This window comes from Canis lupus, chromosome 2, assembly GCF_048164855.1.
Source record: "Canis lupus baileyi chromosome 2, mCanLup2.hap1, whole genome shotgun sequence".
NCBI classification, from domain to species: Eukaryota; Metazoa; Chordata; class Mammalia; order Carnivora; family Canidae; genus Canis; species Canis lupus.
Window position 1 is genome coordinate 59194264 of NC_132839.1, and position 71491 is coordinate 59265754.

The window sequence follows — 71491 nt, forward strand, 5'->3', positions numbered from 1 at the left end:
GCCAAGCCACCTTTTCGATAGCAAAATCTCATCTTTGCGAATGTGGGGAGACCGGAACAACAGTGCAAACATGAATGTAGATGGTGCTGCGCTGTGTTTATGTAAAGGCTTATTACCATCATTATATGTATTGTTTCTAAAGATCTTATTTTATGCTATTCTTCATTACAACTGAGAATTTCCAGCTAATTTATAGGAGTTTATCTGCAGGCATTTGTAAGTTCACTGAGCATTCCAAACCCACATTAATAACATCTTTTCTATAGTAGGAAACATTTCCTTTACACAGCATTGTATTCTTTTTTACGTTTAATACAAATATCAAGAAATACTCCATTTTTTCCCACAAATATCCCCTGAGGGCCTCTGGGCTCAGCCCTGGTCTGGGTGCTGAAGATGCAGCACTTACAGGGATTTCAGTGAAATAATTAAATACACCCAACGAATGAAGACAAGCTCCTTCATGCTTTCTGACGTGAACCACAGGGAGGGATTTTGGCGAGGAGGTTGGGAGGACCACTCTGGGTTGGTGACATGATGATAAGGAGAATATTCCTGTCAAGCAAGCAGCAGGTGCCAGGGGCCTGAGTGGAAATGGGTGTGGTGTGCTTGGGACAGCAAGGTGGCTGGGGCTCAGCAGGAGGTGAGTGTGGCAGGGGGAGCACGGGGAGGGGGGGATAGAGCGGGGAGCCACAGACCCAGCAGGTTCTAGACCATGTGCCGTGGGAGCTGGAGAACATGACATAATCAGATTTCATCTGGTTCGGTGGATGCCTTCGCTTGCTTATGGAGAATGAACTCGAGGATGAGATGCCAGAGAGAAGGGTATGGAGTTAGTAAGGTGGGAGGTGGTGGACACACAGGAGGGGCCTAATGTGGATCAGCAGGGGGCGGGGGATGCCGGGTAAATGCAGACAGCCAGGGAAGGGGAGGGGGAGGGCCCCGCCTACTCTTAGCCGGAGAGCTGGTAATGCAGCTAGCTGAGGACAGCACGACCAAGCTTGCCATGTGTGGCTGCGTGAATGTGTGGTACTGTCACTCATGCCACGGCGGTGTCAGCCGGTCATCGGGACCTGTGGCCGGGATGTCGGAGAAGGGACGGGCTGTGAGGATCCAAGCAGGGGCCCTCGGCCCACAGATGGTATCTGAGCCGACATCCTGCAGGTGCTGATCCCAGGAAACCACAGATAGAAGGAGGAGGGCCTTGGAAGGGAGGCAGAGGTGGAGGCCAGCGAGGAGGAGAGAGGCCAGCAGAGGAGGGGGTCTGAAGGAGGATGGGCCACCCGTGTCGCATGCTGCTGCGGGGTTGGTGACACGGACACAGAGTAAGGGCCACAGGTTTAGCGGAACCGCAGTCCCCAAGACCTCAGGGGGACGGTCTTGGAGTAGTTATGTGAGGAGAGATGGGCCGAAGCTGCTCCCTCACAGCCCAGAACGTTCCTCCAAGCAGAATCCCGGGGTGACCTTCTTGCTGACCTCACATTTGTGGATGCCCCGGGTATAATAAGCCTGGAAACAATTTCACCTTCTTCATGTTCTGCCCGATGTCCTGCGTGTTTACTGAGGAAGAGCAGGTCTGGCGCGGGTTCCTCTGTCGTGGCTGCAGGCACGTTTACGTCTCGTTTATAACATGCACTCGTATTTAGCAAAGTTGGTCCAAGCGTGATGCCAGGCTTAGAAAAACCCTTTACGTTTACATGTATTTCCTGCCAGCACCTTCACGGTTTCATGGTTTTTAACATTGAGCCCTTCAGCCCACGTAGACTTATTTTCGAAAATGATAAGCCGGCTTACTAAATAACGCACCCCTTCCTTAGAGGCACAAGTTGCCTCCCCTGTATATCTAGATCTTCATACAACTGCACCTGTATCTTGATTCTTTCTTTAGTTCAACTACATTGTCCGTTGCTGAAACCACACATGAAAATTACCCTGAGCTCCAAATACTGACTTCTAGACCAATTGCTAAAACACACGCTGTAGAAAGACTCTTCCAGAACAGCAGTAACATGGGGCCTGGGGACAATGAGCATTGGCTTACCTCTCCATTTTGCTGCTCACTCCCTTCTCAATCCTGGGCGAGCACAGCCTGTGAGCCTCAGTTTCCTTGATGGTAAGATGGGGGCAGTGGCCTCCCCTGATTTCTGATCCTCCCCTAAACTCTGCATTCCACCAGGAAGGGGCAGTAGGCCCTGAAATAGCCTTACCTGTTCATGTCTCTGCATGCCAGCCACGCTGTTTCCTCAGCTCTGAATAGTGTTCTCATGTCCTCTTTCCATTGGACATCCAACTTCACGCACAGAGGAGACCCCAGGGGCACCTCCTCCCGAAACTTCCCCATACCCAGGTTACCAGCCATCCTCTCATATGCTCTCCTGGCAGCCTATACGCACAATTCCTGGGGACGTATGTATTTACATGTTCGGCCCAGCGGCTGACTCAAATCCCCTGGGAATGGACGCTGGGTTTGCTACTATTCTTTGATCACCAGAATTAACACCCAGCAGGTGCTTAGTAGGTATTGGTCAAATGCATGGGTGGATGAATGGATGCTGACGTAGGGCTAAGTGAGAGTCCAGCCGGTCGCCCATTGTCCTCTGCCCTTGGAAAGCACACCCCAGGAAAGACTTCACCTTAGTGGCCAATTCCTTACATTCTCTCTTGCCTCCTAATGACAGCATCCTGATGTCAGAACCCCCTCTCTCTATGGGACTGCTGTCGCCAACGCTAGATCCCTAAAAACCTCTCCACAGCTTCTCAAAAAGCTGTCTCCTTCTTTCTCAGTGGATCTTATGTTCCTGGCTTTCTCTCTGGGTTCTGAGCTCCCATGGCAGGTTTTTGTAACCTCAGGACATGACATTAGACCACAAGGCTGGTCCCCCACTGGTCTGCCAACCTACAGAATAACCATGGGCTTCCTGCCTCTCCAGGGCCGACCAGGGGGGCCAAAATGTTTGCCTGTGCTAGCCCCCTGAGCTGGAGGAAGGCAATTAAGTTTGTTGAATAATTATTATGAGCCTGGAGCTTTGTATGTGGATTTGGATTTAATTCTCTCAAAACCTCTTAAGACCAGGGTGACTATTTCCATTCCCAGAAACCCCAAGGACCTGAAAGTTGTTCCAACTGAAATGGAACTTGTAGGATTTAGTCACAGCCCGAAGACCCATCCTCCTTCCACATCTTCCCTTGATGCCTCTGGTCTTGCCTTCCTGGGTGAATGCTGTCACGTGGTCATCACTGCCCTGTGGTGGGCTGCATCCAGCCCCTGGAATTAGACTTCTGGTGGAAATCCATTTGAGTGGCTCTATCTGGGCACCAGTCATGCAGGTCTCCCCCAGTTCAAAGTCCATCCCAACACTCCTTGGAGTTTGGAGTCAGAATCCCTGGGCCCACCCAGATTTGAGTTTGAGTCCCGCCTGTGTTGCATACGAGCTAGACGATTCTCAGTGTCTCCGGCCAGGCTAATAATCCCTCCTCATCCCTCTCGGGGCAGCCAACTCCTAGAGAGAGCACAGGACTCAGGCTCCGGAGTGCACTTTTTAAATGCAAACCAACCATTCCAGAGCCCACACTCCAGCATCATGTTTTATTTTTTTTTTTTATTTTTTTTTTATTTTATTTTATTTTTTTTATTGGTGTTCAATTTACTAACATACAGAATAACACCCAGTGCCCGTCACCCATTCACTCCCACCCCCCACCCTCCTCCCCTTCTACCACCCCTAGTTCGTTTCCCAGAGTTAGCAGTCTTTACGTTCTGTCTCCCTTTCTGATATTTCCCACACATTTCTTCCCCCTTCCCTTCTTTTCCCTTTCACTATTATTTATATTCCCCAAATGAATGAGAACATATAATGTTTGTCCTTCTCCGACTGACTTACTTCACTCAGCATAATACCCTCCAGTTCCATCCACGTTGAAGCAAATGGTGGGTATTTGTCATTTCTAATAGCTGAGTAATATTCCATTGTATACATAAACCACATCTTCTTTATCCATTCATCTTTCGTTGGACACCGAGGCTCCTTCCACAGTTTGGCTATCGTGGCCATTGCTGCTAGAAACATCGGGGTGCAGGTGTCCCGGCGTTTCATTGCATTTGTATCTTTGGGGTAAATCCCCAACAGTGCAATTGCTGGGTCGTAGGGCAGGTATATTTTTAACTGTTTGAGGAACCTCCACACAGTTTTCCAGAGTGGCTGCACCAGTTCACATTCCCACCAACAGTGTAAGAGGGTTCCCTTTTCTCCGCATCCTCTCCAACATTTGTTGTTTCCTGCCTTGTTAATTTTCCCCATTCTCACTGGTGTGAGGTGGTATCTCATTGTAGTTTTGATTTGTATTTCCCTGATGGCAAGTGATGCAGAGCATTTTCTCATATGCATGTTGGCCATGTCTATGTCTTCCTCTGTGAGATTTCTGTTCATGTCTTTTGCCCATTTCATGATTGGATTGTTTGTTTCTTTGGTGTTGAGTTTAATAAGTTCTTTATAGATCTTGGAAACTAGCCCTTTATCTGATATGTCATTTGCAAATATCTTCTCCCATTCTGTAGGTTGTCTTTGAGTTTTGTTGACTGTATCCTTTGCTGCAGCATCATGTTTTAGGAGACGTTCACACTCCCAGCTATTCCGCACCTGCCCGCAGCCAGGGACTGTGTTCTAATGCAGATGTCCTGAGGTTAAGAATCCAGAAGGAGAGCTCAGGGACCATAGAGAAATTAAGCAATCAGTGCTAAACCTCCTTACCCACCCAGCCTCTCCTGCTGCTTCCCCTGGAAGCCACCATAAAGGCTCCTGCCCACACAGTTCCATCCACCTCCTGCCAGAGCCAGGTTCCCCTGTGTCCCCCTCTGTGGTGCTCTTGGGAGTGGTCTTTCCAGGGGCAATCTTCCCCTTATCTGTTGGCCTTGCTGGAACTGATTTTTTTTTCCTGCAAATACACTATTTTGATCCATGCTTTAAATCCAAGATTCAAGATACCAGCTGTATAATCCTTGGTACATTTCGCTGAGGCTCCTCTTGATCATATGGAGACAGGAACAATTTCTACCTCTTCAGGTCATTGTGGGGAACAAGCAGTAGGTTCCTGGCACATGCTAAGTGCCGAAGGAGAGTGATTACCTATGTGATCATCGCAGATGTACCTCAGCGCTCACCAAGTACTCACCATGGCGCAGCGCAAAAGTCAGGGCTTGACAGGGCACAGAGTGGGGCAACGACAAGCAATTAAGAGCCTTCTCCACCTACTTCCCTGATCATCCAAACAAACTGGGCTCTGAAGAACTGTGGGCTTGCTCAGGGGAGGCCATGAGTGAAACTTTGTTAACCTTAGTAACTGAAAAAGCAGTTGTGCTGGATGGACAGCGGTACCAGACCAGCACAGCCACAGAACACGCTGTCACGAAGATGGCTGGAAAACAAGGGGCCAGGGGATGGCAGTGGACCTTGCTATCAAAGTAGAGCTCCAGTGACAAATAGCAGTGAGCCATGGTTGCTAGGGAGTGATGTCAATGCAAGGCAAAGGATCAAAAGCCAGGAGTCAAGGGATGGTTATGGGTCAGTGTTACACCAGCAATATTAGGTGCCTGCCATACGCCAGTCTTGATTCTGTAAAGGCTGGGTCTTCCAAATAAAGCAGTGATAGAAGTATGGATGTGCTGGGGAACAGGTCTTGACCTCATAGAGAAGGTGTATGAGGTCAGTGGTTCTCAAACTTAAGCATGCATTAGAACCACCTGGAAGACCAGTTAAATCACACATTACTGGACCTGCAACCTTCACTTACCTCCAACATTTTCTGATTCAGTAGATCTGGGGTGGGGCGTATCTAACATGCTCCTACACTAACTAGCACTCCACCCGGAAGACCAGTTAAATCACACATTACTGGACCTGATGGCCTTGCCCCTGCCCAGCCCAGCCACCTCTCCTGTCCTGTTGCAACTCCTTCTGGGTCAGTCCCCCATGCTTCCACCCCTTCTTCCCTTCAGCCCATTCTTTGCATCATAGCCAGAGTGATCTTAAAAGTATGAATTGGATTATGGATTATGTCATCTCCCTGCTTTGTGACATAATCCAATGGCTTTGTGATATATTTTGAAACATTTGCAAATGTTGGAGAGGATATGGAGAAAGGGGAACTCTCTTGCACTGTTGGTGGGAATGCAAGCTGGTGCAGCCACTCTGGAAAACTGTGTGGAGGGTCCTCAAAGGGTTAAAAATAGAGCTGCCCTACGACCCAGCAATTGCACTCCTGGGTATTTATCCCAAAGATACAGATGCAGTGAAACGCCGGGACACCTGCACCCCAGTGTTCATAGAAGCAATGTCCACAATAGCCAGACTGTGGAATGAGCCATGATGTCCTTTGACAGATGAATGAATAAAGAAGATGTGGTATATGCATTTACAATGGATTATTACTCAGCCATCAGAAAGGATGAATCCACCTTTTTCTTCGACATGGATGGAACTGGGGGGTATTATGTTGAGTGAAGAAAGTCAATTGGAGAAGGACAATCATCATATGATTTCACTCATACGGGGAATATAATAAATAGTGAAAGGGATTATAAGGAAAAGGAGGGGAACTGAGTGGGAAAAATTAGAGAAGGAGACAAACCATGAGAGACTCTTAACTCTGGGAAACAAACAAATGGTTGTGGAAGGAGAGGTGGGCAGGAGGACGGAGTGACTGGGTGACAGGCACTGAGGGGAGCACTTGATGGGATGAGCACTGAGTATTATACTATATGTCGGCAAATCGAACTTCAATAAAAACAAATGTATGGTCTCATTCCTTTGGGGAATATAAAAAAATAGTGAAAGGGAATAAAGGAGAGAGGAGAAAAAATGAGTGGGAAATATCAGAAAGGGAACAGAACATGAGAGACTCCTAACTCTGGGAAACAAACAAGGGGTGGTGGAAAGGGAGGTGGGCGGGGGGTGGGGGTGACTGGGTGACAGGCACTGAGGGGGGCACTTGATGGGATGAGCACTGGGTGTTATGCTATATGTTGGCAAATTGAACTCCAATTTAAAAATATATATATGTAAAAAAATAAATAAAAATTAAAAAAAATGAAAAAAAAATTAAAAAATCTTGAAGAGAAAAAAATTTGCAAAAATATTGATGATATTTTGTTAGGAATTGCATTGAATGTGTAGATTGCTTTGAGTAGCATAGATATTTTAACAATTTTATTCTTCTAATCCATGAGCATGGAATATTTTTCCACTTCTTTGTGTCTTCCTCAGTTTCTTTCATGAGTGTTCTATTGTTTTCAGAGTACTGATCCTTTACCTCTGGGGGTTCCTCAAAAAGTTAAAAATAGAGCTACCCTATGACCCAGCGATTGCACCACTAGGGATTTACCTCAAAGATACTGATGTAGTGAAACGCCAGGACACCTGCACCCTAATGTTCATATCACCAATGTCCACAATAGCCATACCGTGGGAGGAGCCACAATGTCCATCAACAGATGACTGGATAAAGAAGATGTGGTGTTTATATATGATGGAATATTACTCAGCCATCAGAAAGGATGAAATCTTGCCATTTGCAGTGGTGTGGATGGAACTAGAGAGTATTTTTCTAAGAGAAATAAGTCAGAGAAAGACAAATACCGTATGATTTCACTCATACGTGAGAATTTAAGAAATAAAACAGATGAACATAGCTGAAGGGAGGAAAAATAAGATGAAAACAGAGAGACAAACCATAAGAGACTCTTAAGTCTGGGAAACAAACTGAGGTTTGCTTGAGGGGAGGAATATGGGGGGATAGAGTAACTGGGTGATAGGTATGAAGAAAGCACGTGATGTGATGAGCACTGAGTGTGATATGCAAGTGATGAATCACTAAATTCTACCTCTGAAACTAATGCAACACTATATGTTAAGTAACTTGAATTTAATTAAATAATTTAAAAAAAAACTAACCTCTTTATGGTCCCTGAAGGCCCTGCCTAATCCAGCTCCTGCCCACTTCATCAATCTCCCTCCTACTGTGCTCACGAGATTCAAGCCACATGCCTTCTCAGTCTTTATTACCACCTCAGGACCTTTGCACAGCCAACTCCTTCTGCCAGATATGCTCACCTTGAGATGCCCACATACCACATTCTCAGGGGGCTTTCCCTGGTTACCCCAACTCAGGCAGTGCCTCTGCTTCCCTCTGAGGTAAAAATCATCTTTCCTTACACCTCTGGCTGTTTGAAATTATTTATTTGCTTACCTGATTGCTATATGTACATTCATTAGAATGGAAATCCCGGGACATCAGATCTCAGATACCATGCATTCATTTTATCGCTCATCATTCAACAAATATTTATTAAGCATCTACTATGGTTTTTGTTGTTGTTGTTGTTGTTGTTTTTAGCATCTACTATGTTTAAGACATTGCTCCTTCTGGGGAATTTAGCCCCTAGCCATGGCCTTGCACATTCAAGTTGCTTAATAAATAAATATCAGCCAAATAAATAAATGAGTAGAGCAAAGGGCAGGAAAAAGGTTGGATCAGAAAGAAATAGGACATCCATACATCATTTATGTTAAGACCGAGCTTTAATAATAAAGTTAATTAGTAATAAAATGCTAACTTAGGCTGGCAGAGACATCCCCATCAAACAAACATCTCTCGTTCCCAGAGAGAACGAGCCAGGCAAGCCTTCCTCATTGGGATTTCTGAAATCACACAAAAATCCTTACAATGTGGGATATGCCTGTGAGCAGCCAGCATGAAAATAGCACTTATGTATCTTCTCTTCACAGGTGACTACTTGGTTACTTATGAGGCAAAATTTATTAGGTGCTTTTCCTGACAAAGGAAAGGAAACTATATTTGCAATTAACCATACACACACTGCTGATTTCCAACAATAATTTTATGTCCAGGATTTAATGAATCTTTCAGGACTCTTCAAAAACCACTGTGAGCTGAAGTCAGATTTGAGACAGCAGAGAAACGGCATGCTGCACAGGTTGGGCTCCAGCCAGAAATGTCATTGCTCTGTTCCTGTTTTCTAATACTGGTGTATTTTTCACATAACATAGTATCACATCTGTCTAAAGCCAGGTACGCCTCCTCCCCTCCATTCTATAAAGAGGACTGGTCCACAGATAATCCACATCCAGTTATGGCCAAATCCCAGTGATTCCGGCTTACCACGGACAAAGCCTGAAAACTGGAGCATGAGGAGAAGGTGTGCTTTTTTAAAAAGGTACCTTCAATGGCATAAAGTAAGTTAACCAAGTATTGACTTTTGCTGGTACTTGGGGGTGGGGAGGAATCTAAATTAATGACAGATTAAAATGTCTTACGATTGCACATTGCACATTGATTTGTCCTCATGGGGAGGATAAACATTTTCCCTACAAGATTACTTACACATTGTTTCCTTAATTTACTTGTTCAGAGCACTCTGGCAAAATGCAATCCAGGCTCGGTTGATCTGTATGCAAACCTTGTATTTAGGTCTGAATCTGTATTTTATTGTAAAACTGAGAAGCATTCTTAAACTCTAACATTGTCCAAGCTCACATCAGACTTCTTTCTGTGTTTAAGTGTCAAGATATTAATTGCTTTTTGCAGTGTGCTCTGACTTGCATCCAATCAGTTTTCTTTAATGACTCAGGCAGGGAACTCAGTGACATTTGTGAGTGGCAGAATGAGATAAAAGAAGCTGGATGAATTCTTTCTCTCTCTCTCCAGCATCCTCCATGATACGATTTCACAAGCAAGAGATGTGCTACGGCCTCTGCCCAAGTCAGCGATGATTCATTTACTGCACACTGAGGGATGTCTTCATATCTCTGGGATGAAAAAATTTACATTGACGCTGTGCTCACATAAGCACAGATGAATAGACAAACGGAGCAGGATAGGAAGTCCAGAAAACCATATATACATTCAACATACAACACAATACATGTCAAAGGGGGAAAGATGATCTTTCTAATAAATAGTGCTGATCAATGGATATCCACATGGGAAAATACATTCCATAACCCCCCACTTCACGCCAGGAGTAAATGCCAATTCCAGAAGATGTACAGATCTAACCATGAAAAGTAAAACAATAAAGCTTCGAGAAGGAACCAGAGCATCTCCATGACCTCAGAGTCTGTAGAAAGGTCTTAAACGGGACTCACATTGCCAATCTAAATGAGAGAGACGGTACATTTCTCTATCAAAATAAATGATCTCTATTGATCAAGGGCAGCCCGGGTGGCTCAGCGGTTTAGCGCCACCTTCAGCCCAGGATGTGATCCTGGAGACAGGGGATCGAGTCCCACGTCAGGCTCCCTGCATAGAGCCTGCTTCTCCCTCTGCCTGTGTCTCTGCCTCTCTGTCTCTCTCTCTCTGTCTCTGTGTGTCTCTCATGAATAAATAAATAAAATCATTTAAAAACAAAGACTATCTATTGATCAAAAAGATACCATTGAAAAAATAAAAATGCAGCTCACAGAATGGAAAATAGTATCTGTAATGTATATCTGGCAAATAATTCATTTTCAAAATGTATACAGAATTTCAACAGTTCACTAAGAAAAAGAAAACCAGCCTAATAGAAAACTGGGAAAAATTTGAACAGGCACTTCACAAACTAGGACAAAGGGCCAACGAACACACAAAGGTAGCAAGTCTCATTCATCCTCAGGAAAATGTAAATTAAATTTGCAATGGGGTGCCACTACATACCTGCACAATGGCTACAATGAGAGAGGGTGCCTTGTGAGTAGGATGTACAGCAACTGGACCTTGAGTGCATGTTACCAAGGGAGTGTCAGTTGGTGGAACCATGTGAGACAACTTTTTGGGCATATCTGCTATAGCAGAGCTTGATTATACCTCATGGTTCAGCCGTTTTTATTATGGTTTTACTCTGAAAACCATAGAGCAGTACTTTATTCCGTTTTAACTGCAGAAATGCACACGTGCATTCACCAAAAACACAGACAAGAGTGTTCATAGCTGCAAACCAGAAGCTACCCAAATGTCCTTCAACGGTAGAAGAGATAAATAAATTGTACCATGTTCTCCCTCAGTTAATGCAACAAAGTGGGAAGACCACACTGCAACACAATGTTTTCACAGTATTATTTTGGGTGAAAGAAGACAGACACAAAAGAGCACAAAGTGTGTATTCATTTGTTATTTAAACTCACCGATAAATGAAATCATATGTTATTTGCCTTTCTCTGACTTATTTCATGTAGCACACACAGAGAAAACAGAACAGACCCGTAAATACAAAGAACAAACTGGTGGTTGCCAGAGGGACGGGCAGGGGATGGACAGGTGGGTACAGGGGAGGGGAAGGTCCAGGCTTCCAGTTTATGAGATGGGGAAGGTCACGGGATACAGTCACTGATACTGCGGTGTGGTGACAGATGGTAGCTAAACTTGTGGTGAGCTCAGCATCCCATGTGGACTTGTCCATGTTGTACACCTGAAACTAATGTAACACTGAGTCAAGTATATTTTTTTAAGAGTACAAACTGCATGAACGCATTTATATAAAGTTTAAAAACCAGCAAACGAATGTGTGCCCTCAGAAGTTAGGATGGCCATTTTTCTTTGCCAGGTTTTAATGGGAAGGGGACATGAGGGAGGCTTCTAGGGTATCCGAATGTCCTGCTTTTTCATTTTGGTGCTTGTAATGAGCAAATGTGATGGTTATGGAGGGTTTACAATTGTGAAAAATCACCAAGTTGGACACTTACAATGTGTGCATAACACCGAACACTTATAATTTACACATAGAATAAAATCTCACTGAAAGATAGCTTATAATTTTTCAGTTTATTTTTGATTATATTTGGAGAGGCAGATTTTACATGATAGCTTCAAACCAACCATCGTACATTAACCAAATTATACACAAGCCATTTGAAAAAAGATCTAAAAATGTGCTTAGTTATTGGTATTATATAACATTGATCAAGCACCAAGAGTGTGCTGACAACTATATAGAACAAACATAGAAAAGACAATCCCTGCCTTCAAAAATACCCATTCCTTGAGTCTCACACATAAAACTTCACCTTACATTTCACACCCTTTTATTCATAAGGCATAAATAAGGAAGATTGTTGCATTTCTCATTGTTAATCAATAAATATCTAATACCCTTTCCCCCAGTTATACCAACAATTACTAATATCTTTGCCTTTAAATACAAATTTCCATAGTACAATATACAGTATATATTGATTTGGTATTCACACAATTGACCACAATATTCTTGCAGGTTGGTTATAATATGAAGCATGTTGAATTTCAACATTCACAAATTTTTATACCACTTAACAGAATCATTTACTGTTGGCAGAGCTTATTTTTTGTTAAAAAAAAATGAGGTGCCATTACTCTTATATTGATAAATTAATTGTAAACAAAAACAGCACTGCCTTGATTCCAATAAGGGTATCAGAACTCATGGCACACAGAGCAGTTGGGTGTTAGCACATCTACTGGAGTAGCCTTGCAGATAACAATCATATAGCCGCATGCCCTAAAATATTAACAATTTATGATCAGCTAGTAATGGGTGATTATAAATATGATTTGCTTTACTGTATTTGCAGTTTAAAGAAGGGGATAGTGATGTAAACCATCTGAAAACTGAGCTGGGAACTTTTTTGCTTTTCTGCAAGGCTGTGTTCAAAGCAAATCAGACTAGAAAAGACGAATTAAATGATTCTGAATTTAACGACTGACTGAGGATATCAGATTTCAGGATACTCCTTTAGGCAACGACATCTGATTGTTCATCTTTTAAAAGCAAGAGAAATGAAGTGAGTTTTGATAGGGTAGTGATTTTAGGCCCTGGCATAAAAAATTGTACTTTATGTGAAAATGCCAGAGAGTGTGGTAGAAAGAGGTGCCCAGCAGAGAAGACCTGCCAGTCCATGCGGTCCCCACTGGGAGCTCATAGCAGCAGGAGGTGAGAGGCAATTTTAGAGAGATGAGTAGAGGTCTCCTTCCCAGCCAGACTCTGGTCTTGCCCCATTCTGCAAATACAGGGATGGAAGAGTCTGGGGTTCAGGGAAAGAAGGTTGTCATAAGCTTGAGGTCAAAGGAGAGAAAAGACCCAACTATGAATTTTATCTTCTTTAGATCCCAAGACCCCGAGCAACCATCAGCTTCAAGCCACAGCAAAGATCCATAATTGGCACCACACTCCAACCTATAAAGCTGAGGATAACCCATTTCCATAGGAAAACACTTGCCTTTGGGGCCATCTGGTTTCCCAGGGACATCACCAGGTCTGGGTGTTTCTCCACTATGTGGCAATGATGTCAAGTTCAAGTTTAAAGCTATACTGGACTAAATTTCTCTGCTACCTCCTCAGATATGAAAAGGGTAGAAGAAAATTCTATAGAGTCTTGTCTCTTCTGCACATGGAGTGGGAATGGTCACACGCCCCCCCACCTCGGTAGCTAGACACATGACTCAAGCAGGGCCCATTAGGAACAGGTGCACCCAAGAGCAGTGGCAATAGTGGTTTGGTCCATCCCCCGTGGTCCTACCTGGCAAGGAGAGCAGTGGTTGGGATTTGACAAAGTTTTTCTTATCCTGGGTAAGTGTATCTCCACTTCTCTGAAAACCATAGAGCAAGAGGTTGGGAACTACCTAGCTCTGATGCTCTTGTGGTTTAATCTGTGGTAACAGGGACAACGTGTCACAGAGCCATACTGGTTGGCAGGAGGGCTGGGTTGGCAACTCCCAACTCTTGCAGGTGTGACTCTAGTATCCCCTTTGGGGTGAAAGAAACAACCTTATTTAGTGAACCCAACCCAGGATGGAGCACCAAAAGACTAAAATTCTGACGATAGACAGTAACATATATGTATATATATTTTTTCATTTTCGATTATAAATCCTCAGTTCTTCATACTAAGGCTTAAGTTTCAGTCACCTAATTGGAAGTCACACATAAACAGAATAGAAACAGGTATCACGAAGACCCCTAAAAATGAAGGCTCACTACAGATGAAAGCATCCATCCCTTATTTGTTGACTGCATGAAAGGTCCTGACTACTCCATGTGGGGATCTATAGGATTAGACAGAGCAAGCTAAGCATTATTGTAAGGTTTCTGGGATGGATGCTGGACTCCTATTGCTTTAAAATCTGAGACGCACCCCAAAGCTCTCTTTCAGGAATTTATTATACCGTTCAGGGCGATTATTCTCGCTACCAACATTTGTTTATATCCCACCTTGTTCTCAGAAGAATTAAGGTAGCTAGGATCTGTCAATCATTTTTCTTTGACCTGTAACAAGACATTAGAATCAAATGCTAAAAAGGATTCTTTCTGTCCAGTTATGTCGAAGCACCATTCGACAGGTGGAAACTGAGATCAATTTCTGATCGAGTTACAACAGCTTCCTGTACGCTGGAGAAACCTTGCTCTCAAGTTATTTAACAACAGGGAAGACAATAACCCAAACTCAGGTATATAGATAGACATATAGATAGATAAATGGTTAAATAGAGAATTAATTTTTTTGCACTGCTGACAAGTATTCAGAACTCTGGAGTTGGTGTTGTGGTTAAGAATACCTTGGTGCCTTTATTGTGTTACTGACAAGCATTCAAGATCCTGTGAGAGCCACTGGAAATGGCCAGTACTAGTGGCGCACAGAAACCATGGTTTACATTTAGAACGTCAAAGTTTAGCCACTGTCTCTACTCTTCAAGGCACAAGGACAAGTTCCAAACTCTTTACCTCGTCTGTGAGAAGCAGAGCAGCCAGTGCCACCAGGAGACAGAAGACTAAGGTGTGGAGCCACACCCCACAAGCAAGAATGGGAGACCCCTCGGTGGCCATGATTTTCAGATACCGACCTTACAGTGTTGGCAAGCAGCTCTTCCCCACACCTCAGCGTGGCGTCAGGAAGGTCTCCTGGCCTAAGTGCCTCAACCTAGTAAGCAGAGGGAGCACACTCCATGCCAGGCCTGATGGGCCAGTTCAGCTCCTTCCTACCCTGTGCACAAGGAGGAAGGTCCAGAATGTTCCATGAAGATCTGCAATGAAGATCATAATGATGACAGAAGGGCAAGAAGGAAAAGTTGGTAGCCCTTGATAAAGTCAACAGAGAAGTGACATCCTTCATGAGCATGATACCTGTTACTTCACCTGCAGTCGTCTGAAAACATGAAGGAAAACAGAACTCTTGCTATCTCCCTTAGCTTCCCCAAGCAGGCAGGTATTAAATATCTTCCCTATAACATATTCCCCATCATGAAACGTCATTAACAAGGAAAGGGTCCAATTCACTTTTTTTTTTCTTTTTGCTTGGAATTCAATTTGTATCTACTAATAGATAGTTCAGTACATTCTGTTGCTAGGAAAAGATATTGCACTTCCCCAAATGTATCGAGCGTCATTAAGTCAAAACCAAGAGGAGGGTAGATTTTTCTGTGGAATGCATACTTTCTGAAGAGCATCTTCACACTGGCAGAAGCCTCCATGACTCCATCTCTACTCCAGCAAGCTGGTGCCACACCGCCCCGGGACCTCAGGCTCCAGAGGGAGGTGCCGGTAGTCATGGGCTGTGTGCCGCGAGGCGGCCCCGGGCTCATGATTTCATTGTGCAGATGGGCACCACAATCACCAGGATGACTGTGCACGTGGCAGCAGCAATCAGAGCGGCGATCTTGCAGACCTTGGCTCGTCTGAACTCGGCTTCCTTACGTTTAAGCAATGAGTCGTAGCCTGGAGTATAAATATCTTCCATCCAATATTCTAAGTTGTTAGGGTTTAAAGATTCTTGCGTCTAGAAGTGAAGAGAAGATGTTAGAGACGCGATGAACACCTGAAACCAGGTCCCGACGCCCCTGAGTGGTCCACAGCAGGCCATCAGGGCTGACTGCGACATCCCCCGCCGGCCCCGCCTAAGACAGGCTGCCAAGGCCGTGGACTCCTACACCTCATGGACTGCACCTGCCTCGCCCCTGTTGCCCATGCGCTAAGGGTCTAGACATGGGGAAGCCACGGGTCTCCTCTCTGTGAGCAAGCAAATTAGGGCCGAGAGGAACGGGGCAGGACTGCAAGGGCTGGCCCCCAAGAGCAGGCTGGCCCCGCTGCAGGAGGAGCTGACAATGGCCCTGACAAATGTTCTCCCCAGCAGTCCTTAAGAACAGAGCCTTTGTTTGAAAAAGGCTGTCCTCTCGCTCTGATTCCGGGCCCAGTTCCTCACCAAAGGTCTATTGAAAAATCAAAGGCACCTCCCAGATAAGCAGCTCAAAAAATATATATAAAATATTTCCATTTCAAACATTAGTCTGAGCAGGTCAGGCCACTGCTCAGAGTCAAGGTCCTACAGATCCACGCAGACTGCCCCCGTGCCCGGGGCTGCATCCCCAGAGGCAGGACCCACCTGACGTCACCCGTCTCCCTGAGACAGATGCGCTCTCTGCAGAAAAAATACCATCTTTAACCTGTACTGCCCGCAGATCCCGCTCCCCTGGGATGGTTACAATCTCCTCCCATGAGGAGAGGCAGCGTTCTCCTTTTATAGCCAGCATTTAATGATATAGTGTCACATAAGAGCAAACGATGAAATTCCAAGAAAGGTCACCTCAATCTTTGAAATTCAAACAAAATATCCATTTTGAAGATTTTTCTCGGCTTAATGCTCTAAACATGTACACATAAAAGTCTGTTTCACATACACAAGATCACAAAACTTGTGAATCCTTCAAAAACTTTTAAAAAACTGAGTTGTACTGTATTGTTGGGAGAATACTGGTGAATCTAACCCATGTCACTGACTGTCACCTGCCCTTCACAGATGCACCCTCTGTCCTTTCCTGCCTTGTTCCATGTCCCAGGAGCCTGGCCCCAGGGACCCACCCAAGTGGGCCCGGTCAGCAGACAATGAATTCTCAGTTCCTACCAGGCACCTGCTGCAGAACCGTGGGTCTCAGTGAGTTTCAGAAACAGCTCCCTTCCTTCTGCCTCGGATCCCAGGGTGACAATGTCCTGTCACTGGTACTGGTCCCTGGGCTCTCACCCTGCCCACCACACAATAACAGCCCCCTCCCTGATCGTTCCATGTCCAGTCTACCATATGCCTGTGAAGAGCCCACCAGCTGAGAATGGCCCCTACATTGTTAAATGGTTGCCAAAATCAAAGATTATTTCATGTTATGTTAACGTTATAGGAAATTATAAATCTTGCCTTCCAAAATAAGTCTCCCTCAAATCACAGCCATACCCAGCCATTCACAGATCTTTGGGAGCTGCTTTCAAGTAGCCATGGTGGAGTTAAGCAGCTGTGACAGACACCGGAGAGGCCTTGAGGCCTAGATTGGTCACCATCTACCTTTACAACCCCTGTTCTGGTATATTCTATGCCACACTGCATAATGACAAGGATGGGACTCTCCCAGGCCCCTTCCTCACTGAGACAGAACATTTATGGGTTCTTATCATCTGTAGGACGCAAAGTCACGCTGGCCACCCTCACATCCATCATGAGAACAGGACTCCCCGGGTCATGTAAAGTCCTAAAGTCAGGATGCTCCATCTATGCAAGAGCCCCCCTACAGTGTCCTCCTCTAGAGTCCCAGGAGCCGCGGCCTCCCTGAGCTGCTCACTCCCACTGTGTGGACCAATGCCTGTCTGTACACTCGAGCCAGAGCTCCCTTCCCACCAAAGCTCTGCTCTCTGTGGGTACCTGGAGTGTGTGGCTGTGGCCACAAAAGCCTTTCAGCAATTTCACAGACACTAGACAGGACAGACAGACCCAGGATGGGCATATCTGGCTGGGAGACTGGTGTGCAGTGGTGGGGGACCACCCAAAGGGGCTGGGTCCAGGCGGAAGGTGGACAGCTACCCTCCCTGCCCTGGACCTTCAAGACAGGCTCTGGCCACGCGTGGGCTGCACCAACCACCTCATCTTCCCAACCGTGCCAAGGAGGCAAGCCACGCATACAGCACACATCAGGTGTCGTGTTCCCTCCAGCTCAAACAGGAAATCGGTATCTTTCCATATACGTATACTTCATGGGCTGGGGGTCAGCCTGCGAAATAAACTAATTTTAATATTTTAATTTTTCAGCAAGCACAAGCTCTAATAACAGCAAGTAGAGCAGTGATCCCAAGGTTTCCAGGGACCAGGGGAGGGTACCTTGTTGTCACCAGGCCTGCCAGACTCTGGCAGTGAAAACACACTCAGGAGGGCCCCATTGACAGGGAATGCACATCTGCACACAAGGGGACCCCATGGAGACCATCCAGGTGCTCATGCTGCTCTGACACCACCAGAGCCTCTCAGGCCGCCTGCGCTGCCTTCCTCAGGCTCCTGACGACGTCGGCCTGGCTCTGCAGCAAACATCCTCGTCAGGCCATGCAAGCCACATTCCCTCCTGTTTTGTGCAGCTAGAGATGCGGCTCTTTGCATTTCTAAGTGACGTCATCCAGAACGCTCTAATGTGAAGATCTACTCTTATTTCTTATAATTTTGTCTCTATAAACACTGGCACAGCAATGTCACATGTGCCTATGTGCAGCCTCCATTGCCCACACTCTATAGAGATGTTTCTCAATCTATGACTCACTCAATCTGTGCCTTTCAAGGTCATGCAGTAGCGGAGCCTCTCAAACCTCAGGGCTTGATACCCGCCGAGAACGGTGTGACTGGCGCCTATGGCCAAGCCGTCCACCGCCCACCTGCAGGGGAGTCCATCGCAGTCTGGATAGCAGGGCGAGGACAGAAAGTGGCCTGCCACACACACACGGGGGACACGGCATGCGGTAGATAAGTGGCCGCCACTACGAACCCCACTGGGAGGATCTGGCCAGAGCCACCCCCTCCCCTCGTTGCTATCACTTAGGGCCCAGTACAAACAAATGTCATTGCAGTCATGGTGGGGACACGAGGCTCTCAGACACTCTCGCCAATAGGAAAGGCAACATGGGAGGAAGAACACAGGCTGTGGGTTGGGTCCAGATCGAATCTGGACGTGTCCAACCCCAGGCCAGTACGGAGCTCTTTGGTCCCTTGTTTGGAAGCTGGAGGAGACCGTAATGGTCCATGTGCCTTGCGCTCACAGCCTGCTGTGCAAGCCCCTGAGGAGTTCAACTATCTTAGCATCATATAACCAGCCCCTACAATCCTTGTTATGGCCCACTTCATGCTGATACTTTAAATACCTTATTTTCAGACCCGTCACAATGATTCTGCAAGGCAGAGAGTGCGTGTGCCCACCAAACAGGTGAGGGGATGGATGCCCAAGCAGGGGCATGAACGTTCTGGGTCCCACAGCAAAGGAGCCTCTTCCTGCCACACCATGCCCCCCCCTCCACCTCAGCCCCTCTGCTTCAGGCCCGCACCAGCCCCGCTGGCATCTCTCCCACGGCCTCTAAGTGACACGCTCATTCTGGGACATGTAGCACTGGCACTGTGGAGGCTATGGCCCCGCTGCCCACAGAGCTGATCCTGCAGGTAGGGACAGGCCGCCGCCTGGGCTTCCGCGGTGATGCAGAGACACAGGCGCCACACGAAGGGGACCAGGTGGAGCTGCCCACCCGCATACACGTGTGACCGAACCCCAGCCCCGCGTGTGGTGAACAGAAAACATGCCCTCCGGCCACGACTGCATTCACAGAGCTCCCGGGGGTGGCTCTTACCTGGGACTGCTCCGTATGGAAACATAGTCCATAGCTTGGCTCCCACAAATATGCTTATCCCACGTGCTACGTATGGAAGGAGAAATCAGCTTGTATCTCATTAAACGGTTGAGCTCAGGTCTCGTGAGCAAATGCGAGAATCTGCACTTGGTACAGAGTCTTAAACACGCTGTTAGCAAATCGGGTGGCCAAAGTAAACAATCAATCGTTTACAAACATATAAGCAAAATAACGTTCCCCTCCTTAAAAATCTCTGCTCTGTGGCTTACAAAGTTCAGGGGGCCCGGGGCGCTGAAGGGTGGGGGAGCAGGCTGGACTAGGCCACCTGAGGTGCTTCCTGTGTCGGCCGGGGTGTGGCTGGGCTCCCCCCGCCGCCCCCCTCCCCGGGACAGCGAGACACTCACCTGCAGGTCCAGGGCGGTCAGCTTGCCCTTGTCGCCCGCGTTCCTCGTGTACTCCTCGATGGTCCAGGAGGGTTGGCCCCGCTTCACCTCGGCCAGCTCCGTCAGCCGCATGTCCGTGTACAGAGGGTTGTTCTTCATGTGGGCTTTGAGGGATGCCGGGTAGGGGTGCGGGCTGAACACCTGCTCCACCAGGAAGCTGTCTTTGGGCTGCTTGGGCAGTCGGTGCTGGGGGGGGATGTCGTACTGTCTGTCTGCCTGCAGAGAGGCACAGAGAAGTCCAGAAAGGCGGCAGAGAGACTAGGATTTCACAGCACAGTGGGGCGGCCTCGGGTGTACATCCCCAGGCCTGCGGCCAGCCAGCTGGCGGGATGCGGCCAGAGCTAGTGGGGTGCACTCATTCACCCAGATACCAAGTATGCCTGTGGCAGGAGTGGTCTCTGGGCACAGCCGGTAACGGTTACACCACTGCCTGGAGCTAACACTCTGGTGCCAAACCCTGGCCCCCCCTCACTACCACCAACCCCAGGAAGCTGCACTCCTGACGCAGAAGAGGGGAAACCAGGACAGAGAGCAGAGGGAGGGAGGAGGGAGGGTCTGCGTGAATGCCTGGTGAGCCGCTGTGCAGGTGTGTGCGAACGTGCACCTGCACGGGGACCAGCCCCTATCACACCCGCTTCCTGCCAACACCACGTGCAGTATGCGGCTGCAGAAGGATAGAACAGCCGCCAGCACAGATACCACATGGTTGCTTGAGATCAGAAAAAATATCACCTCTTTTATTTACTCTTTTCCATCACTTTGGACACTGCAAACCTGCTGAGGTCCAGTTTTCCAAGCTTCTCCTTCTCGACCCCCTCTAGGGAACCCAGCCTCCCCCCGCGACTCCATGTGTCTGCAAGCCTGCACCACCGTCACTCCCTCTCTGATGCTGGACCCTCTGGTCCTTCCCCCGACCTTCAGAATCAGGGGAGGGGCTGAGGAAAGCAGCACCTGAAAACTGCATCACGGTAACCCAGGGATGAAGAGCGGCCCCAGATGCCACCGACACGGGTCCCCCGGCTGCAGGGAATGAGGGGACGAGGGATAGGAGCACCTGTGCGTGTGCTTGCCCTGGACAGACCGGGAGATGAACACACTCAAGCTAGCACGAAAACAGCCCAGCACACAAGGGTGACACGCAACAGTGACAGAGCAAAGGAAAGGGCCATCTGGGGAGCTGCTGTACTCTGGCAGCCATGCTGGGACCAATCTCCTTATTGGTCTTGCTTTTCTTACTAGTCATCTACCCATCTCACCATGGAAAAACTCGAACCTATAAAAAGCCCCATGAATCCACGCAACACAGGGAGGGGACACCCGCGCCCACGTGCCTGGAGGTGCCCGGACCCATTTCCTCTGCTTGCACCCTGCGGTTCCAGAAGGAACAGGAAGTCATCCTTGGCAACGCCCGCCGCTCCACTACCCGCCCCATTCTAGGAGAATCTGGCCTCTACCACCCATTCCATATCCCAACCCCGCTTTCTCCAGTGTCTAGCTGACGGGACGTGCTCCTTGGAGCTGGCGGGACAGACACGCTGCCTTCCGCCCTCCATGCTCTAACACGGACAGCCTGCCACACCTGGAGGGAAGGCCTCTCTCTCTCCTGACTCCCGTGACACTCAGGGCCAGGACATGCACCAGGACTGTGAGGGCTGGAGTGCCCAGGGTGGCAGGCATGGATGACATTACCTCTTTAGACTTGCGATGCCAGTCCTTACTCTCCCCAGGGCCTCGGTCCTTGCCGTCCTCCTCACCGAGGCCCACACGGCTGGCGTAGGTGATGGTGCGCCAGTCTCTGGGCGAGTTGGAGGTGCTGGCGATCTTGGATTCCGTGGCGCTGTTCTCCTCGGTCAGGGACCTGGAGGACGGCCTGGGGAAGAGGCTCTTCTTCAGGGCCTTGACGCGAAGGCTCTCGCTGTTGCTCCCGCTGGCATCTGAGCAGTACCAGTCGGCCGCATTCTCCAGCTTGGGGGCCCGGGGGCCGCTGTGTGCGCGGAACAACCGCGGAGAGGCACTGTCGTCGGAGGGCGCCTCGCTCGTCAGGGAATTCAGGTCGATCTGCACGCTCACCTTCTCGGGCTGCTGCATTTTCTGATCCAGCTTATTTAGCTTGCCCAGGACCTGGGAGATTTCCTCGCGGACTCCCGACAGCGACTCAAGCTTCCGTTCGATCTCGCCGATCCTGAGCACCAGCCGGCACACACTGGTCTTCAGCTCCTCTTCCGAGGGGTGGCTGTTTTCTGGCCGGTTGCCCTTCTCCCCTTTGCCGCTGGAGAGCCCATTGGCAATTTTGGTCAGGTGGCGCTCGGGGGAACTGTCACCATCCGACTTATGGACCTGAGATAAGGACCCTGTGCTGTTGTAGCAGGAAGACTGCATCACCCCTGTGGAGCCGCTGATACTCATGTCATCCAGAAATCGGAAAATGTCACTAATGTCATCGCTGATGATTTCCGAGTCATCGTCTGACAGCTTTCTGGTGTGCCTGTCGCCGTACTTGCTCTGCCCCGAGGTGCACAGGTCTTTGCACTTCTGGGGCTCCAGCACGTGCTGCTCCGTCTGGGTGCCCACGCTGCTGGTGTCAGAGCTGAGCTGTCCGCTGGTGCAGCTGACGCTCTTCTCTTTGAACTTCTTGACCGGCTCATGCTTCTCTAGATCGACGGGTGATGACATCTCTTTAGATTTGAGCCCATTTGGTTTTGCCACGTAGCCAACAGGCAGGATCGGCTGCTGTGGGTCCTTTGGCGCCAGGTAAGTGGGGCGCCTGTCTGGGGTTGGGAAGTTGGGGCTCTGGCTGCTGGAATTCGGGTAGCGCAGCTTCTCCTCAGAAGGATTTCTATTGAAAAAGGATCGTTCAAAGTCAGGGACTTCTTCAGTATTCAGGCTCCAGCTTTTGACCGGCCAGGGGGTCTGCTTGCCCGGCCTCCCGGGACAGCGCCTTGCTTCCTGGGGCCCCATCACTGGCGTGGGCCCAAAGTATGTGGAGGCTTGAAGGTCATCCAAGCTTTCATGCTTTGCTCGCCTCTTGTCAGGCACCGGCGAGTAGACGGGATTCAGGTACTGACTGTTGTAGGGCATTTCAAAGCTGTGGTTGAAGAAGGGAGTCTTGTGGGACTCCTTCTGACGCTGGGGCTCCCCACGCTCAGCCTCGGCCTTGTTAGCAGGGCCAACCAACGTGGGGGACACAGTCATCAGGTTGTGAAAATCCTCTTTAAAGATATTCCTTTTCTGGACACAGGACTGAACCACAAATGGCTCCTCATTGGCAATGAAGGTCTCCTTGATGCCCTGGCCAATGGGCAGGGAGTCCTGATCCGAAATGGACTCGTTCTCAATGTTCATGGGGAAGTAGGTCCTCTGCATCTCACAGGGCTGGGGGCTGGCAACGGAGTAGGGGGCCAGGGCCTGCAGCCGGTCCAGGGAGGCCGCACGGCTCTTCAGCTCCTTGCTGACGCCCAGCAGGAAGTTGGGCTCGGAGGCGGGCAGGAACTGTGGGCAGTCCTTGCGGTCCACTTTGCGGCCCTGGGACGATCGCCGGGTGGGGTAGCCCCGGTGGAAGGTCTCGCTCAGCTCACAGTTCAGGGGCTCACACTCGGCTGCGGCGCAGACCTCCGTGTCCGACCTGCACGACTCGAAGGATGTCTCCTTCTTGCGCACCTTCTGCCGGCCACTGGGCAGCTTCTCCTTGGCGGCGCCTCCATTCATTTGGATCAGGTTAAATATTGTCACGATGTCTGCTGCCACCATAATCTTCTTGGACTGCTGGTTGTTGACGGTGCATTTCATCTTGTCTTTGAACAGCGTGGCTGGGAAGTTGGGGTCGAGACAGGCCGTGTAGAAGAGCACGCTTCTCAGTTTGGCGAGCTGCGAGAGGTCGAAGCGGGCACACAGGGACTTGCACAGATCCTGGTAGGAAACCGTGTTTTGCTTGCTGTCCAGCTCCTCCAAGATCTTCATCAAGAAGAGGGACGTGTCCTGGTTGGTCTCCATGACTTAGGACGTCAGAGGCTCACTGCCGATGTGGAGTCTTCCAGCCTGTTCTATAGTGACAACACCAAAAAGTGGAGGGAGGTCATAAGCACCGGGGGAGTTGTAAGCCACGTGCGTCACCAACCACATAAGGACATGCAAGGAAAAGCTTCTTAGTTCAAAAATGTCTTATCAGCTTTGAAAGTATTTATAATGTACGACTTTGTCATTCCCTTCCCAGGTATTGATGACAATGATTTATATATAAAGAAGTGTGCTGTGATGGCATTTATAATAGTGAAAAAATAAAACATCTTAAGTATCCGAATAGCCAAAGAATACATAAATAAAACATGTTCTGGCATACAGACTTTTCACAAGCATTAAAATCACACTAATATGCATCCTTATGATGGAATATTACATCAATAAAAAGGAACAAAATTGGGGTGCCTGGGTGGCATAGTCGGTTAGGCGTCTGGGTTGTGAGATCGAGTCTCATGTCAGGCTCCACACTGAGAGGGGAGTTTGCTCGGGATTTTCTCTCTCTCTCTACCCCTGCCCACCAGCTCTCTCTCTCTCTCTCAAATAAATAAAATCTCTTTTTAAAAAAATTTATTTATTTATTCATGAGAGACACAGAGAGAGAAGCAGAGACACAGGCAGAGGGAGAAGTAGGCTCCCTGCAGGAAGCTGGATGCAGGACTTGATCCCAGGACTCTGGGATCATGACTTAAGCCAAAGGCAGATGTGCAACCACTGAGCCACCCAGGTGCCCCAATAGTTTTTTGTTTTTTTTTTTAAAGGAACAAACTGGTGGTACACACAATGGTGTGGATGGAGCTCACAGGCATTGTGCTTGAGTGAGAGAAGCCAGTCACAGGCTACGTGTGGTAGGATGCCACTTTAATGACATTCTGGAAACATCTGTGGCCTCAGGGTCTGGGTGTGAGTCAGTGGAGGGTGCTTCCCTGACTGTATGCATCTGTCAAAACTCGTGGAACAATGTGTGAGTTTCACTGCATGTAAATTATACATTCATTTGTCGTTTAAAAATTAAACACTGAAGACTCTGTATGACAAAAAAAAACCAACTATGCTACAAAACTTAGTGAAAAATGGAAATAAATCTTTTTATGTAAGAAGGTCTTAATTATAGAAAGTTAGATGTTCTTGGAAATGAAGATTAAAGAAAATAATGCACACTACAATATTATCAGTGCTCATGTCTGGATAGTAAATATGGATTTTTCCTTAATAATCATCTTTGTCCCTCAGTATTTTATGACGCAGATTTTCAAACATACAGCAAAGTTGAACGAATTTTATAGCAAATACTCATATGTCCGCCATCTGGATTCTACCGCTAACATTTTACTGATTTGGCTCCTCACATACCTATCCATCGAGTCTTCATCAAGCCCTCTTATTTTTTTTTCATGCACTTCGAAGTCAATTGCAGACGTCTGAACAATCCCCCTGAACATTTCATCATTCATATCATTAACCCAAGTGCAGTAACTGCTTACAGTTTTTCTTTGAATATCAGATCTACATGTGCAAATCTTAGTTGTGTGTTTGCGGAAGCTTTGATACATGTGCATACCTGTGCAGTCACCAAAACCCCCGGAAAGATCCAGAACGTTGCCAGTGCCCTGGAAAGTTCCCTCATGCCTCTTCCAGTTCACACTGTGTCCTCATGCATTATGGGTAATGTTATGTTTTCTTTACAATTTCCCACCCTTTCTACAATTCTGACATGTGCTATTTATAATCCACACACGGTACTAATAATAAGCCTTACTTCGAAATACAAGGAGCAGCTACATCAACCCATCCTGAATGGAAAAAGTTAGACCAAACGTTCCACAAAATATCACACAAGCAAGTAGAGCCCATGGATAAATGAGGACTGGGTCTGAGATTCACCAGGAGACACGGAAGCCCAGGGCGCCACCTCCCTGCTCACGCCTGCTTGGTGGCCTACTGATGCTGGGGTTGGCTCAGCCCACATGGCCGACCCATTTCGTAGGGCAGCGGTGTGTTTTCTCTGGGTTAGATTTCAAGGGTTCCTGGGCTCCTGCATGTGCTCACCCACATGTGTCTTCAGGGACACGCGGAGACCATGGTTTGGATGTCCTCCTCTGGAAGACACAAAGGCCCTGAGGGGTCCCGTTCCCACACAGAGCCAGTCCCTGAGAAGCCTGCTTCTCCCCAGCAGCACACCCAGTCCTGCCCGACCCCACATTCGTCCCATGAATGCACTGGGTGTCAGGATGTCCTGATAAAGTGGGTACAACCCACTGGGCTTGAGTGTCAGGAAGATAAGCAGGCAAAGAAACCAGAGCAGAGAGAGCATGAACGTAAGGAGGGAAGGGCAAGCTGTACTCCTCATACTCGACTGCGTGTTGACTCTCACGACAGCCTCATGAGACCACTGTCACGTCTGCAATTGCCCTGACCACCGAGAACAGGGTCACTCTGACCTTGAAGGGTAGGAGGCAGCAACGGGGAGCAGTGAGAAGTGAAGTGGAAGGCTGATGACCCCCATGCAGTGCCCAGAAGAGCCTGACTCTGCTTCCTGTGAGGACTTTCTATTCCTCTTCACTAGCTAAAAACTTCCTTATCCCAGGTCAGAAACAGCATCTGGAAATCAAGGCCCAGTGTCTCCTGGAGTGAATGAAGGAATCGCAAGTGATCTGGAATAGAATAGAAACCTGACTCACTTTCTATTAAAACTGAACTCTGGGGGCAGATGAATGGCCAGGGATGGGCACCTGCCCCATCGGAGGGGGCACATGGATGCATGCGTGGCACCTGCGTGTGTACGACACGGATCCTTATGGGGGAACCCCATGCAACATCCTACAGTACGCCAGAGGAAACTAGGGAGGAATTGGGAGAAACGGGGTGCTCGGCTGAGAAGTAGGCTGCGAGGCACTGTAACCGAGTGACAAGGTCTCACTGCCACGTGCTGTCACAGGCGGGCTACCTCACTTGACCACACAGGCAGCTCTATGGTGTGAGGAGGCCACTCCCATTTCACAGATGGGGAGACTGAGGCTCTAGGAGGGGTGACAGCCCCTTCAAGGCAAAGTGAGTCGTCTGGGGGCCACAGTCAGGTTAGGGGCCCAGGGCTGATGATGCTGTGGAAGGCGCGCAGGATGGGGAGAAGCATCACCACTGCGGCTGGAGTAAACGGGGCAGGTGGGGGGCCACTATGGCCTGAGCACCTGCTACGCACTGGGGCCTACACGAAACGTGCACCACAGCCTGGAGAGGGAGGCACCACCACTCTTCAGTCTGTTTGAGGAAAAAAACACACGGAAACACACGGACACAGTCACTCAGATGCGTGTACACACTCACATTCTTACTCACACCACTCACCTAGGCTCTTTCCTCCTTACTTCTCTGTTGGCCCCAAAGACTGACTCAGAGGCTGTGTCAGAGGGGAGGGGACAGAGCAGGGGTTCCAGGCAGAGGGCAGGAGGCCCAAAGGGGCAGGTGGAGTGAAGTTTGTTTGGTGAGGATGGAGAGACGGGGGTGGACCTGCACCAGCAGGGGATTTGGATAGGCGAGTGTTGGGTGACTGGGAGGCATCTGGACTTGACTCTGTAGGCAGCGGGAGCTGAGAACACCAGGCCTGAGGGTTGGGGTGAGCACTGAGCCCACAGGATGCACAGGCGGACCCATGCTGTCTCTGCTAGAACACCATGAGTCGCACCACCTGCTCTAGGCTCTTTCCACTCCCACCCAAGGCTGTTGCCACCACACAACAGATGTGGCTCTGGGAAGGGTGGGACCCAGATGCCTGATGTTGTCTCACCCCCTCACAGCACTGCATGCCTTTCTCACGTCCCTCTCTGGCCATGACAAGTGTTGTTGCTGTCTGGTCCATAAGGCTAAAATGAACATCACCTTTCCATAGCTTTATGCATTTATAAGAGCTCAGAGTGCTGACATCTGATGTTAACCAAAACAGAGCAGAAGAAAGGGAAATATGCTCCTGGGCCACAGCTCATAGAGTTGCCGCGGGAAGCTCTCTGGACTTCATTTCCACCAACCTGCCTTAAAGCTTTCATCTTCCCTTCTGCCAGCAACCCTTAACGCTGGTGAAAACGAATGATATAAACCTTCAATCAGATTAGCAAAAGACAGTGATGACGTGTTCTCATTCAGGCTTTCCCACACGCCCTCATATATTGATCCTTCAGAAGCCAAAATGGCGGGCAGCAGTGGAATGTGGCCGCGGTGCCCTTACTTCACGAGCGTGGACAGCACACTGCAGAACAGTTTCCCTGCAGTGTCTGTGTGATTCCTGCCTGAGTGTTGGCTTGCCTGTGCCTCTGGATGTTGTTTGTTTCCAGGATGGTGTTTGCTGCTGTGATTCAATGCAGCCGTGGATTCAGGGAAGCTGTAAAAGGGAGGCATGAAGTGAGGAATCTGAAACGTGTGGTCAGGAAATTTCACATTTCCTTGTGAAAATGTTAAGCTGAAGGGAGACCGCTTTCTCTCCCGGAGGCAGCTCTTTGCCACAAAATCTGCTAGAGAGGGCAGCAAGGAGTTGGAAGGGGCTACACTTCCACTTGCCCAGATGCATGTCCTACCCTGAGCTCAACCCTGGTGCAAAGTCCTTGACTAAGAAGTCAGGTCATTATGAAGCAATTTCCAGGTCTGGTGAGAAGGCAAGCTTAGAAAATGTGAAAAACCTTCCATTGTGAACACCTAGAAATGCTGGATAAAACATACTTAAAAGAAAAAAAAAAAAAAAAAACATGTGCAGCTAGGTTTGGGAAAGAGCCAGGTAAATGTGCCAGAAACAGAGAAAGGATTGAAAATCACAGGAGGAGCAGGATCACTGGTCACGTGGCTGCTGTGGGGAAGATGGGGCAGGTGGTTCCCACTGAGTTAGGATAGAAGAGTTCTCCACCACATGGCGAGTGGGAACATGGATGTCTGCCTGGAGCTGGGACCCCTGAAGGACTATTCTCTAACTCTGCATGAAAATACGAAATAGAGAAAAAAACTGCTCATGAGCTCAGGAAACAAGGAAACTTGTCAGCCTCTGTGTTAGATAAAGTAAAAGGTTATTCCTTAAAATGCAAAGCAAGGCAATGCCTTAAATGCTCTGGGGCCAAAATTTATGTTGCCACAGGGTTCAAGAACTCTCAAGCTAAGAAATTAATACTATATTGGTTCCGTGCTGGTGATATCCCTGGATGCAAGCAAAACAAGTGCAAGACAGCTCTGGACAACTGACGGTGCCCTGAAGAGATAAGAAGCCACACACACTAACACAGGATAATATTTGAAAAAACTACAGCACACAAGAGGGAGTATTCACAATGAGTAAGAGTCAGCAGACATAAAATAATCAGGACCATTAGGACTTTAATAATTTCACAAAGTAGAATAGCAATCTTAAGGACTTTGCAAAATGGAATAGCAATTTTTAAAAAAGCTGTAAGTATATTTTAAATAAGCAAAGATATCTAAATTTTTGGGGAATCCAAATAAAAGATATTGTGAAAAAAGAACACAGGGACCTGGAAAAGAACCAAATAGTACTCCTAGAAATTAAAAATAGCCTTTGAAATAAAAATCACAATAGATCAAATAACATACTAGCATAAGCAACAACAAAAAGAGAGAACTGGAAGACAAATCTAAGGGAATCTATAAACATGCAGCATAGAGAAATACAAATATTTTAATATGAAATCAGGGTCAAAAGACATAGAGCAGGAGAAGTCTTAACAAATGCCTAACAAGAATTCCAGGAAAGATAAGAGAATAGTGTAAAGCCAATAATCAAAATAACAATGTCTAGAATTATTCAAGAATTGAAAACACAAATCCTCAAATTCAAAGAGAAACCACAAGAAGATCTATAAAAATAAATTCAGCTCTAAACATCAAAGCATACCACATGGAAACTGAAGCATACCAGAAGGAGACAGAAAGCCTTAAAATGGCTGAGGCAGTGGGGCAAGGGAATGAATTACTGAGAAGAGAATAAACCTAAACATAAATTTTTTCAAGAATAGAGAAAAAGGGTCTAGGGCACCTGGGTGGTGCAGTCAGTTAAGCACCCAACTCATAGTTTCAGTTCAGGTCATGATCTCAGGGTTGTGAGACCAAACCCCATGTCTGGCTCTGTGCTCAGCACAGAGTTTGCTTAGGATTCTCTCTCCTTTTCCCTCTGCCCTTCCCTCTCACATTCTCATGCTCACTCTTTCTCTGAAATAATTAAATGTCTTTAAAAATAATAAAATAAAATAAATTTTAAAAGGAACTCTTCTGTTGCATAAAGATGAGATGGTAATTTGGGGCATCTTTTTGATAAGCTGAGGTCTATTTATGAAATCCACATTATGTGTATTCCATGAACAGATGTCCAGAATTCTTGGCCCTTTTAAAGTTAAAAAAAAAAAAAGAAAAAGAAAAAGAAAAACTAGAAGACATAGACACAATATTCTTGAAGTGCTAAGGAAAAATGACCTATAGCTTATAGTTCTAACACCAGAAAAACTACTATTCATAAAAAAAATTAAAACTGCAGACACATTCCTCACTGTAAAAACTACTAAAGAAGCTCCTTCAGAAAAAAAAAAAGAAAATCCAGAAGAAAGTAGTAAACATATAGCTAATTCTAAACACATATTAACTATATAAAAGCATAGTAATGATTACTTTTAGAGCCAAGATGGAAGCAGGGGTATGATCAGGGTTAAAACTCCTTAAGCATTACCTGGTATTCTCCAGAGGAGGAAAAATATGTTAAATATAGATGTTAACTCAAAAATGTATATTAGAAAACATTTATGGATAACCATCAATAGAACAGGAATAAATTACAGAACTTAATGTAGAACTTCTAAACTAGTGTAAAGAAAACAGAGTAAATAAAAACTCAGTAAATTAATAGAAGGTCAGAAATCAAAGAAATAAAGAAACAATGACAAAGTAAGATAAGTAAAACTCACAAGATGACAGAAATATATCCAAATACATCAAATCACAATAAATGTAAACAGGCTAAATTTACCAATTAAAAAACTGTGACTCTCAAATTGGGTCTTAAAAAAAAAAAAAACTTGCAGCCAAATGCCACCTATGAGAAATATACCTAAACATGCTTTCACAGGAAGGTTGAATGTATATGGATGAAATAAGACATATCAGCCAAAACCAAATCAAAATACAGTTGGTATTTGTTTTAGGCAGAATGGTACAATAGTTAAATATCAGAAACTCTAGAGACAAATTGCCCAAATTTAAATCCAGGCTCTTCCACTTATGAGCTGGGTGACTTAAGCATTATTAGTCTCTGTGTCTCAGTTTCCTCATCTGAAAATGGGGATGATAATAGTATCAACCTCACATGGTTGAGTTATATGTATGAGTGCCTGGCAAAGAGTAAGCAGTTTGACTATACAGATAAAGGTCAAGATAAGCAAATCCTATTGCCTTCCAAATCCCCCTTTAGTTATACATCAAGATAGACATTCACATGGGTTCATAAGGCAGCAAAACTGCTCATTCAAAACACTTTTTAATAGTAAGAGTACAGTGGGGAAAGAGATAAACATGGGTTTATCATATAATTGATATACAGCAGCTATTGTGAATGAATTTATTTGTAGTAAATTAAAGGATGAGCTTCAAAAACACAAAAATGTGTGGAAAAGAAAGTTACAAATCAATGTGTCATATCATTGATGTCATTTGAAAAAAAATTGTTTTAGAATGTTTATATAAAACAGAAAGTATGAAAACATCTATGGAAATGAAATATGTCTGGTTTGGGATCATGGTATCCTTTAGAGAAAGAGAGAGGAGGAAGGAAGATGTGGTGTAAGACCCAGAATTACATGCCACCTTGACATCTGGTGAAACCAGAGGGTCTCACATGACCTCCACACTCTGCTCCTGTGCAGAAGGTCCCCAGCCCAACATCCCTCCTTCTCAAGGAGATCAAGCATAGCTCCTACCTGTCCCTGAGTAGCAGGTGTTGGTAACTTGCCAGCCATGGAATTATTCAAACAAGTCAATCAAGCCTCCCAAGGATCCAGGGGTCACTTCACCCTCTTGTCACTATATCACCTACTTCCCACAGACCCAAGTTCACACCCTTTGTGCCCCATTTCCTCCTCCCCTGGGCCATGAATACATGATTAATAAACCATTGTCAATATCATCTATCCAACATCAGGTGCTTGGTGCATGGACATCCACATAGCCCTAGGAGGGAAGGGAAACCTCCCTCTCACCATTGGGGTGAAGAGCAGGTGATGAAAGTACAAGGAATGGCAAGTGGAACATGAGCTTTCATGTAGTTTTTCTTTAAAAAAAAAAGTCATGGAAGCAAAAATGATCAAATGTGAACTCCTATTTAATCTCAGTGGTAGATGGACATCTCTTAGGTTACTTTCAGTTCTTCTATGCACTTTTAAAAATATGTACTAATTTAAAGGTAAAGTATGTTTTAAAACCTAGAAAAACAAGTTCCCACTTAAACCTGTCAAAAATGGAAACAAAAGGAAAGAAAGGTATTTTTGTAAGTAGGCTCCACACCCAGCGTGGAACTCAATGTGAGGCTTGAACTCAAGACTCTGAGATCAAGACTTGAACTGAGGGACATCTGGGCGGCTCAATGGTTGAGCATCTGCCTTCAGCTCAGGGCGTGATCCTGGGGTCCTGGGATCAAGTCCCACACCGGGCTCCCCGCAGGGAGCCTGCTTCTCCCTCTGCCTATGTCTCTGCCTCTTTCTGTGTGTCTCTCATGGATAAATAAAATCTTTAATAAAAAAAAGATTTGAGCTGAGATCAAGAGTTGGACACTCAACTGATGGAGCCACCCAGGCACCGCCAAAAGAAAATTTTTATAAATAAGGCTATAAAGATGAGTAACTAAGAAAATCAACAAGACTGTGTTTTGCTGTTATTCATATTCATTGATTTTGCATTTTTATGGTGAGAGGTCCTGTGTGCTGGAGGGAACACTAAAAAGTTATCTGCTTTAAGATACTTAGTTAGATGCTCTGGTCAAAATGGCAATCAATTTGGATAGCCAAATATTGAAACTTAGTGCAAAGCTCCTATAATTATAATTTGATGGATAAATCAATGGAGAATAGAAAGACAAGAAGCAGCAGGACTGACTATATGACAAAGGAAGCCTTTCGAGTCCATGAGAAAACACTGCTTTATTCAGTAGAACATAAATGCACCAATAATTGTTATTGGAATAACTGGTTAACCAGCAGGTAAAAAAATTAAGTTAGCTCTCAGTCCTTGCCATACACAAAAGGAAGTTATGGATAAAATAAAAAGAAGGAAATTTTTGTCAGGATATAGATAATGGCAGGTCATGTAAGCATCTTCCATACAAGATTCCAGAAGTTGAAATCATGGAGAAAAAGACTGATCAGCTTGGATGAATGGAAATGACTACTTCCAATGCCAATAAACATCATGAAAATTGAAAAAAACATAACAAACAAACCTGAATGCAGAAGCTTTTGGCATCTTACTTAAAGCTCTAAATACTAACAGGAAAGAAGGAGCAGTCCAAAAGAAAAAAAAGTCAATCTACAAAGAAAGAAAAGCAAAGAAAATAATGTATGTCATAATAAGTAAAGCAAACTAACACAGCAATTTGACTACCTTATTATTTATAAATCTAAAGAAAGTATTTGAAATGATTTCTTTATGAGGTGGGGAGGCACTACAAGATGTGGGCTTTTTGCCTGATGGATTGGAAATGGTTAAGAAGGCTCATACCCCTATGGGGGGGGGGAGGGGAATGGCTATGGGAAAGAAGGCATCCCCATGTATCATTGGAGAGGTACACATCTGTGTGACTGTTACAGGAAGTAATCAGCAGTAAAATTTAAAATGAAACTTAAAACCTAAAATGAAAACATACCTATTTTTAAATAAAACAAATCTATACTTCTAGGTATTTCTCTAAACGAAATAATCAGATACACGTAAAAAGAAAAATGCTACAGATACATTCTCCTCAATGCTGCTTATAAGAAGAAAATATCATCTTTGTGATAACCTTTGTATCCAAAAACTGGTCGTGATTTCAGCATATCACATTAATGTGCTGAAATACCATGCAGCACATTAATAAATCATGTTGCAAAAGTATATTTATTGACATGTTAAATATTAATGACATCTTCTTAAGTAAAAAAGCATGCTACTAAATGGCACATTGTAATATGATATGCAGTTGTTTATATGTATACATCTCTATATACCAAAACTTATACTAATTGTCCCTGGGTGCTTTTTTTTCCTCCTTTTGTCTCAGGTCTGTATGACTCAAATGTTCTGAATAACTGACTTTCTAATGAAAAATAAAGAGGAAAAAATTTTAGGCAGATCCCAGCAACCTAAATTGGGGAGTAAATTATCACCTATGACCTTTGGTTTTCTCTTCTAGAAAAGGAAGGCATCACTTCCTGCTCCTGGGATCACTAAAAGGGTCAAATGAGACATCCATTTTTTTTTTTTTTCATTCAAAAGATCTTTATTTTGTAACTGGTATGTGCCAGGCACTATTTTAGCTGGTAGAAATACAGCGGGATACAGAGCAAACCAAAATAAAACAAAACTCCCCTAGTAAACTTATGTTCTAGGTGGGGAGATAAGCAAAATAAACAAGCACAACATATAGTACAGTAGAGATGCAAAGTGCTATGGAGAAAAAGAGAGGAAAACACAGAAAGAATAGGGCAGATGGAAGTCACAATTTTAAATACAATGGTCAAAGACGTCCTCAGGGGAAAACTGCATTTGAATGAAGTCCCTGCATATATATAGAATAAACCAGGTGCCTACCTTTTTTCCATGAGGAGAAAACCAAGTGTCCAAGGCAGAGGGGACGGCTAGTGCAAAGGCCTTGGGGCAGAAGCATAAGTGGCATGTTTGGCTGGCCGCGGAGGCACTTTATAAGATATGGTATGTAAAGAATTATTATGTACTAGTATATTACCTCTCACATAATATTTAGCTCCAAAATGATTACTTTATCAAAATGTCTCCAAGAATACCTTCCTAATGCTCAGGCATCACTCGTGTCTCATTTTAGGGCAAAATATTAGTAACAAGTAGGAGGTCCCTTAACTTCCCCTTTCTCTGCCTGAAATCATCCCCAGACCAGCCTCCCCTCTTTGACTTCCCAGGAGAGGTGAGGCCCTGGACCCGATGATGGCGGCAGAATGGAGACGTATAGACAGACAGCATTTTTGGGGTTGGGGGGGGTGGGGGGAGGTGATGCCAGGGAAGCCAAAGTGTTGCATAGCAGTACAAGAATCCCTTGGTTCACTTTTTACCCGGGAAAGTTTTTCCGTCCTCTCCTGCACAAACTCCCTATACTTTGTGTTAATTTGTGTTAGCTGTTTTCACACCTGCAATAAATGTAAACGTGCATCCCTGATCCCACGTGTGGCCTCCTGACAACTAGGTATATGGCTCTGTGACTCCTGTGCCTGATGGGCTCTTGAGACCGTGTTGAACTTTTGCTATTGTGTTTCCCAAACTGGGCTCCGTGGCTTGAGTTTCAAGAGGGTAGATTCTAGGATTCGAGAACACGGGCCATGGTGAAGATCGTGTGGATTCTCCAGAAGTCAGATGAAGCTATGCCATGGGTCTGCCTCCCCGCACTTTGGCGGCAAATACAGATCATCTCGGACGTTGTCATCTGAGGCTGCCAGGTGCGAGAAGTCCACCTGGGTTTCAGGGTTTCACAGGGCTCAGATCCAGATATCCTCGACTCTTGGCCCCCTCCTCCATCCCCAAAGCCAGCAGCCGCGTGGCTCCCACCTGCGCTCCCATGGTTGCGGCTCCCTCTGCGACTCCTCTGCCTTCTCCTGCCCGCTTGAGGGCAGTGGCCACCCAGATGGCCAGGACAATTCCCTTTGCAAGGTCCTTAACTTATGCACGTCTGCAAAGTCCCTTCTGCCGCCAGGTACCCTAATGAAGCCTGAGGTGCTGGGGGCTGGCCGCAGGCCGCTTTGGGGAGGTTCCTTCCTGAGCCTGCCATGGGTTCCTCCCCCTGGGGACCCGAATCCCCGGGCACCAGAGCCCCCGGACGGAAGGAAAGCTCACCCCCCCACCACACACATTTTCTCACATGTACAGTAGACGTAACTGGAAGCACGACATCCTTCCCAGAGGGCGAAGGCTTTGCCCTAGTTGATAAAATATGACTTGGTTGGCCCTGCCCGTCAGTGGGAACTGGCTACTGATGGGCGACCGAGGAGAACAAGAAGAATTTCTGGTGGTGTGAACAAGGACTGTCCCAGGCAGCAATCCCGAAACATGCCCTAAAATCTGGGAAATGTGGCTGGCCATGCTGCCTCATCCTGCTCCCCATTCCTGGAGCCCACAGCAGGCCCGACCTTCGGAGTAGGTACCTGCAGTGCCCTCCACTCCCTGCCAGAAGAAGGCAGCCTCTCCCCTCCCCAAGGGGTTGTTGGTCACACATCGGGGCAGCTTTCCCAGGATCTGCAGGTGGCTCCTCCATCCCGGTTCCTCCAACCAGCCATCCACGACCGGCTGCAGCCATTGAGTCCTTTCCGTTGATGAGACTCGGCTGCAAGCTCCATCCTGTGACTCAGGTCAGCTCAAACCCAGTTCCCCTCTCCCCTCCAGGCAACTCGCCACAGCAGGTGTAAAATGTGGGGTAAACGGAGGCTTGGTGCTCAGCCCAGACATTCCTACTGGGCAGCCCTGGGCAAAGCCTGGAAATCTATATTGGTGAAGATCCCCGAGAGGCTCTGGGATGGTGGGCAGCTGCTTGGGGATTCTGGACGAGTCACACCGTGGTGCCACGACCCGTGGTTCTTTAAATAATTCCCTACTGGTTCTGCACTTCTCAAGGAGAGCTTCCTTATGGTGGCGTGCAGAACACTGTCCCCTCCCTCAGCCGAGCTCTAAGGATCTTTTCAGTGGCCACACCATGTGGTAGACTCAGACCCAGGCTGTGGGGGGACTGAATCGTGGTCTTCTCTTCCTTCCTGTGGCTGTGCAGGGTCAGGCCTTCCACACCCCTGCAGAGATCAGCAGGACCTCATTCCCTCCCTCACCCGATGGTATGCACAGACATACCAGGCCTAGGCCAGATACGATGCTAGTCACAGGCTGACACCAAGAAGGGTGCAGTCCCATCCTTCCAGGGTCTCCCAGCTCAGTGGGGACAGACCAGCAGACAGCTGTCAGTACAGCTCAGTGCGAGCTCCCGTGGCGATGGGGACAGAGAGGAGGAGCCCACAGACCACTGCCCACACCCAGTCTTTATCTATGCCCACTCACACCCACTCTCTGCCTACCCACTGTCCACCCACTGTCCACCCCACTCACTGCCCACTTACCGCCCACACACTGCCCCCCAGCCGCCACGCTGAGGAAGGTCTCCCCACTCCCCCCAGCTCCGTGCTCTTCTTGGCTTCTCGGCACTGCCAACTCCCTGCAGGCTTCCGTGACAGTCATAGCCCCTCGTGCTCATGGGACACCCATCAGCCCCCACTGGTCTGTTGACCTCTCTGGCTTGTGTTCTCAGCTCTTTATGGAAGTCCCCTCAAGGACCCATAAAGCCTGCACGTTTAGCTTCCAGCAGGAGGCTTTCCTATTTTGAAATTCTCGTGTTCACAGAGGCTCCACATGGTAGCCACTGCCCATCAGCCACGGGGTCATGACTGCTCCAGAACAGAAGGTGAATGGCAGGGGGGACGCACAGAGGACAGTCCAGGCAAAGGGGATGCTGGGTGCTCAGCGCTGTGCCTGCTGGCCATACTGGTGGGAAGGCCACTCAGAAGCTCCTGCTGGCTAGGGGCATGCAGAACTCACACGCAGAGCTCTAGCAACAGCACCTATGAGCACGTCCAACAGATCCACTCTCAATGCTTTGATGACACATGTGCACGTGTGTGTAGCCCACTGGGCCAGCAGATGACACGTCACAGGTCACAGCTACTCAACACTGGCCCTTCAGTTCCTTCCACAGGCTCTCTTAGCTTGGATTCCAAGGTCACGACACAGCTTCTTTTTATTATCTGACTCCTAATCTCCCTGGTCTGTGAACACATTTACCAGATTCACTTTCTTCCCCCCAAACTGGAGCCAGCGTGTCATGGCCGGTTCACCAGGCTCTGGGCTGTCATGGTCCTTCTCAAAAACAGTGACCTGGGTATATCCCCAAACGACCTCTCCACCCAGCTAATGATGACAACATCCTCACGCAGCGGCCACACCCCAGTGCTGATCCCCCCTGAAGCCCTGTCTCAGTAGCCATGGGCCCTCCCGATGGGTTCCAAACCAAGGCCAGCCTTATCCTGAGCCCTGTATGCACTGCCCCTGTCGGGATGGGCAGGTCCTGCTGCGGGGATTCACAGTCCCCAGACTCCAGGGACTCTAACACATCCTGTGTGAGTAAGCTAGGGTCTGCACCCCATGTCATCTGTGATCCAAGACTCAGACCGAGGGAGCGGCCAGCTTCTAGAGCTTTCACTACCAGTGGAGCAGAGGAAAAGGAGACTATGGTGAAACATCTTATACGTCTGAAAGCTCCCATGCACATCTCTCTAGCCAAGCAAGGCACACGGACATGGTTAACTTCACAGAAGCTGGAAAATGCAATCCTATGTGTGCCCAGAAGGAGAAAGTGTCCGAACATTTATGAACAGAATAGCCGTACATATATTGCTTATTATCTCTTGTAGAAATCCCGTTCCTAGGTGCAATGTAATCATTTAAAAATATATATGTATTTGGTCCTTCAGATAATCGAAATATAAACTTCTCAAATATGTTGGGCCTTCATCCACAGACCCTGACAATGCTTCAGAGCCATAAGGGTGAAATGGGCGTCTTATTTTTGAGGAAGGTGACTTTTGGATCCTACCCAAGGGCTGGGGCTGGTTTCCAGGAGGACCAATCACCTAATTTCAAGGGTTGGGACTTCCAGTCCTACCCCCAATCTCTAAGAGGGAAAAGCGGCTGGAGCTTGAGTCAATGGCCACTGATGTAGTCAATGGTGACCAGGTCACGAAGCCTCCATAAAACCCCAAGAGGAGAGCTTTCTGCCCCCTTTTCAGACAGCTTCCATGTTCGAGGAACCAGAATATCTCCATGTTCCACCAAGCTGGGCCCCTAGCTCTAAAAGGACTGTAGTTCTTTTGCTTGGGACCTTGCCCTGCATCTCTCTTCACCTGGCTATTGATTAATATCTTTTAATAAACTGGTGAACGTTAAGTGTTTCTGTGAGCCATTCTAGCAAATTAATTGAGCCTAAGGAGGAGGCAGTTGGGACCTCCGCTGTGTGGCCAGCAACCAATCTGAAGCACAGGTAACAACCCAGGGCTCCTGGCTGGTGTGTCAAGCGGGGATGGGGTGGGGACCGTCTGTAGGACTGAGCCCGTAAGCCGTGGAATCTGATGCTGTCTCAAGGAGATTAAGTCAGAAGTGAACCGAACCCAGGTGTCCAGGAACTGCCAGTGTGTGGATGACCCACTCCCCACATTAGAATTCTCAAAAGCCCAGTTAACAGCTCTAACCACGTTAGGTCTTTCTTACAATGAGCCAGTCAGTGTCCTAGATGCTGGAGACACAGCAACAGATAAAGCCCCTGCCTTCCTAAGATTCACACGGTAGCAGAGCCCGACTACCAGTCACTGTTCCCTCAGAATAACTCTTTTCCTCATTCATCCAGCAAGTCCCTACTAAGCACCCTACTCACCTGCTGGGCACAGGGCCAGACCCAGGAGATTTAGGGCAGCAATGGTGAGGCTCCTCTGGGGACACAGCTAGCTGTGGAGAAGGATCGGTGCCAGGGAAACATTTATAATACAGAATGAGGTAACCACAGTATTTTGTTTCCAACAGACAGAGAGAAAATATGCCATGTTCTAGAGAGAAGCCTTCCAGTGATTCTCAAACTGTGTCCTGTGGAGCCGTTAGGGGTTCCGGAAGGGTGCCTGAGAAGTCACACCTGGAGTGAGTAGGCTGCTCCCCACTCTTTAGTCTGTTTCGCACACTCAATTGTCATAGAATATTTAATTTTAAAAAGAGAAAGGGGATTAATGATCTGATCCGATGTGCTCTCATTTCATGCTTATAAACATGCAGGAAAGTTAAGTAACTCATCAACGTCATAGGATGAGTTAGGAGCATGCCTGAAGCTGGCCCCTCACTGCCTCTGCTTGTCTCCAAACTCTACGGTGTGTGTTCTTTTTCTTCTTTCTTCTTCTTCTTTTTTTTAATTTCAATGAACACCGACCGAGTCTGCAGGTAAGGTTCCAAAACTACCGTCCCAATGTCAGTGGGAAAAGCTAATCAGTGGGGCTTTAGCAACAGATTTGCAAAGGGATCTGGAGCAGAGAGCAGAGCCTCCCCCTTCCTTCTCCCGGGCCAGCGGATCCCGGCCCTGCAGGCGCGAAGCCAAAACTGCAACACTGCTTTCTGCTTCACAGTTTGTCAAGATTTGAGACAGGGCTTATTTTGGAAATCCTGAGTAAGAAGAGCCCCAGACCAGTCCTGCGTGCTGTGGACAGAAACAGGACACACAGCCTACCCTCAGTGGAGCACAAATGCTTCACAGGGAGGATCAGAGTTAATAAATACAAAGGCTTTTAGAAGCTGGAAAGTCTCATCAATTTTGCCTCTGGCACTAGCCAGGGAAAAAAGACATTCTATATGTAAAACTCAGAAAGAACATACCACCAACAAAGAACTCTTTGTCTGTCTTCCAAGTATTAAGTGCTATACAACACTTCCTCACCAAACTCATCAGAAATGCAAATAAACTGTTTGATCTATTCTTTCCCTGGCAACTGATATTTATTTTCACATAGTCCCAGATCTATACAAACCTCATCAGACACACACAATAAAAACCAACTTTATTTACCAGACATTTAAGGTTTTTCCCTCCGGGCTCCAGTAAGCTAAGAAAATCTGTAAATTTGCTCTTTCTGCAGATTTGACTCCCCCTCCTGCTCCACCTTCCTCTGCTACACAAGAAGAAAGCCCATTAAGGGGGGGGGGGGGGCAGTGTGTAACTCTCTCTACGGTGCCAGGCACCGGACACACTCTTACTCTCTTCTCTCACTTCCACAGTGCTCGAAATACTGCAGCCAGGCTTTCAATGAGCCGGTGGCCCAGAGCTCATTCCAAAAGACAACCGTGGCCACAGCAGCCTGCCGGCTTCCACCTGCAGGGCAGGCTCTGTGGATGTCGGTGATTCTAGAGATGGGAAGGAAGGGCCCTTTACTGACCCTCTCCATCCCAAAGAGGTAATGGCAGCGGTTCATTTGCTGGAGGAAGGGGTGCTGGAGGAAGGGGTGCCTCACTGGCCCCAAAAGCTGCTGCCAGACTCCTGGCAACTCTTCACATCATGCATAAAATCACAGCAGAGCCCAGCAATGAAGCTCCAGATCACAGCAGCAAAAACTCTGCCCCCTCCCAATGAAATCACCCCGTCCACAAGAGAAACGGGGGTAAAGCTTTTGAAGACAGACCTCTATTGTTTATAGCAGAGACTCTGGAGCTTCCCCTTCCCTCAGGTCTTCACCAAACGCGTGCACAAGCATTTAACACAGCTACGGTCTTCCAGCTACAATCTTCCAGTGCTGATTGAGCGCTATTACAGTTAAGCTACTCAAATGCCACCGGAAGCTCCGGGCACCCCGGGGGAGCAGACAAATGATTACTCTGGCTGGATTTGATCCCGCCAGGAATACTCGGAAGAGTGGCTTTAGCAGGGACACTGGAGCAGGTAGGGATGCTGCATATGCATGAATCACACAGTATGTGAGTGCACCCTCCCTGCCACCCAGGCCTGGCTTCTGTGTTTCCTGGCAGGTGAAGTTGAACATCCTTATCTGCCCAGGAAGAACAACGATCCCATTCCACCTCTACGTGACTGGAAATCTCAATTGAAGAATCGGAGGCACTGGCGGGTCCACCTGGGGTTTGTCCAGCTCTCGGTCTTACTTCGCGCCTCTGATGTGTCAGGCTTTTTGCACACAGAGCTCACATATTTAACCCTGAAAATATCGTTTTCTAGAAGCGAATTTTCAGCTGTGAAAACTTGCCCCAAACTGCATGGCCTCTGCCCGGATTCCCCATCTCTCTGCCAGGTCTGGCCAAGCCCGCACCCCCACCCCCGCCCCCACCCCACCCCCACCCCACCCAACACCTTTTCCAGCTCTCGGGGAGCGCAGCGCCACGGGGCCGCAGAGCCGCGAGCCCCGCGGAGGCAGGGGGCGCGCCCTCCCGCCGCGCCCCGCCTCCCCCCCTCGCCCCGCGCGCCGCGCCCCAGCCGCCTGCACCGCGGACCCCAAGGCCCGGCACGTCCCGCCCGCCGAGCCCCCGCCCCGCGCGTCCCGGGCTCTCCGAAGTTACCTCCGAGGCCCCGCGGGGCTCCCGTGCTCTCCGGCGCCGCTGCGCTCGGCCTCCCACGCCGCGCCTCGGGATGGATCCGAGCCCCGCGCGGCTCCGGGGCAGCCCGAGGTGCGTGCCGGGGGCGGGGGCTGCGGGTGCCGCCGCCCGGCCCGGGAGGAGGTGGGGGCCGGGGCCGACCTCAGGCGCGCGGCGCCCCCCGGGCTGCGGGCGGGGTCCGGGCGGGCGCGCGGCGGCGGGGGCGGGGGCGGGCGCGCGGGCTCCTCCGGGACGGCGGGCGGCCAGCGGGGGCTCGCGTGGCCCCGGGCGGCCCGGCCCCGGTCTTTTGTCTCGGCCGACGCGCCGCGTCACGGGCGGGGGGCAGCCGGCGGCGGAGAGCGGGGCGCGCGGCTCTCGGTGCCCGCCCGGGGCGCGCAGCCGGCAGGGCGCACGGGCGGGGAGTGCGCGCGCCCCGGGGACGGCGGGGCGGGCCGGGCCGGGCCGGGCCGGGAGGGGCGCGGCTGGAGGCTGCGGCGGGCGGGGGCGCGGGCGCGGGCGGGGGCGGGGGCGGGGGGCGCCGGCGTCCTCGGCCCGGGTCGCGGCGGGCGGCGGGCGGCGGGCGGGGGGGCCGCGAGCGGAGGCTGCGCGCTGGAGGCGGCCGGGCGGGAGCGACCAGCGGGGTTCGCGGCTCCCGCGCCCCGGAGCTGAAGGTGACTGCGGCCCCCAGCGGCCGACCGGGCCCCCCGCGGCCTCGCCTCCCCCCGGGGCGCCGGGCTCGCCCTCTCCAGGCTCCGGCTCCGCAGTCTTCGGCCAGGCCAGGCCAAGGGGTCCCTTCGCTCCTGGATTTTTCCCTCCTGGCGGGTCTTGGCTTACTTGGTACCCAGATTGGAGCCTGGAGGTCATGTGACCACCCCCTCCCCAAACGCGCACACACATTCACACGCACACGCGAGCCCCCGAGAACCCCGGCGGGTGTGCGGGAGATGGGCCCTGGCGGCCGCTGGCGAGTCGCCGTGTGCGCCGCAGTGGGGCCTCGGGCGCCTCCATCCGCACCGCCCGTCCCTGTCCCCGAGGCGCGGAGGCTCGCATTCGCGGAGTTCTGGTCCCCTCGGCAAGGAAAGCACCAGGACAGTCCGAGTTTCAGGCCCGTGGGACGGCGTTACAGAAGGAAACGCCCCCTCCCCCGAAGTCTGGGTACCTCGGCGGCCGGCCGCTCCCTGGGCCGCAGGCGGTGGCTCTCCCCGGAGCGCGGCCAGGATGCCAGCGCGGCGACTGCTACCTGTGGTCTGAGCCTGGCCCGGGGACGCGGGGGACGCGGGGGACACGGATCGCCGTCCAGCCTCCGCCCCGCGCTGCCTCGATGCGGCCGCCGGCGCTGCTCTGAAAGTGGACCTGCCGACCCACCGACACTCTAATTCCCGATCAGTGCGAGGCCGGGAAGGGCTGGGTTTTCCCAGAGCTCCTCTCCGCTTGAGGTTTTAAATTTATTTACCTTTAGAACCTTTTTGCCAGGCAAGTGCAAACCTCCCCTGCAGAGAGAACAAAAGGACTTGAAGGCGGGAGGTGGGAGTCGAGTTCCTGCCATTCCTTCCACTTTGCTCGGGGACTAGAAATTCGGCAATAGTACTGCCTCTGTCTTTTGTCTGAATGTGGTTTGTGGCCAAGAAAGGCACAAACCCAAAGAATACGGGGTGCCAGAGTGAGGAGTCTGGTCGTAGCTAAGGAGATCTGGAGCTTCCCAGGGGCCTCCTACCCTTTATGTTCAGAGGACAGGTTACTGGAGACCTAAGCAAAATACTGCTCTGTTTCTCCCCAAAACCAGAGTGGCGGCCCCCACGTGGAGCAGTCGGACAGGAAGTTGTGTGGTGCCTGCCTCCCCTTGCTCTGAGTTCTACTTTCTCGATCTCCCTACGGTTTCCCCACGAAGTACCACCACAGAGGTTCTAGGAGGGAAAACCAGAACTTCCTAAAGCTCAGATTGAGCCAAAATCTGCTTTTTCCTTATACTGGTTCAGCTGAGGAAGACTAGAGGTTCATTCCATTTTTTTTCTTCTGAAAAACCATTTTGGATAACGATGTTTTAAATTTAAAGCAGCATAAAACGAACCAGCAGAGCATAGCTCTCTGACGCTGAAATCACTGGGTTCCAGCCAGGAATTTGCTAGTGGTGGTCATAGTCACAAAGAACTCAACGTACTGTCCCTTCCAAGTCCTGATTCCTGATTCCCCCAAGCCTGTCCCAGGAGGCCTCCCACTTTCTGTTTGGCTGCTAACTCTCCTCAGGAGAGGAGGGGTGCAGTAGCACCTCAGCCAGCCGCTCCCCACCCCCTCCCCGTCGCTCTCTGGGAAGTGGCAGTAATTCTGTGACTCCCTTTCCTTCTGTGCACTCACAGTGGATGTCCTTGTATCCACCCCATCTCGCCCACCTAGGAAAGAGGCCTCATAATCCAGAGTCATTTCTCTGCACCACCCACTGTGCCAGAGTGCCACTAGATCACACCCACTTATCTATGGACCCAACGCGGAAAGGTTGGGACAAAATGATGGAAAGTCATGCATTCTATTCCCAGGATAAGCTAAGGTCTTTTTTTGTTTTAGGGTTGTGTGGGGTTTTTTTTGTTTTGTTTTGTTTTGCTTTGTTTTTTTCTGGAGAACAGAAGGAGACGGGGCATGAGACGGAGGACAGAGCAGCAGACATGAACACAGGATGGGATCAGCACCCAGCAACCCCGTGGATTTCAGCCCCCACCCTGATTCTACTGTGTCCCTCCCAGACCCCTACGTTCCCCCCCTGCCGCCCCCGCCGCATAACACCATTCAGAAACAGGAGAGGACCCAGTGTGGAATAAGCCAAACAGCACTGAATTTGGAATCTGAGGGCCTCACTGTAGACATCTGCTAAGTGGTATGAACCACCTATGTGATCACAGACAAATAACCCCACTTATCCTCAGTCCTTTAACACTTGAAATGCTGGGTTTTACTTATGTTTAATATTTGGACTGAGACACATGGATGGTTTCCATCATACAGAATCCGAGCTTGATTGTGAAGCCCCAGTGAATCTGTGGGGAGCAATGTGACCCGGTCTCAGTAAAGTGTCCCATTCAATGAAATATAGTCCAGTGGCCAAAAGAGAAGTATCTTCCTTCAGATCCCTTACCTGAGTTTCTCAGGAACAGCATTTTCCTCTCTCTCTGTCTGTTATCCCTTCTCACCTCTTATGCTTCAGAGCCTCTGTCCTCCCCCTGCACTCCCATATCCCCGCTGTACCTCAGTTTGTCTCCCTTCCCCCTCTGCTTTGTTAAATCTCCACATTTACGGTCCTCCCTCCAGAGGGGAAGGGGCACGCTGGTCAGAGTCAGAATTCCCTCCAGTGCAAAGGCAGGGAGAAGGTTGTGGACACTCAGGCAAGAACATTCCTAGGTCCATCATAACTAGGTCTCCTCTGGGCATGCTGGGCTGTCCTGAAGCATCAGGGAAGGTGCTACACGTAGTGCGGCAGACAAAGGGCTCTGGCCCACGCTCCCCTGCTGATAGTCTGGGAACACTCAACACCACTTTGTAACCTCTGCTGGCCTCAGTCTTGCCTTCTGGAACTGGGGCAGGAAAGACTGGGGTCATTGGGAAGAGTCACTGAGAAGACTAGATAAAAGTCTAGTGATGGGCATTCAGCAGGTGTCTGTGGCTTTTCAAGATGACAGGAGAAAGAAGGAAGAAAGATAGGAAAGAAGGAAGAAAAGAAGGAAGGAAAAGAAAGAAAGAAGGAGGGGGAGGGAGGGAGGGTGGGAAGGAGGATGTGCATCTTGGCCGCCCAGGCAAAAGCTTACCTGTACCAATAAACAATGACTTGAAGCACAGGGAGCCCGTTCCCTCCTCGGAGCTGAGAGTCTGAGCTGCAGTCTCCTTTTGGAGTGGATATTGTCCAGCGGCTGGCTGGACAAAGTGGCGAGCAGCTTGAACCCACAAAGTCATGCCATGGTGTGGGTGCTGTCTCCGGCTCTCCTCTGTGAAGTCCAAGAATCTGTGTCTGATGCTTTGCTGTATCCCTGGCTGCCACCTGCCAGTTCAGCACTTACAGGCCTCACCCTGACCCCCCGGGGCTTTCTGGATCCCAACCTACGAAACCTCGCTTGTCCAGGCTCATATCTGAGGACTTGCAGAGAGAGCTATCAAGCAGAAATAAATGTCAGAGATCATTTCAGACGTTGGTTTTCAAACCAGAGGAGAACAGTGGCCTCTACCCTGTGCTTCCCAAGGAAAGCCTTTTTGATATATTGCCTGTTCCCAGAAGGATTTCATCAGGGCAGGGGTTTCGGGTAATCGACTTCTGGGACAAATTTGGGGTGAGGTGGGGTACACTCTGGGTCCCTAACTAGTTGGCTGTGAATTAATGACACGGATGAAGGCTGCTGTAGCAGACTGCCAATCATGAGAATGAGCCCTGGAAGGAGCTATACACTTGTCGGTGGTGCTGCGAATTAGGACCGGATCTGAAACCAGAACTGAGGTCTCATGAATCCTAGATCAACACACTCGGAGGGCTACCTACCTACTGCCCCCGCTTCCGGAAATGCCGTATGCTGGGGGAGTATCCTCGGATGAGGCTGGAGACTAGGGGCCTCTTTGGGCTGAGGTGAGGCCAGCAGCCTCATGGTCGGCTCCAGAAGGCCAGGCCCTGGGCCAGACACATCCCTCGTTGAATGTGAGCCCTTGGTTTCTACTATTCTGCTTTGCAAGTGGCCTTTCCAGGCAGAGGCTCTGTTGTGGTAGGTTTGGCAGGTGCAGAGGACATTTGTTATTTTGTGGCTGCCCAGATTCTAAATTCTCTTCTTATTTTGGAGAAAGCTCATTTTGAAACTTCACTGTCCCCTCTCCCCCTGAACCCTGGCAGATAGGGAGTGGGCACTGGCCAACCCCGGGCTCTAGCCTGATACTTTGAGGCTGGAGCCAAAGAATCTGGTAACAGTTGGGAAAGGCATCCAGAGCCCAAGGTGGGAAGAGCAGAGCCCTACCAGAGCCTTCCCTACACAGAGCCCTATCAGAGCCCACTCTGCACGTGACCTTGACCATGACCCCAGCCCCTTCCACCAGTTTCCCCCAGTGCACTCCAAGCCTGATCTCTGGCCTTCCCACCAATGCAGTCAGCTCCTGGGATGCTTCCAAGAAATTCCCTTTGTATCCATGTGGACCAGAGTTGGGATCTGATGCTGGTGACCCAGAGTCCTGATGGGCAGTGAGAAGTTGGTTTTCCATGCTCAGATATTCTCATGCCCTGGAAATCCCAGACAGGAAACAAGATTGAGACCCAGCTCGGAGTGTCCAACCACACCGGAGCTAAGCTCACCAGGCAACAGCCACTTCCTGCAGCCCCCTCTGCACTGTTCTGCAGGTACAGGCCACAGTAGATGCCATGTGAGCTGCGGGTAACCTGGGAGTCCAGTCCCCCGTCCCTCCTCTCGGGATCTGTCACCTGGCCACCATGCTGCGTGCCCTTAGCCTGGCTTCCTTATGTGCTGAAAAAGGAGTTTGCATCAGGTTTTCTCTAGAGAACTCTGCCACACAGGCCTGGCATTCAGGATCCTGGGATGCATGCCGGAGAGTCTGCAAACAACCTGAGCTCCTAGGCCTGGTCTCTGGATACGCTGCTGAAGGAGAGGCAAGAGGAAGAAAGCAGGAGGGAAAAGGAGCCTTGTCCGTGCTTTGAGTTCTGTAATTTCATGGTAAGGGGCAGGAGAGGAACCAGGTGAGTAGGGAAGGCAGTAAGTCCTGGGCATGGCTATTTGGGGGACACGGTTCATCCAAATTCCCAGCCATCCTGCACTGTCCAAATGGGACAATAAGTCATGCCCTTTGCTGCAGAAAAACCATGACTCCTCTTTGAGACCGTAACTACACAGCAGTGCTTATCTGATTCATAGATGGCGCTGCTGATGTTAGAAGTTGAAGCACGAGTCCCCAGCAGAAGTGACTAGACCTTCCTATTTCTCTCAACAGCTCTCCAGTGACTCAGGAAGCAAGCAGAAGAGATTCTGTGGAGCCTGAAATACTGCCTGGAACGTAGTGGGGGCTCAGTAAATGTGCGGCAAGCAACTTGAATGTTCTTGCAAACATTGCATCACATGAATCTCTTCTAAGTGCAAGGCTGGGCACGTAGTAGGCGCTCGCCACATCTGCAGAGTCATCTCTGTGTTTCCCCACAATTCATCCCAGGGAGCTCCCAGACCAAGCTGACGTTAGCTTCCCAACATCCTCATGGTGCCAGGGAGCGTGGATTTGGGTTATCATGTGTTTTCTCACTGTCGGGAGAACCAAGCCTCAGCCCCGTAAAGGAAATGACCTCATGGAGGCCATTCAGAAAGTGGGCATTCGCTCATGCTGATCTAACACTTCCCCCTGGCACTGAACTCCGAACAGAAGGTGGGTCTCAGGTCAGCGTGCCTAAGTGATACCCCTGACAAGGAAGAGTTCAGTGAAGCTCAGTGGGGAAGAGTATTTACAAAAAAAAAAAAAAAATCCACGGATGTTGCCTGGAGATTGCCAGTGCCATGGGGGCTATTTGATGACCAGAGAGAGGCTGGCCTCTCATTGGGAGACCTCAGTATTTCCCTGGTATCATCTGGATCCCTGAGATAAACAAAAATATTTTTAGGGTTTGCAAATGGGAATGCTCGCAGGTTTCCACTGAAATAACCCTCTCCTTTATCATGTCAGGGACGTTGGTCTATGGGACAACCTGCATCATCCAGAATTATCTACTAGCTAAGCAGGAGACAGATTCATTAGCACTGGATATTCGTTAGCACAGGGAAGAATGCATTTGTTTATTCCATGCAAATGCCAAGCACCACAATGCACCAGGCCCTGTTAGCTGCCCCCAAAAGCAGAGCCGTCGCCAAGCACTAATACGCAGAAAACTTAGTACATGCCAGACGTCTGCAGTGAGACTTACTTTGCTTAAGCCTTACAAAAATCCTATAAGGCAGGTAATGCTGCAATTCCCACATTACAGACCAGAAATCTGCGAACAGAGAGGTTTAGTTACTTCTCTACAACCATGTAGCTAGTAAGAGCCAGAGCGGGGAGCTGACCCCAGGCGGCCTGGCTCTAGAACCTAGGGCATGCATCTTTACACTATGGAGATGATGGCACTTGCTCCAAAAGTCTCAGTGTCCATGGGAAGACGGTGCCCAGAAAGTCCTTATAGCTCAGGAGGCCAGGCCATGCAAGGGTCACAGTTAAATAAATTGCTGTTTCTGCTTAAATAAATTGCTTATTTTATTGTTTTGAGTAAGTAATGCATACAATATACAAAGTTTAACAATATCCAAAAAATGCCAACCAGTTACCCTGCATAGAGAGACCTGCCTTCCCAGTGTCTTGCGTGTTCCTGCAGAGACAGACATAAAAGTAACAGTGGATCAGTATTTCTTTTGCAAAACACCAACATTCTACACACATTACCTTAAGCATTGATTCTTTTCACCATCAGCAAGGTATTTTGGAGATCCCTCCATATCAGTGTTTATAAGACTGCCTAGTCCTTATTTCAGGTAAACTTTTGGTTATGAGATATTTGTAGATTTGCATGTCGTTGGCCTTTCTTTTTTATGGTTGCATAATATGCATTCTGCATTCTCAAATGTTGAACACTTTTCTCCTGCCTTTACACCAGGGAGAGCTTCTAACACCGCCTACGAAATCCTCAGGCATTTTCTCTCTCCTCTCTCTCTCCTTTCTTCTCCTTCCCTCTCTCCCCCTCCCCCTTCCTCCCTCCCTCCTCGCCCTCTCCCTTCCCTCCCCCTCTTCCTCACTCCTCTCTCTCTCCCTCCTTCCCCTCTCTCCCTCCCCTTGTCCCCCTCCTCCTCCTCCCCCTCCCCCTTCCTTCACCCTCCCTTCTCCCTCTTTCTCCCCCCATCCCCTGTAGCAGACTCTGTTGCTGATGATTCTATAAATGGTTCCTGGACCCCAATGTGGACCCTGGTCTGGAAGTTCAAACATTTTTTCATTTCTGCAACATGTTCATAAACTGATCTAGAAATGTGTTTCCTTCAGTTCTTGGCTCACTTCCCTTCCTCAAGCCTACTTTGCATGCCTGTGTCTGTATCTGTCCCTCTGTGCGCAGGCTTCCGTGTCATGGGGACCCTGCTTCCCTGCTTCTATTCCTGGAGAGGGCAGCAAGAGCTCCTCCCTGTCCCCTCCATGTCCTCTGCATCCCCTCTTTCCCCTACCCCCCTCGCTCTTCCCTTCCCCCTCTCCGTGTCCCGGCTGTCACCTCCACCTCCCCATCTCCTCCGTGTCTCTCCCTCTCTCATCTCCTCCGAACCGCATCTGCACACAGGGGTTGCTGTGCTGTGTGTTTGAAGCCTCAGCATTCGCACTCGGCACAGATGCTCCTAGTGGTCACTCTCGGCTGCCACGCTGCCCCTGTGCTGGTCCCCTTCCTCATCCCAGGCAGTCCCCGCGGCTCTCTGCTGCCCGTTTCCCAGTGAAATGTGTCTGAACATTTGACAACGCTCTGGGGACAGGATGTGTCCAAGGATGCTTCTGGGTGAGGCCCAATGACAAAGTAGGCCCCAGCGGCCTGGGCCTTGCTGGTGGCCAGCACCCCCTAAACCCCGTGCCAGCTATGGAGGCGGCAAGTGGGAGGGGAGAGTGTGGAGGTCTGGGGGTGCCCCCCTCCCCGGTGGCTCCTGCACAGCTGCCCCCATGTCTCCCCCTCCCCCATCCCCACCCTGTTACCCTGGATTCAGAGACATTCCCACCACCACCACCCCTCCCCTATCCTTCTGCTCCAAAACAAGGATTTTTTTCCTCCTCTGGACACGTTACTCTCCTTGGAGTGATGCCGGCTTTGCCAGCTCTGCTGGGATTTGTGGGGCAGGTGTTCCCCCCCCCATTCCCCTAGATCCTCCTCCACCCATCTGCTCCTGGGCCTTCCACTGTGGGGAGACTTCTCCCTCCGATTCCTGCTTGCTTCACAGGGACGGGCTCTGTGTTGCTGCTGTCCACACTCGGGGCTACCCCCAGAGTAGCTGGGCAACCATCGCATCCTCCCTGCCCCGCAGCCCAAGGCCAAGAGCTGCTTTCTGGAGCCACCTGCCATGCATGGATGACACTGCCATCCTTGGGGACCACCGTGGGGCAAGGCTGTGGGGATGGGCAGGTGCAGGCGGGTGCAGCAGCCAGCCTGCAAACCCTGAGCGAGGACATGAGACTGTCCTGGGATGCCCACCTCAGCGTCCCTGTCCACACACGCTGCTGCCCAGATGGTGGCCCGGGCTGGGGCTGACCCACAGATGGACCCACCCACTGCAGCATAGATGTGGAAGACAGAGTAGCTCTGTGTCTGTTGAATTTAACAATAAACAAGGCAGCTTATATATTTTGGGGCATCTTCTTTATTTTCCCCCCAGTAATTTATTTTGATTTTACTGTGTAGAAGTCTTAGTTTAAACATAATGGAAATTTAAAACAAACAAACATAAAACAACAATTGTGCTGTCCTGGGCAGCTTCTGCAGGGGGCTCTTGGTCTGTGTGTGGCCACCACAGCTGGTAAAGGCTGTGCTAAGGGATCAGCACAGCGACAGCCCGCCTCTGCCTGCGTCGGGGTGATCAGGAGCATCTGATGGCAAGATTTTTTTTTAATTTTTTAAAATTTATTTATGATAGTCACAGAGGGGGGGGGTGGGCAGAGACACAGACAGAGGGAGAAGCAGGCTCCATGCACCAGGAGCCCGATGTGGGATTCAATCCCAGGTCTCCAGGATCGCGCCCTGGGCCAAAGGCAGGTGCCAAACCGCTGCCTCACCCAGGGATCCCTGATGGCAAGATTTAATATGAAAACCATACAGGGCGATCCAGAAGTAGCATTATCATCCCTGTTTGGGCACAGTGGGTCCACTGTCCCAGCACAGAAGTCTCCGGTGAATCTAGGGGCTTCGGGGATAGCCACTTCCCAAGCCCTGGTCCCCAAATGCCTGTTTCCACAGCTCATCCTGAGCCACAAGCCTGTGCTCCAAACACCAAACGACCCTGGGGGAGGAGATGCTACTGGGAGCTCACAGCCTGGCCTCTTGGTCTTCTTCTGTATTTATTTAGTTACTTGTATTTTCATTACCTGAAAGAGCAAGGAGAAAAGAAACCCACAAACAAAACACGCTTTCTTTGGAGCTCTATATTTCCTCATAAGCTTATCTTGAAGAACTGTGTAGAGTCACAGATACTTTGCAGAGGGGGAAAGGAGGGCCTCTGTGTCCCAGACGCGACACGGCTCGTGTGTCACCAGTAACGAGCTCCCATGGATGCAGCTCATCAAGGGTGCTTAGCCCACGCCATCCAGATTCCATCCTTGGTATCCACTGCCTTGCTCAGGACCCCATGCACACCCCATGTCTCCTGGGCTCCTCTGAGCTGGGACAATGTCTCAGTTCTGCCCTGTTCAAGATGACCTTGCAATTTGAGGAAAGCAGGTTGGGTCCCTCAGTTGGGGTCCCTCTTAATTAGCCTGGGGTTCTGGGTCTGGGGCAGGAAATCACAAAGGTGAAGTGCCCTTCCCATCACATCTGACCACATGGACAGACTGTCCCCATGGCACATCGATCTGCTCACCTGCCGATGTCATATTTATCATGCGTCTCCACTGCAAAGTCACCCTATTTCCCCCCATTTCTGAACTCTGTTCCTTGGAAGGAAGTCACCAGATACAGCCCACATTTGGAATTCTTCCAAATAACAAATGAAATTGCCTATTCTCCCGCACTTATTCATTTACTCATATATGAATATGATTATGGATCTGTGGGAGAATAAATTCCTGTTGTTTCAAGTGGTCACGGGAAACAAGTACATGCAGTATCATGTGGTCCATCATTTCAGTGTCACGCAGAAAAGTCACCACGCTTCCCCTTTCTACCTTCTTCCCCACGTCCCCGGCACCCACACACCTGTGCACACAGCTATACGTGCATGTATTACTACCAGTGTACTGTACTAAGACCAGGACACATGCGTACACACCTGTATGTATGTACATGTGCAGACAGACACATATATTAGTATAAAAGTATTTATTTTCTAGTAGGTGCTTGCTTAGTAGTAATACCTAAGTTTACATGATATGTTACACTTCACAAGATGCCTTAAGAGCTCCCGGTTAGCTTGTCTAATTCTTACAATATTTGCCTTGCACTCACATCTGGTGGCATTCTATCACCAAGATAAAGTATTGCTGTGACACCTGACCCTGCATCAGCATCTCCATTAGTTTACTTGCTAATAGAACCAGATTTATGAGCATCTTTCGTGAAAAATAAATAAGACCTATTTTACTTGGAATATAGACAATCTCTCTGCTTACACCTGTTGAGCAAAACATTTAACTGAGTGTTTTCACCTGGACTCCCTTTCAGAGAGCAGGTGGTCTCAGGCTGGTGAAAGCATCCCACGCAGGGGGCCCCCATCTTCAGCTCCTCCCCGTGCGCACTCCTCGCTCTTCTCCATGGATCAGGGTTTTTTGAGACCCTTACAGGTAAATCTCATTTCTCTTCACCTTCAGTTCTACAGGTGCTAACGAGCAGGCCAAGCCCGCGGGACACACAGGTAAGGGGTAGGCAGCCCAATGAAGACCAACCTGTACACTCACGCATGTGTGTTCCATTTCAAATGTAAGTGTTCAAAGACATTTTGTTTTAAATTCTCATCACCTAGGCTTTCGACATCAAATGCACGGTTGTTTCCTTTCCCATTGTGATGTATCTGAGATTTCCGGTTTAATTAAAACTATCTTTTAAAAGCTGTTTGTAAAAATTATTCTTAATTACACAATTAATATGCAAATATTCATGCTTGATTCTTTTTTTTCCTACTAGTATCTTTCTGATTCCCCCTGAAATATATCCTGTAGCTATGCTTCCTGGTGCTGCTGGGGTAAATTTGATGCTCATTCATAAATAATCGCTCTATCTCTATTTTCTGGGAGGTCTCAGAATTTTGTTTAAATCCCTGCAGCTTTGACATCTCGTGACAACCTGGCCAGCTGCTGTTGGTGGGCTTGCGAGTTAATTCACCTGCTTGGTGGGCAGTGAGCCTCTCAGTCTGAGGATGGATGTCTGTGCACAGCTGTAGAAAACAGTGAGTTTTCTTTTTTTTTTTTAATTTATTTATGATAGTCACAGAGAGAGAGAGAGAGAGGCAGAGACACAGGCAGAGGGAGAAGCAGGCTCCATGCACCGGGAGCCCGATGTGGGATTCGATCCCGGGTCTCCAGGATCGCGCCCTGGGCCAAAGGCAGGCGCCAAACCGCTGCGCCACCCAGGGATCCCAAACACTGAGTTTTCATACTTTCCAGATCTTGTGCCCCCGCCCCATTCTGCTTACTCTCTGCCTTTTTTTTTTTTTTAAGATTTCATTTATTTATTCATGAGAGACACAGAGAGAGAGGCAGAGACACAGGCAGAGGGAGAAGCAGGGTCCCTGTGGGGATCCCACCCTGAGCCGAAGGCAGATGCTCAACCACTGAGCCACGCAGGTGTCCTTCCCTCTCTGCTTCTAAAACTGCAAGCATGTGGATGATTTTACCTCGGCATTGATCCTTTGTGTCCCTGAACATCTCCCTTCTTTGTGGTCTGAGAGTGTCCCTGCAATCAGCCTGACGGTTCACTCATTCACTCCTCTATGCTCTTCACTGTTGTTCAACTCATTTATTGAAGGTTTTATGTTAGCATTTTCCTATCATTTATAAGGTCTTTGTTATAAATTTCTTTCTTGTGTCATAAGTACATCTGCTTGTGGGTGGGGGAGGCAGAAGCCCCGTCTTGGCATAGGGCTGCACAGCGCCACTGGCCGGCTGAGAGGCACAGGTTCACTGGCATCCAAGGCCGCCCCGGCCGCAGTTGAAGGTTGGCACCACCTCACAGTGATCTCACCTTTGGTTTAAATATCACTGGAGACTATTTTGAGTCACACAGCCTCTGAGACTTGAAGGGTTATAGGAGCACCCCTGGACCTGTATGGCTAGTTCATGCCACTTTATCAGCTGGTCTGGTACAGTTTAGCTCATCATTGTCCAAGTACCACCAAGATGCAGCCTCAAAAAAAAAAAAAAATGATGCTGCCTCCAAGCTCCCTACCAGCCTGTCCCTCCCTGCACCCTGGCCCCATCCCTACAGAAGAGAGGACCAGAGTCTATGGCAGAAGAGTCACATCACAGTCACACCACAGCCCGGCCAGATGGGTCACCCTAGGACTAATGTCCTCCCTGTGTGAACACACTGTCTCCTTTGCAGGGGGCTGGCTTTCCCTAAATGTCTCCTGGCTCTTCGCCGTGAGGCCCATCCTACTAGCTGAGACTCACAGTCAGCTGATGGCGGCTGCCTGGAAGGGCAAGGACCTGTCCCCACAGAATGCTCAGTGCCTGCCAGAACTGGGTCAGCTGGCCGGGCTCCCAGGGCACCCGGGCACAAGTGTCCTCTGTCCTCCAGGAGCTGCCGGCCTTCCCAGTGCCAGGGCCTATAACCGTTCTCGCTGGAGGAGCGCATTCCTGCTGCCTAGGGAGAGGGGGAGGGTGTGCATGGGTGACCCCAAAATGTCAGGCTCCCTGCTGCCCCAGCTCCTCTCACCAGCTGACCAAGAGCAGCTTCAGGCTGGCCCCCTCTCTGTGCCAGTGCTCACCCTGTGTCCCTCGGCTGCCCTGGCTTCTGTGTCCGGCTCTTAGGGGCCCCTCCTGGATTCTAGACCATGAGTATATGCTGCTGCTCACAGGCTGGCAGCACGAAAACCAATCTTCACAGAGGTGTTTATAAAAGCTGGTTTAAACCTAAATCTCTTATCTAAATAACATCTGCTCGGGCCTCTTACCAGCTTTTCTGTGTGACTTTGGACAAACAGCTTCACCTCACTAATTCCATCTCCTCTCGGGGGGAAGGAAGGATCCGCCAAGAGGATCCTTAAGTTCTTTCCATCTGAAATCCTATATTTAGACTTTAAATGCAGCTGAATGACCTCCACCGCCAGGCTTCCCACCCCCAGGTTCCGTGACCCACGCACAGCCCCCCCTCCCCCTCGCCCCTGCCCCTGTTACCTGCAAGGAGAGCCAGCAACCAGGCCTGCCCCGCCGGGTCCATGCCTCCACAGGGGGGGGTTATGGTAAAGCCTCATGAACGTGGATGACACTAATGTACAGCGTATGATAATTCCACGACTGGACCACAGTTTATCTTTGTTTCCACGGACCGTGCAGATAAATGGCATCAACAGCACCACCGAGCCCGTGTTCAAAATGCTTACAACAAAGCTATTTCTCAAGTCCCTACAAGCATCTCCAACACGTGCATTTACATTCTTCCAGGAACCAGCTTTCAACCCAGAGCACCCAGAGCGAGTAGCCTGGCTCCCTTCCTGCAGCCCCGCTCCGCAGGCTTGGAAATGGGCATGACCCTGTGCCATGCAGAGGAGCGGGTCACCCACGCTGCAGTGGGACTTTCCCTCCAGGGACTCTGTCCTGCTGCAGCAAGGAGACAAGGTGTGACCGTGGCCAGGCCAGTCGGTGGAAGCGTCTGGGCTACAGATGTGTTGCCTGGCAGCTGTGTGCCTCCAGGGACACTTTACCTCTCCCGGGAAGATGGGGGTCTGCTAGATTCCCCGGGGGAGGGGTCGCTGGCAGCCGGGGTCACAACACCCTGTATCCAGACTGTGGGCAGGGGTGTAGGCGGTGCTCCGGGGAGCCCTCCAACTGCATGAGCCTGGCCGCCAACCCTGGCAAGCTACAGAGGCAAGCCCATGATGCCCCCGGGGGGGCAGCCGCCGTGCTCCCCATCCATCCCACCACAGTGACAATGCAGTGGGTGGGGGTACATGGTTGGATTAGCCTCAGTGTCCTCACTTCATGGCCTACACCGTCTGGAGCTATTTCCACAATGGGTTTTCCTCCCCTTCCCCATATTTGCCTCGAAGTCCAAACTTCACGAGGCGCTGGGCCATCTCTCTGGAGCCACCACCGTTGGCAGAGTGCCTCCCTCCCACTAAGAGGAGACTGGCATCCCTGGCAGCGGCCACAGACTGGGTGCACTGGCCACATCTGCTGACAGGCGAACGACCCTGGCTGGCCACGATATTTGGCCAAGAATCCTGTCCCATCACAAATCAGGCCTTCCCCCACCAGATGTGCCAGGTGAGAACTGTGCCCGATGCTGGAAACCTCACTCCCAGCTGCCAGATTCTGGGTTCAACTGAGAATTCTAAGACTTATTTATAAAAAGTCAGAGTAGGAAGCCAAGAGAGACATTTCCCAAAAGCTGTCCATGACGATGCCTGTGGCGGTGTCATCTGCAACAGGAAAGCTTCCGGGGTTAGGGCAGGATTTTGAAAAGTATGGTACACCTGCTTACAAGGCGTGTCCTTCAGCCACTAAAATAAAATTAACATAATATCTGAAGGAGAAACAAGTTTATCACGCACTGTATTTAAAACTACAAAAGGAATCCTGTGTATTATTGCTGCAGAGAAAATACCTCTGTGTGTGGACAAGGATTGGAAGGTGGGGAGCAGATGATAAAAGTTGCCAGTTTGGGGCACCTGGGTGGTTGCGGGTCTGCCTTCAGCTCAGGTGGTGATCCCGGGGTCCTGGGATCCAGTCCTATGTTGGGCTCCCCGCAGGGAGTTTGCTTCTTTGTCTATGTCTCTGCCTCTCTCTCTGTGTGTCTCTCATGAGTAAATATATAAAATCTTTAAAAAATAAAATATATTGTTAAAAAATAAAATTATTTAAAAGTATGACCTTACCACAGGGCAGAGAAAAGGGATAATTTAAAAAATGCCATGTCCTGGTGCCTCCATTTATTAAATCCCTGGAGCTGTCTCCAGGCCCCATGTTCTCAGCACATAGGCCTATAATTAAAATGTGTGTTTCCTGTCTCTTGACCTTTGTGGGAGCACTGCTTTTTCTATGGCTCCAAGGCGTTTGTACTAGGATGCAAGACCCCAGAAGCATGCAGAGGGAAAGCCCTTGCAGCCCTGGAGCCTGGTCTGACCACACCTGCACTGTCTGGTCCCTGTGTGCAGCCCAACCCAGCACAGACCTCATCCAAATCCATCAAACAATGCCCTAGAACCAGGACTGCTGTGCCAACGTTTCCCACCACTGCTATTGATTTGGGTTTGTGACTTTGGAAGAATTCCGCCACCGAAGGTAGAAAAATAGTAAGTAATTAAATCATCCCCCAATCATCATGACAAGTGTGCCCAGGGAATCGCTAATAACAAGTGGCCCGAGTTGGGCACGCAGGCTCCCTCTGTGCTTTGGTGCCTAACACTAAAGAAGCTGCAACTGCTGCTTTATTAAAAAGGACACGGGGTCTGACTGACGAAGCCACGGGCCTGCTGGGAGCGCATCCGTGGCTGCCACTGCTGACCTTGTCAATAACCCCAGCCCCACAGTCAGGGCCTCCCTGTGGGAGCCTGTGGGTCCCCATTCCAGCCATGCAGTCCCTGTGCTTCCCAGCCCCACCCACTCTGCTCCGACTGACCTCGTCACACCTTCCCCTGTCCCCTCCTGAAACCTCACTGGATTTCTGTGACCCCATAAGGAGCCAACGTGGTTTCTCGGTTGAACCCCTATCCTGACACCAGCAGCCTGGAAGATTCAATCAACGTCCTCAAGCTGAGGGCTGACGTTTGTGACTTAACTTTCTGGCACTTGCTGGAAAGCTCTGCACTTCACCATGGATGGGACGGGCTCACACTCTTGCCCCCGTGTCACCCCAGTGTGCTGGCTGGCACCCCTCCTGATGTACCCACTGACCCAGTGTGCTCTGCAAGGAGCTGTCATGATTGGCGTCCTCCAGATAATCCCCCATCCCACCTTACTCACCCCAGAACCCACAGTGCAGTGCCCCTATGAGCCCCCCCACAGACACATAGTAGGTCCTCAGTAGGTGTTTATGAGCTTGAAGACAGCTGGCCCTAGGAGGCCATGCTGAGCCTTCCCATCCCTGCCTCTCCCCCACAACCTTGTCCCACCCAAACTCTGCACCAGGCCCTCCCTCTCTGGAGTGACCTGGTGTGCCTCTCGCCTCCAGCCCTCTGTCCTGTTGCTGCACCCTCGTTGTGCACATCTCCAGCACAGCACATGCCTGAAGGTGTACCCCTGTTTCTGCACTCACTGGGCACCCAAGTGCAAGACCAGAGGCAGGCACAAAGGTCAAACTGCTTGGTGGACACAGATCCGGCACACAGGGATCTTAACGTGTATGCAAGGGCTCTTTGTGCAGGCGCAGACACCGCTGGCTGCTCATAGGGAAGGGGACTCGCTGAAAGGCTGTAAATAAAGGAGAGCGGGAAGCACAGATGTGAACCCCAGGCTGCTCAGCCCTTGTGTTTTCTCTCCTCTCAATAATTCACACTCAAGGAGGGCGCGTATAAATCTTTTGCATGCGTTCAGTTAGGGAAAGGCAGACCTAATTAACCCACAGAGAGTACCCGGGGTGGGAGCGCGGGGAGGAGGGCAGCAGAGGCCAGCTGCCATCTTCAGGAGATGGTGGGACAGGTGTGGGACGGCCACGGACAACATGAACAATTCATGTCCATCCCGTGATATGCGCTGAACATCTAATAACATGCAGTCTGAAGGGCCTGAGGTGCGCTGTCCCCTGACAGGTGGCCGGGAGGATCCTCACCTCTGGACGGCACCGGGAAAAGCTGTACCCTAGATCTGCGTGTCTCTCTTCACCCCAGCCAGATGGCTGAGGTCCTGCTTGGAACAGCAGACAGGAAGCCCATTTTCAGCTCGTCCCGGGTGTGAGCTATGCCCCATGAACGTGCTTCTGGCACAACTCAGCCAGAGCCACACAGGGGCTCCTTGCCTCCTCAGACCCCATCCAGTCCTCAATCCATAAGGCCATAGAAAGGATCTATCTCAGCTCTGGGTCTTTCTCGGGGAAGAGCAAGTCCTCCTGGGGGTCCCACAGCACACCTGGCATGCGCTGCACTTGAGCAGGTGAGTCACAGAGTTCTGAGGACAGCCACCACTGCTGCAGATGACAGATTCTCCAGTGAGCCAGACTCTACACCTCTGGCCCTTCTCTGAGTTGCAAAACTATTAAAAAGGATGAAAAGATTCAAACAATGAAATTCAGAACCATGAACAGCCCAGGATAAAGCCCCCCACCTGTTGGCTGCATTTCTGTTAGCTGCCTAGCTTCTTTGAGGAAGAATTTACCTTTACTGGCAGCCCAGAAGGCTGGGAAGGATGCACACTCACCTGCCAGAGGTGGGGTGCTCTTGGCTACCCTGAGGTTCATTGAACAGGTCTTTGGCCCTGCTTTGCTTCCTCTCTGCAATCCTGCAAACCCCCTTGCTTGGGGCCTTTGTGAGCAACCAGCAGTACTCAGGTCACACATCCAAAGACAAAGGATGCTTCAGGGTCAGGGCCCAGAAAGAGTCACAGAAAACACCTCAGGTACCATCTTCCTGTCAACACATCCTGCATTTTTTAATGCGTGTGTCTGGAAATGTATCGTGTTGGACTCAGGAAATTATAATTTAGATCGAACCTCTTGCAAATCATTGCTTCTGAGCTGGCGCTGCCGATTTTCACAGTTTTGTCTGTCCCTTATGCTAGGACCGTCCGCCGTTCATACGAGTCCATCTGTGAGGATGTACATCTTATGTGTTCCCCACAGTCTGAAGCTTAAATCCATGGGAAATCACCCAGCATCGTTTCATGAGTCCCAAACAACAAACACTTCTCATTTAATTAAGTTGGTGATGGGATTGATGACATCAACGGAACCAGTTCCCCTGAGAGTGCAGGGAAGACTCTGGGAGAGTCTTCCGCAGTGGAAGCGCTCCTTGCGGGCCACACCATGGTCACTGGCCACGTGGAAGATGCAAAGATGCGGTAAGATGCGCCAGCAAAAGGGGTCGTGCTTGCTTCCGACAGACAGAACGGGGCCCTTTCACACTCCAGAATGACCTGGATTGGATGCTGTAGAGTCATAATGTTCATGTCCTGTTTATAAAACCATGTGGACACTCCATGGGGGGAACGCTATCAACCATTCTAAGCCTCCAGAATCCTGGGTGAGAAATACCACAGTATGGGTTTTGTTTCTGGAAGCAGATACGTAAGCTTCCTAGGTCTATGGGCTAATTTAACTTTAGGCATTTATGCCTTGAAGTAGCAGGTGGTAGATTTTGCGTGTGTGTGTGTGTGTGTGTGTGTGTGTGTGTGTGTGTAAAATGCATGGGGTATAGTGAGGAGTACAAATCCAAGTGAGCAGAGTTCTTATCGAAATTCAGCCCACGACATCCAAAAACTGGTCACCAGCTCCTTAGACTCTCTCTCCAAGGGCAACTAACGTTACTGATTTGTTGTATAATCCAAAGTCACAGGGCAAGTTGTTTGCTGCTGCTGCTGGACTAGGACGCCAGCTCTCCCCTCCGCCAGACCACCCTTCCCCCAGAGTACCGCTTGGCAGCAAGCTCCAGGCAAACTAAAGACATTTTTTTAGATGTTATTTATTTATTCATGAGAGATGCACAGAGAAGCAGAGACACAGGCAGAGGGAGAAGCAGGCTCCCTGCAGGGAGCCTGATGCGGGACTCAATCCCAGGACCCCGGGGATCATACCTTGAGCCAAAGGCAGACGCTCAAACACTGAGCCACCCAGGCACCCCAAGACATTCTTTTCTTAAAATGCAACCCAAACTTTCTGATGAAACAGAAGGCTGAGGGAAATGTGCAAAATGCTTTCACTTGGCTGACTGTTCCATAAAAGGTGCAGGACTTCAATTCCTCTCCTGCAACAGCCTGGGCTTACCAATGAGGAATACAGGCTCACTTGGGAAACCAAGGTGAGCGGCCCCAGGGACAGGCGCTCTGAGCACTGCTCCTGACCCCGTGGACAGTGCAGCTTGTCCTCGCCCCAGTGCAGTGGCCGTCTCTCCGTCCACCCGGCCGTATCAGGGGCATTGTGGCTGAGGTATAATGAAAGCTGCAGAAACACAGTGATTTCCATAATGGTTTTATCTGTAGAAACCTGTGAGGACATCATTTGGCTACAAGATCTGGCGCTGAGTATCTGAGAATCTTGACGGAAGTGCGATGCTCCAAGGCGCTGCCTCCCAACCGTGAACAAATGCATCTTTGCTCCTGGAGAAAAGCCTTTCTCTGCACCTGCAGCCTGTAGCACCTTGAGCCGTCCTTGTCACAAGGTTCACCGGGGAGTTAGAAGCAGGTTGCCAGGCACTGGGGACATCTTATTGCCTTTTGAGGAATGCAAGGTATAGATGTCAGGAAAACGCAATCACAGAACAAAGAGAAGCTATGCATGCACAGAGAAATCTATACAATGTCAAGTTCTCTCCTATCTTTCTTTTTTTTAAAGATTTTGTTTATTTATTCATGAGAGACACAGAGATAGAGGCAGAGGCAGAGACAAAGGGAGAAGCAGGCTCGGGAAGCCTGATGCAGGACTAGATCCCAGGACCCCGGGATCATGACCTGAGCTGAAGGCAGACGCTCAACCGCTGAGCCACCCGGGTGTCCCAAGTTCCTGCCTATCTTTCTAACGTATGTTGTATGAGGGAAATGAAATTACCGAGGCCAACAGGTAGTGTGGTGGCCAGACAAGGATGCAAACCCAGCAAGGCCGTGGACCCTCCCTCCCCAGCCCTGGGAAAGAGCCAAGTTTCAAAGCCCTGCCTGTGGCACCCCTATGTCCTTCCCTGTCGAATCTCATGACGAATCCAGGAGGCAGGAGTTACCACCACTTCCATTCTAAGGATGAGAAACATCGAAGCACAGAGAAGTCAAGTGACTTCTCCAAAGCCACATAGCAAAGGAATGACATAACAAAGCCACATAGCAAAATTAGATCCGGGGTTTCCAGCTTCCAGGTAACATTTCCCACCCTCTCTAGCTCATTGGCACAATCCTCTCTTCCTTCCACTCGCTGAAAGGCAGGCATCCTCAAAGTTCCTCTCCTGGCTCACTTCTACTTTCTTCCCTCAAACGGTTTTGTGGTGAGTTCCTTTCACATGCAGGTAGCTCCTCTTTGCAGACGCTGGGCCCTCCCACTGTCCCAAGCCAGTGTCTGAAGCTCAGAGCGCTCCTCCCCATCCCACCGCAGACACGGGGCGTCTCTGATGGGTTTCTGATGGGAACCAGCAGAAGTAGATAAGGCCACAGCTGGCTGAGGCCTGGCCACCATGTTTGCTTCATCAAGAACTGCGCCCACCTGCCTGCATCGCTCCAGACCCTCGGCGTGATCAGAACTGGAAAACAGGCTCCCTACTCTGGGAGGAAGTGGTATACAGACTCGGAACGTTTCAGGACCTGCTAGCACAGGGAAAGAGGCTGAGGAGGACCGATGCTGAATCCTGGTGGCTCTAGAGCCAAGTCCCATGGCACAGGGCTCACGCTTCTGCTAGAGTCCCGCGGGGCCAGGCAAATGTGCTGCCAGGAGAGCCCCTGGAAACCTCCACACAACAGCCTTCAGTAAATGACACAGAGGTGCCACAGCACATGGAGGAAGGGCTTGAAGGCCAGAGGGACTCATAGACCAGAGAACCTACCACTTGGACAACTCCCAGGGACGGGCATGGAAGATAGTCCGTCAGCATCTTGGAGAGGCTCCGTGGCCACGCCTTCTGCGGGCCTGGGCTGACGGGACAGATGGGTGCCTCAGCACATGGAGGGATGGCGTGCCCTCAGACCGAGCATCACGTGTCAGAGGCGAGATGGACATTTCTCCTGCGACCTCTCCAAAGGGACCGGAGGCTCTTCCCCAGAGCCCATGTGTGTGCAGACTCCCGTACATGCGGTCTGAGCCGGCACGGCCGCCACCGTGCGTCCCACCCTCCCAGGCAGAGGGGAGACTCACAAGGTCAGGTGCAGCCCTGGCCCCTGTACATGTAGGTCCACCTTCCAGTCATTTTTCTGGTTCCAAGCTCATGATCATGCCCGGCAGCTGGCAGGACCTCTCACTCGTTCCCTGGGCTGTGGTGGGAGAGCTGTCAAGGAGGAAGGGCAAGCAGAAGCCCCTAAACAGCCCACCGCCCCAACCAAGATGTGAGCGAGAAGCCATACAGCTTCCAGGGTGGCAGATCCCAGCGCGTCTTCGACAGTTTTCAGACATGCACGGCGGTGCTCATCGTGTCTGCTCTTCCATCCATCCAAGGGGCTTCTGCAGAAGTCGGATGGGGACAGACTATTATAACCTGAGCCAAACTGCAGCCTCGCTTGTAGCTGCTGTGCCGGACAGAGAGAGAAACACAGTCTCCAAGACCAGGAATGCGGCTAGATATCCAGCAAACATGTTCTCCTCAAACCCCATCAGGAGCGAGAATAGAGGCCCCTCCCCTTCCACGGGACGGGCGGGTGCTCAGGCTCACCGCATTGCCATGGGGCTGCAGGGATGCTCCCGTCCTGGGAGAGCCCCGAGGTCTGGATGGTCGTGGTGTTCACAGACCTCACGATGGTGCCCTGTACGGAGGACAGCATGCTAACCGGTCCCGATGAGCATGGTGCTTCTTTTAGATTCTCCACTGACACATGACCAGGGTATGGGGGGAGGAAAATCCATGAAATTCAGAGCCTGGTCACATTAGTGAAGTTCCCAGACATTCGGGGGTCTGAGGCTCGCCAGGACATGCCTGCCGAGGTCGTTTGCTGCACCTCGCACCCCCTCCGCGGAGAAAGATGTTTTGTAGGCTTCTTTGGATTCTGAAACAGCACATACAGCACTTGGGAGTCACTGCAACCAATTTATCAGGCACACTTGGAAGGCCTCCAGGTTTGAGCAGAGCAAGAGCGAGAGAGCACTCTCTGGCAGATCCGAGGTGCATTGACACCAACTTGCACCAAGCTCCTGTCACTCCGGCGGTCCGACAGGGGGATCTGATGGAGCTGGAGGCAGTGGCAGGAAGGATGCTCTGTGTACAGCTGGCCAGCCCTGCAGGAGAGCTGCCGTTGAGACCTCCAGAGCTCTAGGTCAAGGTCACAGCATCAGCAGCAGGGGACCACTGCCCTGGGAAGGCCCCTTCTAGCATACCGCCCCCGGTATGACTGAGCAACCATGAGCAGTCTTCCAGCTGTATGAAGTCCTATGTTCAGAATCGGGTCCAGGAATTTTTGGTTGTGGCCTCGGTGGGAAGCCCAAGCTGCGAGTCTCCCACATGAGAGGCACCCGTGCCTCCTTCTGAACTTAGAGCAGGGAGCAGAGGAGGCTTCCCTGGTTCATGGGAAGAGTGGGAAATCCTGAGGCCTTGTTCGTGGATGACTGGCTCCCTTCGTGGGTGCTCACCGAGGCAGGGACACTCCTGCCCACACCCCTCTCCGGCTGGTCTGAAGGACACCTGCGTGGGAATCCTCCTAGTGAGCACACCGATACTGCCGTGCGGGCTGGTCAGCCCTGCACAAAGCGGGAAGCAGGTGGAAGGGAGAGCCAGGTCCACCTCTGGGTACTGGCAAATGGCTGATTGGCTGGGGGTCCAGAAGGAGCAGGGCTGGGAGACTAGAGACCAGAAACACTGAGGTGGCGGCCTGGGGGCAGTGGTGCAGGAGGAGCACAGTATGTACAAACGCCTCATGTCTGGGCACCCCCGCTCTGAGTGCATGGCACAGGAGGCTGCTCCAACCAGGGACAGAGACACCGCAGAGGCAGCAGGCAGGCTGCTTGGGCCCCTGTCACCCGTGCCCGTCACGCTACAGGGGCTGCTGAATGTCCTATCACCAGTGAAGGCTGACACTGAACCTCTGCTCTGGCACCGTTCCTCAAGAAGACAAACCAGCCACATGATGGCAGGAAGAGTACAAGCACCCTTGCTGGGGCAGAGAGTAGCAGGGGTGATATAACCTTACAGGAAGTGTCACTGAGGCCATGCAGGCCCTTCAGGCTCCCCCATTCGAGGACAGACTCGCTGGCACAAAATATTCAACGCAACTGCTTCAAACCCAGGGACAGGCTTTGGGACAAAGGGGATGCATGTGCATGTGACCACCATATACCACATTCCTGGAAAGTGCTAGCCCGTGGGAACAGTGATGTGTCACTGAGGGACCCAAAGTGCCACAGTGGAGACAGCACGCAGAGTTGGGGCTGTTCCCTCCAGAGGGCACCGTACGTACGCCCTGAACCCGGGCCACCTGCTGCTGCATCTTGATATCTAGAACAAGCACGTTCGGGAACCAGGAGGCAGAAGCAGCAGCGACCTCACCACCAACCTCAGACTTTCTTACAAAACCTGTGCTTCCTGCATTCACACGGGTCTCCATACTGCTGGGCCATCGGCTCGACTCCCAGCAGGGAAGGGAACTCTTCCACGGGGAATGCAGCAAGGTTCTCGGGACCGGCAGCCACATCTGCCACCTGCTCTCGTGCCAGCGGGCCGGCGGGCAAGGATGAGAGGTGGAGAGGTGTCATTGGCTTCGCAGAGCCGGAGAAGAAGCGGAGGCCCCACCCCACGGGGCCTGAGCACACACTAGCCCCGCTGGCCTGAGTCTCACTCCCCCACCTCAGCTGTCACTGCGGATAAGGGCAGGATCACATCTGACAATTCTCACAGATACAATTTTTACGTAGCCTTCCCAGAGCCCAGTAGGTTGGCATTTGAATAATGAGTACCAGGAGTGTTCTGCCCACGAAGGGAGGCAGGTCGGAGACCTTTCTAAAATGCAAATCAGACTGTGTCTCTCCCTGGTTTAAAGCCCTTCATCACATGCTGGTTCCGGACACAGGGAATGGCCCGGTCCCAGAGCCCACACCGCTCCCCCTGCACGTCACAGCTGCTTCTGGAATTCAGAGGAAAACAATGAGATGACGCGATAAAAAGACGGTAGATTCAAAGCCAGAAGATGAAGAAACACCTGACTTTTGTCGCTGGGAGGCCGTGTCTGGACTGGAGCGACGTCAACGGAGCCCTGCGGCAAGGACTTCCCAAGCAGCCGGTTGGCATTTGGACGGACCACTGACTTCTCATCAGCGGTGGTGGAGCCAAAAGAAAACCCAGCACGGTGTTCCGAGAGTGCGCCTGAAATGTCATTCTTTGCCATGGTATTCTCTAGAGAAAGGGCAGAGCGAAGACGTATAAACATTGAGAGACAATCATCCACAGACTTTCATTAAAAGCCAGTGATGGACATATTAAAATGCGAATGGACACCAGGCCACAGAGGAAACGATGGTGGAGACACCCATAAAACACTTGCGTGAGTTTGATTCCACATCTGCTGTAGTATTTGATATTTTTATTTTAAAAAGTAATGCAGCCAGGATTCTAAATAATAACAGCAACAGTGGCAGGTGTTTGACGGGTATCTGAACACACAAGCCCCATACCCACGATTGGGGGTGGGGCGGGGTGGAAATACGATTTGTTCGGTCTTTTTTAAGTCTAGTTAAATAGGCGTTTTTAAAAACTGAGAGTAGATACTGAACGCAAAGGAACTTTATCTGTAGTTTCCAATTCAAAAGAAACTGAAAACAACAATAAAAAAAAAAAAAAAGACACAGAAAATGCAATCAAGCCAATAGATGGCAGAGCCAAAGAAGACACAAAGAGGGCAGATGTGGAGGAGGAGCCCAGCTGTTCTGGCGACGCAGCCCCGTGGGCACAGCTCGGGAGTGAGACACCATATGCGGGCTGCTCTGGGGCCATCAATCTGCCGCGACCGCACAACCCCGCACCCGGAACGATGCCCAAACTCACCCCCAGGGTTTGCCTCTGGGAGAAGGGGAGGCTGCTGGCCTCGGGCCGGTGAGAGGCACCTTGGTTCCCCAGAAGGCCTGACTTCTTTCCACGGAGCACAACCACGTGCTCGGGGGGGTCAGAATTTGATAAAGGCGAGGCCATAGGTACACAGGTGGTATGTTCTTTCTCCTCTCTCTACACTGCCCTCTAGGTCAGCTGCATGCCTGAAATATTCCCTGTAAAAGAAATGGCATGGGAGGGAGAGTCCAGGAACACCATTCCACGAGCTGCCCCACGTCTGCAGCCTGAGGCAGGCCGGGTCAGAAGGGCACCTGTGGACAGCTTTTCCCAGGACTGGTGCGAGGCAGGCTGCGTGCGGCCTGCGGATCTGAGAACTGCCTGGCCTCCGCCCGACACACAGAGACTTCCAGATGCAAGTGCTACTTGCAAACATCACCCGCCCACCCGCCTTCCCAGCTAACCAGCTCTCCTGGTTCCTCTCCAGGCCTCAGACCCCTTGCCACAGTTTGACAGTAACATGGCTGTATGAGCACTGGAACCCACCGAGGAGGAAAGCAGCCCGCCCTCCCCAGTTGGGTGCATGTCACCTGCCATGTGAACAGCCCGATAGAACAAAGGCAGAAGAAGGGTGCACTGACCCACCTCTGCCCCTGCGTCTTCTCTAGACTGGGGCTCACACTGTTGGCTCCCCGGCTCCCAGGCCTGGGGACCTGGGCTGCACAAGGCCACCTGCTCTCCTGGGTCTCCCACCTGCAGACGGCTGCAGAGGCTGCAGCTTCCCAGCCTCCACACACTTCCCCGTACACACACGAGAACCCTGACTACTCACCCCTCTCTGGCACTCGGGCTTTTGAGACATAATTAAACATCCTTTGCTGTGAGCTCCCATTCGGAATTGGACCTACACTGGTGACTGCTCATACGTGAGAGCAGAAAGGAGGCAGGAAAGCATGGACTGTGTCAAGGAGCCAAAGGGCACTCCACCAGGTCCCCCAGGCCCTCCTCACCTGCTTTCTCTGTTCCTCCAATCTAGGGAACACCTGTTATTTCCACCCCTTGAAACCCGGTTCAAATACAACTTCCACAGGAAGCCTTCCCAAACACCACCAGGCAGAAGGAGTTCCATATAACGTGGTCTACGTAGATGGTTTAGAGTGGCTGGCATCACACGTGGCGTTGGGCTCCCGTGCCCAGTGTCCTCAGAGCCCCCTCCTACCACAGCCACTGTGGTTCCTGCCCATGCGCCCCCCAACCCCGCTCTGAGCGGAGGTGCCCTGTGTCCTCTCACCACCAGGACTCAGCTCTGCTTTCTGCAAGCCCAGAACCAGCTACACCAGCTTCCCTTCCTGGAATCTAGGCCTAGAAGTACTAACAGCTTCCAATTCTGGCAATTGCAGATCAGGTCACTGGGGCCCAACCTTCCAAAATTTTGCTAGGAAGAGAAACAGACTTCCTTTACATGATAAAGAGATTGACAAAGAAAAAAAAAAAAAAACACAAGAAAAGGCCACAGAGAACATTGTACTTAATAACAATAAATCACTGGCATCTACTTTCTGACATCAGGAAAAAGACAAGAATACCCACTATCACCACTTTTTATTCAACATACCGGGGTGGGGGGGCTCGTCAGCCCAAAACAGTAAGAGAAAGAAATAAAATATATAAAGATCGCAATGGGAAAAATGAAACTCCTACAATTTCAGGTGTTGTGATTATGATCACAAAATTTTCAGAAGTTCAGAAGTTCTACAGATCAATTACTAAAACTAGTAAGGTTAGCAAGGAAAACAAAGATTGTAGGAGATAAAATCTATTTTGTTCCTATACATCAGCAATAAGCAAAAAATGAGTATTTTCAAAAATTAATACTTACCATAGCACCAAGAAATATCAAATTTGTAGAAATACAAAGAATCAAAAAATGTATAAACCTATATGGAGAGAAATATAGAACTTTTCTGAGAGAAACATATGGAGGATTTAACTACGTGAAAAAGGAAGAAAGCTCTATATTGCAAATGTGCATTTCTCCCCAAATGACCTGTAGACTCAGGGCACCCCCAGTGAAAACCCCAACTTAGTGATACTGGTTTTAGATTTTTGTTTTCTGTTGGGTCACTGTTTCCAAGATGTAGGTGGAAATGTAAAAGGCCAAGAACAGCCAGACACCGTAGAAGAGCACGAATGGAGGAGGACGGTCCGTTGAATGTCCAAACGTAGGGAGCTTCATTTATCAGGTCACTGTGGTCGCTGTGGTCGCTGTGGTCACTGTTGTCCAGGAACTGACCAAAGAGCCTGCAGACACACCTTTAAAAAAAATGGAATGAATTAAAATGAGTTGGGTCCACTGTGCACAGGTGGGGTGCCACTCTTCCAAGGTCACCTCAACTGTGCTCTATGTTGCCGGGGCTCGGCAGCACACGTGGCCTGAATGCCCTGAGCCAGTGTACGCCCCATCATCCCCACTCCTTGTCGGCAGGCAGCTCCGGCTTTGCAGGGCCTGCAAGAAGGCAGTGTTGTCGGGGTTGAACTCTCTCAGAACCACCAGGTTTATCGTGGGGGATTTCAGAGCAGGGTCTGCTGCTCCTGGGGTTGCATAGGAAGCCCTCGGGGAGCTGGCCCCACCCCAGCCCCAGCCCCAGCCCCAGCCCCGTCCCTGACTGTGCACGCACCTGTGCCCCCATCTGTAGACAGATGCCCACCATTCCCGAGGGGCGTCCCTCCTCCTCTGCCCCCCCAAGGTTTTCATGCCACCTCTGCCCTCATGTGCCTCGTGCACACATGTCCCCTCATTTTCCAGGACCCTGGTCTCACTGCTCCATTACCTGCAAGGTACTTGTGGCCGCTCAGAGCTCCTCCCTTCCAGACCCTCACTCAGCGTGACCCTTGGCCCAGGGACCATCACTCAAGCTACTGGGTCAGCTGCTGGAGGTCACCTCTTCAAGAGCAGAGGCTCAGCCTTCCAGAAACGAACCCCCTGGTGGGGAACTTTCTCTGGAAATTCCATGGGGTAGGACAGGGCTAGAGATGTGGGAATAGAGCCAGTGGGTTCTGAATAGAAGGACAAGGAGCCAGGAGTGCGGCCCTGAGGGTTTGAGCTGGCAGGGGAACCGAGGGTGAGCTCTCCTGAGGCCCCTCCCTCACCCCAGATCAACAAGGAAGCTTCCAGAGCTCTGGGCTGGCTCAGACCCCACCACCGGCACATATGTGTATAGGATTTCCTCCCTTGGGTGTGCCTGATGGGACATTTGGGAGCTCTTTGGCAGTGGGACGTGAGTTTCTTTGATTTCTCAGCAGGGTTGAATGAT

General features: G+C 50.0%; 1 protein-coding gene across 4 annotated transcripts; it reads right to left on the reverse strand.

Moving 5' to 3' along the window:
- Positions 1-11795: 11795 nt before the first annotated feature.
- Positions 11796-44273, reverse strand: MINAR1 (membrane integral NOTCH2 associated receptor 1). 4 transcript variants are annotated; one of them, XR_012019090.1, is made up of 5 exons: positions 42493-42605; positions 21790-24140; positions 20062-20316; positions 19658-19723; positions 15660-15797 (listed from the first exon to the last, which is right to left on the reverse strand). XR_012019090.1 is itself a non-coding variant. In XM_072802138.1 (4 exons), exons 2-4 carry the CDS (start codon positions 24088-24090, stop codon positions 15600-15602), a joined length of 2754 nt encoding a protein of 917 aa, XP_072658239.1. In that variant the 5' UTR covers positions 24091-24140; positions 43961-44273; the 3' UTR covers positions 11796-15599. The 4 variants fall into 4 exon arrangements, 3 of the variants coding, with proteins under 3 accessions (XP_072658239.1, XP_072658232.1, XP_072658223.1); XM_072802138.1 differs by lacking the exons at positions 19658-19723; positions 42493-42605 and adding an exon at positions 43961-44273 and having other exon boundaries at positions 11796-15797; XM_072802131.1 differs by lacking the exons at positions 19658-19723; positions 42493-42605 and adding an exon at positions 43667-43914 and having other exon boundaries at positions 11796-15797.
- Positions 44274-71491: the final 27218 nt, after the last annotated feature.

Excerpts from the sequence above, each read along its gene's own strand:
- MINAR1 (XM_072802138.1), bottom strand. The coding sequence starts at position 24,090 with ATGGAGACCAACCAGGACACGTCCCTCTTCTTGATGAAGATCTTGGAG. Across the intron at positions 20,317-21,789 it reads GGCATCGCAAGTCTAAAGAG|GCAGACAGACAGTACGACAT; the intron begins GTAATGTCATCC and ends GCCTCTCTGCAG. Across the intron at positions 15,798-20,061 it reads TGACCGCCCTGGACCTGCAG|ACGCAAGAATCTTTAAACCC; the intron begins GTGAGTGTCTCG and ends CTTCACTTCTAG.